At 57.0% G+C, this 68359-nt stretch overlaps 3 protein-coding genes across 7 annotated transcripts; all 3 read right to left on the bottom strand.

The window, feature by feature from the left end:
• Nucleotides 1–9459: 9459 nt before the first annotated feature.
• Nucleotides 9460–25943, bottom strand: LOC111161519 (hepsin). The gene is made up of 13 exons (XM_022525239.1): nt 25737–25943; nt 25092–25161; nt 20057–20158; nt 19922–19963; nt 14721–14850; nt 14522–14644; nt 14368–14408; nt 13744–13909; nt 13449–13639; nt 10697–10792; nt 10354–10496; nt 10007–10171; nt 9460–9803 (listed from the first exon to the last, which is right to left on the bottom strand). The coding sequence occupies exons 2-13, from the start codon at nt 25105–25107 to the stop codon at nt 9765–9767; spliced, it is 1254 nt and encodes a 417-aa protein (XP_022380947.1). The 5' UTR covers nt 25108–25161; nt 25737–25943; the 3' UTR covers nt 9460–9764.
• Nucleotides 25944–27298: 1355 nt separating this feature from the next.
• On the bottom strand, nt 27299–34871 carry LOC111161469 (sodium voltage-gated channel beta subunit 1). Of its 3 annotated transcripts, none has more exons than XM_022525138.1 (6): nt 34731–34871; nt 32920–33086; nt 31912–32152; nt 28430–28571; nt 28018–28089; nt 27299–27928 (listed from the first exon to the last, which is right to left on the bottom strand). In XM_022525138.1, the coding sequence occupies exons 1-5, from the start codon at nt 34768–34770 to the stop codon at nt 28023–28025; spliced, it is 657 nt and encodes a 218-aa protein (XP_022380846.1). In that variant the 5' UTR covers nt 34771–34871; the 3' UTR covers nt 27299–27928; nt 28018–28022. The 3 variants fall into 3 exon arrangements, with proteins under 3 accessions (XP_022380846.1, XP_022380847.1, XP_022380848.1); XM_022525139.1 differs by having other exon boundaries at nt 28013–28089; nt 34731–34849; XM_022525140.1 differs by lacking the exon at nt 34731–34871 and adding an exon at nt 33874–33996 and having other exon boundaries at nt 28013–28089.
• Nucleotides 34872–37824: 2953 nt separating this feature from the next.
• LOC111161407 (GRAM domain containing 1A) lies at nt 37825–61372 on the bottom strand. 3 transcript variants are annotated; one of them, XM_022525023.1, is made up of 20 exons: nt 57686–57786; nt 51382–51592; nt 51273–51293; nt 50782–50866; nt 50540–50643; nt 50369–50464; nt 49525–49605; nt 46396–46508; nt 46076–46226; nt 45282–45480; nt 44190–44333; nt 42459–42577; nt 42220–42362; nt 41704–41807; nt 41444–41617; nt 41277–41364; nt 40498–40509; nt 40074–40181; nt 39869–39989; nt 37825–38271 (listed from the first exon to the last, which is right to left on the bottom strand). In XM_022525023.1, the coding sequence occupies exons 1-20, from the start codon at nt 57691–57693 to the stop codon at nt 38179–38181; spliced, it is 2175 nt and encodes a 724-aa protein (XP_022380731.1). In that variant the 5' UTR covers nt 57694–57786; the 3' UTR covers nt 37825–38178. The 3 variants fall into 3 exon arrangements, with proteins under 3 accessions (XP_022380731.1, XP_022380729.1, XP_022380730.1); XM_022525021.1 differs by lacking the exons at nt 40498–40509; nt 57686–57786 and adding an exon at nt 61070–61372; XM_022525022.1 differs by lacking the exon at nt 40498–40509 and having other exon boundaries at nt 57686–57785.
• Nucleotides 61373–68359: the final 6987 nt, after the last annotated feature.

Here is a 68359-nt window from a genome sequence, read left to right as displayed (position 1 = left end):
GGGGCCCACACGCCATGTCTTCCAGCTGCCAAAGTGTTCAGTGAACTGGGTTTTATCCTCCTGCCTTGACACGGAGACCTTTCTAATGCCCTGGAGGCCAGGTGTGAATTCAGAATTGGTGATGCCTCAGAGTTTCTGGACGGGACGTGGTGCCCAGGAGATGTTGCACAGGGCCACCTCCTGTCTTCTCAGCCCTGCAGGAGGCCTGGCACCCTCGTACAACATCCACTGCACTCCCCAGGTCCCCCCACCCCCGCCGGTGATGGGGCTCGGTGTGTCCACTTCTCTGAGAACGGGCCTGGGATGAGGTCACTGAGGGCCCTGGACTGAGCTCAGAGCATTTTATGCAGGGATTTTGGGCTCCCAGAGCAGGCCCCACAGGCAAACCTTGGGGGAGCAGCACACAGCGGTGGGGGGAGATGGCAGAATTACTCCCCGCGCTCCCCAGGCCCCGGAGATCTCCCCCAGCCAGGGGGTGTCTGCTCCTGCCTCCCATGGGTCAGCCACACTGGGCAGGGGCACACAGTCGGTGACATTGAGCCTGAAGCCTGTGTCACACCGACAGTCCTCCTGGCACAGTGTCCCTACAGCTGTCGGGCAGGGCAGGCTGGCTGTGGAGGAACACAAGTCATTTGTCACAAGCACGTGGATTCACCGCCCCAAGATCAAATTCTCTTGCCTGCTACCTCCCCAGTACCCAGCACAGGCCAAACCTTGATGAACAGTTGCTGGAAGAGTTCATGAACATATCGAAGCCCCTCTCTGTAGCATTGTTCAACCCAAGCTCAAGCATCTACGACACGCCACGTCCCAGTCCCTGCCCAGGCTTACCTGTCACCTCCCAGAAGGGATCCTCCGTCATCCCCTTTAATCCCACGGGTGCCCGCCTTGATCGACCGCCCCCCAGTCACACTGGCTGTGGGGCTTGGGTACCCACTTCCCACCCACACCGTGAAGACCGGCCCCCCTGGGGCCCCTCAACAGGTGTAGGACCTCTGGGTGGGGATGGGGGTCACCTAGCACCTATCTTTCGGGAACCCCACCAGGCTCCAGTGTGCACTCACACAGCTCCCAGCAGAGGGCGCACAGCTCTGGAGCCCCTAGGGGCAGGACACGGCCCTGCTGGGGGCAGCCACAGAAGGCTCGGTCCCCCAGGCCCCACCACTGACCAGACCGCTGGTGTCCCTCATGCCTCGCTCATGACCGACCCAGTCTGCGGCAGGCCAGCGGCTCCTCGCGTGGGCAACTTGCCTCACAGAGATCAGCACATGTCTCCCTGTGGCCATTTTGGGGGCAGGATTGTTCAGGAGCGAGGAGGGATGGAGAGAAATCAGCACCAAGCATTGGACAATCCCCTCACCCCTCCCTCAGAACCCCAGACCTGTGTTTTCCTCAGAACCACCCCCAACACACACACACACACACACACACACACATACACACACACAGAAGAGTTGTGTCCTCTCAGACCCCAAAGCAGGGACAGACGTTTCTGTGCAGTTCACAGCCTGTGCCACTGTATACAGTCAGTCTTGGCACAGATCCCACCCTCCTCTTTGCTGTCTCCCTCCAGCTCACCGCTGAAGCTGGGAAAACACTAGGTGCCCACAGGGATGTCAACAGTTTGACAGGCTCTCACTGGCTGCACGCAGCTTCTCCATGCAGCTGGCCCTGAACGGGCCCACAGGCCCAGATTGCTAGGGGCCTGTCAGTTCTGAGAGCTGTCCATAGGCCTTGGGGCCTGCCTACCTGGCTGTCCTGTGGGCCGGGCGGCTGGACCATTCTGAGCTGCAGGGCCCCACCTCCTGCCCTCCAGCCTGGAGCTGCTCAGGCTCCAGCTGGCGCGTTCCCAGGGGCTGCAGGGCCTCGGGCCCACACACACCGCAGCAACTGTGACCTCAGCTTCCAGGTGTGCATCCTGGATCCACAGTTCAAGGCCCACGTCCATGGCCAGGTGGACGACTGAGTACCGTGTGCGGAGGGCGGAGGCAGAGGAAGCAGGTTCCCGCTTGGCTGTGGGGACAGGAGGCAGGACTGGGATCAGGGGGCCCCTGCAGGCTCAGTTCTGGGGGGGACAGTACAGACTCTTGGTGGGAGGCATTTTGGATAAAAACCCCTGTATCAGGAAGAAGGGGGTAAGGCTCAGGGGATGAGTGAGACTCTGAAGAGGGAAAGGGGATGGACGGCAGAAAATATGAAAGTGATGCCCAAGGTTGTGGGTAAAGATGGGAGAGGAGGAGGGTGGGCCGAGTCCCAGGCGTCCAGGATTTGGGGTGCCGGCAGCTGGACAGGTGGGAGGAAAACCAGGAACGTGGGGTCCTGGAAGCTGGGAGAAAGTGCTTCGTGGAGGAGGAGGGTTGGGGTGTCTAAAGTCACGGAGTGGGCCGCTGGACCGAGGGAACCTCATCCAGAGAGGTTTGGTTGCACGAGCTTGAAGGGGGACAAAAGCCTGACCGGAGGGGTTCACAGTGAAAAGGGGGGGATCGGAGGCAGTGAGCACAGACAGTGCCACAGTGGTTTTGCCATAAAGGGTTTCTAAGAAAGGGGCAACAGCTAGAGAGGCTGAGGATTCGGGCAGGTTTATAAAGATGGGACAGATCACAGCCTGTTGGAACAAGATGAGAAGGACCCAGTAGGAAGGGGCAGACCGAGCACGGACTCAGACCAGTGGGGCCCAAACTACAGTGGGCATCAGGGTCCCCAAAGGCCGGCTGAAACAGACCATGGGCCCCAGGGAGTGGTGGCCAGGAGTGGGACCCAAAAGCTTGCTTTTCACACACGAGTTCCCGGGTGCTGCTGATGGTGCGCTCCGGGACCCCGCTTTGAGAACCACGGATGCTGAGGAGAGAGAACAGGAAGGGTGCCTGGGTGAGACCCAGGAGCAGAGGCCATGGTCACTACAGCTTCCGGGACTCAGAGGGAGCTCCAGAGTTTCGAGGAAGGATGTGTGAGTGGTCATGGGGCAGGGAGGGAGAGAGCGAGCGTGCATCGCAGGGACTGGGGAAGGTGGCCCTTCGAGGTCGTGATGGCTTCACCTTCAAGGTGAAGCTGGCCCAAGGGCAAGAGCAGGAGGACAGGGGAGCTTTCTGCAGTTGGGTTTTCCCTGTGAGTGGGAGGAAGGGGAGGGCGCAGGCCGGGAGGAATTGTAGACCGAGCCTGGAATCCGAGAGGACAGGGCACGGGCAGCCGCGGTGGGCTCAGGGGTTGGAGGTTGGCCAGCCAGTGGGCTCAGCCAGTGACTGGGGTCAGGAGGCAGCAGAGAGGGTTGTGCAGCCAGGAAAGTCGGGGTGGAGCGTAGAGGAGGTGAAGCCCAGGCCTTGGAGGAAGTAACAAGAGGCCTGTGGTGACGACCAGACCTGAGGAGGGCCTGCCTGTCCTGTGTCCCTCTGCCTCAGGAGAGCCCACCGTGCGGTTCACCCTCTGCCTACTGTGAGTTCACCTGTCCGCCTGTCTCCCTGACTTCTGTCCCACCATGCTTCTGTTCATCCCGATATCATTCTGGCTTTCTGGTTTACCATCAGCCTGACGCTCTCTCTGTCCATCTGTCTGTCCATCTGCTGGACGGTCTGTCTCCTTGTCCCTCTCTCCTTCTGTCTGCCTGTCCAGCTGCTGTTTGCTCTCTGCTGCCGGGTTCTCTGCCTATCTCTGTGACCGCCCAGTCTCCCACTGTGTCAGTCACTCCCTGGGGGGCTCCTCCCCGCTCCACTCTCTAGCCCAGCCCCCGCCTCATTCACCATCATGCATCCTGTTGGGGTCTCGGGATCTCACCACCATGTCCCAGCTGGGCACCACCAGCCGGACCGGCTCTGGCACTGGGGCTCCCCACCCCCCAGCTCAACTTCTGCACGGACGACGCCAGGACAAAGTGGCAGGGCTGGATCTCAGCTGCATCTCAACAGTGTGTGCAGATGGCCCTGGGGACCCAGGTGGCCAGCCGGGGATGGGAAGTAGTGTGCAGGTGCCCACAGTGGCCCTGCCGGCTGCGGGGGATTGCTAATCCAGAAAGAGGTGGAGAGGCGGGGACTAGGCTGCGCAGAGAGTGGGACTGGGACCCAAACTCCAGGTCCTGAGAGAGGACGGCACTGGGGGTCCTGCTTCCAGGGCTTGAGAGTGGAATGGGGCGGGGGGAGGATTGACCAGATTGGGAGCGTGTCCAGCCTCACCTCTGATGGCCTCGCTCCTGGTCACTTGATTCTGCAGGACTGAGGGGAGGGGCATCAGCCAAGTGCAGGGATCCACCCACCACAGCTGGTCCTTTTCCTGCGCCCTCGTGCCTGCCAGAGCGCCAGCAGCAGCTGGAGCATCACCACGGCAGCCTTGTGTGCTGGGTGGTTGCAGTGGCTGATACCCAGGGCTGCTGTGGGGGCCCGGGAGGGGGCTGCGGTGGGCCTGGGGATCCTGTACCTCAGCTCCACGACCCATTTTTCGAGGATCAGCAGGCCCAGGAAGCTCGCAGGGAACCTGGTCCTCAGCCGGTCCGGTCTGACAGGGGCCAGCCCGGGCAGGCCTGCAGAGGTGGGTGTGGGGTAAGATGGGGAGAGCGGACAAATGGCTTCCAGGGCCTTCCCCAGGGGCAGGGTTTCCACAGGCACCCGGAGTCCAGGAGGAGCTCCCCACTTCATCAGCAGGCCCCAGCGTGAGTCCAGCAATCCACAGATGGGGAACTGGAGCTCAGTGAGGACACAGGTGCCTCTCCTTCCCTAGGCCTGGCCCCAGCCTGCGCTCTGCAGGACGTTAGAGATGCACTCTCGGCCTCCTGGGCCCTGAGCTGGCAGGTGCAAAGGGGGTGGTCCAGATGTGCCCCTGGGGAGTTTAAGGGGCTGTAGGCCGGCTGAGGGGCCCATGGGGGGGGCGGCTGCAGAGAACGATGTGGGGCTCTGTGCTAGAAACTCATAGCTGAGCATTTGGGAACACACGTGGGGGAACCTACCGTCAGAAGGCGAGATTGATGTGGAGCTGGAAATAAGGGACCAGCAAAGAGGGCTCCTACCATGGACCTGTGGAGATCGGTGGGGGCTGCCTTGGATGAAGACGTTCTGAGTTAGGCCAGGGGACTCCATGGTCAGTGTGGGGATCCTCAAGGCACTGCACTGGGTCCTCAAACCCAAGGGTTCATCTGGCCAAACCAGGTGGGAGAGAGGGGTGCTTACACCAGGCCCTGATGTGAGCGGGCCCCTCACCTTCCCCGACTCTGAGGAATCTATGGTTGAGACTTCCCAGCTGCATTCCCAGAACACCCCAGCATGGGGGCCGGGGAACCCCCCGCTCCCAGCCCCCCGAGAGCAGTGTCCAAGCCTGATCAGCAGGGAGGGGCTGGCAGTGGGGGACCTGGGCCTCTCTCCTGAGATGTTAAGTCACAGCCCCAGCTTCACTCCCTCAGACATGCCACCTGGAGCAGATTACACGGCCCCCTGTAGGACATCACACCCCACAGCCCTCTCCTCCTGGCATGTATGAGGATTAAAACAGCATTTCCCAGAGTGTGGCTGGCTGGTGGGCTGCTGGTGCAGGAATTCCGGAAGCACCTAGGAGGGAATGAGGAAGCACTGGGTAGTATTTTACTCCTGTTTGTTTATCTAATATTTGTGGGGCTTTTTTTTTTTTTTAAGATTTTATTTGTTTGAGAAAGAGCACAAGTGGGAGAAGGGGCAGGGACAGAGGCAGAGGAAGAAGCAGGCTCTCCATCGAGCAGGAAGCCCAAAATGTGGCTTGACCCTAGGACCCCAGGATTACGACCTGAGCCAAAGATAGACACTTAACCAACTGAGCCACCCAGGTGCCCCCTAATATTTTTTTATTTCTATTGAAAAAAAGTATGCCACTGCAAGCATGAAATCTTCAGTTTTTGAAAGAGTGTTAAAGTCAAGGCTAGGCTGAAAAAAGAGAAACACAAAAAGAAAGAGAAGCAGAAAGAAATGATCTAAATAAAATAATAATATAAGTGAGACCAGTGGTATTTGTTCCTGGTCTGTCCTCCCCACCGCCCCCACACACAAGACAACCCCATAAGAGCAGGGATTTCATCTGACTTGTCTCCAGTTGTGTCCCTAGCGCTCGGAACAGCGCTCACTTGGCACATAATAGGTGCTCAATAAATACGAGTTGAATGAATAGTAAAAATTAAGAAACCCACACTCAAATGCCCGACTTGGAATAAATAATGGAATGACACACATAACATTCTCAGCAGCGCCCAGCACAGAAGTACTAAACAACATTCATACCCTTATTCTGATGAAAGTCATTATTATTTACAGGCAACAAAGAAGCATACTGGCCAAATCCTGACCAGCATTAAAATCCAGACAAGCCCAAAGCTGAGTATCACCATCCAAGGATGAACTTCTTGAAACATAAAAACAAATCAGAAAACATATTAAACATTTATTACTGTCACAATCTTTTTATCCACAATCACAGCAGGCAAATTTTTCAGGTCAAACACTTTAGTGAGGGACAAGGTCTCCACTTGGCCACCGGCCAACCTGCTCCTACAGTCCATGAGTTTCTGTGGCGGTTCTAAAACACAGCCCCGAATTTTTTCAACGGATTGAGATGGGGGTCTGTCTTTCTCTGCTCTTCTGAGTCTGGGCAGGTTTGTGACACCTTCAACCGACTGAGTAGAGCAGAGGGAGGCTGGGGTGTAAGAGGCAGTGTTTGCAGAAATGTTCACTGAGGAATCAGAGACCCCTAAGGTGTCCCAATGTCCTAAGGCGTCCCAATGTCCTAAGGCAGCCGTGCTCAGAGGCTGGTGGGTTGGTATTGGAGCCCAGCCTCTGAGCCACTCCAGCCCAGGCACCAGACGTGCGAGTAAAGCAGCTTCCCTACTCCTGTCTCTGTCCACCAAGTCCCTCCATCCTTGAGATCTTTGAGACCGTGACATCACCGAGCAGAGCCAAGCAGTCTCTACTGCTCCCGTTTGACTTTCTGAGCCACAGAATCCACGAGCATTCTAAGATGGTCACTATTTTACGCCACTAAGTTTGGGCTGGTTTGTTATGCGGCGAGGGAACGAGAGCCACTGCCCACGTGATACCACAGGATTTAAATAGTGTTACTTTCCTGCAGAAACGAAAATCCATTCCCTGCTCACACCACTCCTTGAACGTTCACAGTAATTATTTCTGATCATCACAATCACTGTTAATCACGATGGCATTTTCCTTGTAAGATAACTATTGTGAAAGACTGCGTTGCTCCTTCCGCTTGACTGGGAGGATGCCAGCCAAGGAACCATGTGCGAGGCTTTCCATTCCAACTTACATCCGGCAGCCTTTTCTATATTTGCAAGTGAATATTCAGCACATAGAAGCACTGACTGTGGATGCAAAGCCTTGCTTGAGCTCCTGATATGGTTACACTGGGTGGGCCGGATTCTTCTGGCTCAGAGATGCCCACCAGTGACATGGAAGTGAAGAATATGGATGGTCAATTTTTCTGAAGACCAAGATCCCAGCAGAACATCAAGACAACCCTATATATTTTTTAAAATTTTATTTATTTATCTAACACAAGTTAGATCACAAGTAGGCAGAGAGGCCGGCAAAGGTGGGGGGAAGCAGGCTCCCCACCGAGCAGAGAGCCCAACGTGGGGCTCGATCCCAGGACCCTGAGATCATGACCTGAGCTGAAGGCAGAGGCTCAACCCACTGAGCCACCCAGGTGCCCCAAGACAACCCTGAATTGTCGTCATGGTTCTAACAGCTATGTGGCTCCTTGGGGAGGGGGGGTCAAGGTTGGTGGGGGCAGGAGGAGAAACTGAGGCTCACCGATCCCTGGCAAACACAGGAAGCTGGTAGATGGCTGTTGAGTGAATCAAGGTTTCCCTAACTGATTCCCAGCTTCCAAGAGAGCAATAATGGTGGCGGATGCCAGAGTGGCCTCCTGGTCGACCTCTTTCCTGTGGACCTGCTATTGGATTTTAATGCCCAAAATATCTACTAGATCCCCTAGAATAGGACTGCCTCCCCTCAGGTCCCCTAGGGCAGGCCATGCCCTCTTTTGTCCCCTGCAGAGCCAGGCCAGGTCTGCTCAGAGCACCCCCTCCTGCCAGAGTAAGTTGTATCCCCCTATCCCCTCCAGGACATGGTTGTATCTAGTCAGGAGCCCCCACCCTGGGGCCATGTCCTCTCTGGATCCCTGAGCTTCATAAAACACAGGCGCCATTCATTTTTCAGCTAATTACAAAATTCTAACAAAACAATGTGTGAGCCAGTCTCAAAAGAACATCTCCAATAGGATGGGTCAGACCGCACAGCCCCTTGCAGACGTTTGGGAAACCTGCCTGGATCTTGCAGATGAGACTGGGCAGAGGTGGTGGGCAGGGGTGGGGGTGGGGGTGGGGTGCTGGGGTGCTCTGGAAGGAAAAAGCTATGGTGGGGATCAGCTGCACTAAGGGTTTGGTATCCAAGGACTGAAGCTTGGAACTTCTTCCGAACAGTCGGCTGTTAGTCAAAGGCACTTGCCTGCGTCTACGTTTCAGGAAATTGCTTAGGAGCATGCAGGTGATGGGCAACACGCTATAATTTTTTATTACCGGAAGTCATGGGAAACAGGCTCCGGTGAGAATTTTCCCCGCAGACCAGCTGGTTTTCAGCAACACGTGGACAATTAGGGCAGAAAATGCTCAATTTCTCAGTTTAGGGGCAGCGGCAACCCCTGGTGGCAAACACAGGAAACACCCGCGGTGGCTGTCAAGCCTCTATGAGATACGGGCAGATGCTCTAGGGAACAGAGTGGGTCCCAGGGGAAGCTGGGACCTAACCTCCAGCCCAGATGAAGGAAGGAGCAAGGGTCTCAGGGCCTGGGACTCCTGTCTCTACCCTACAGCGCCCAGTTTCTTGTGTTGGCCTATGGGGAATGTCTATTTTCCCTCCACTGGGCATCTACATACCTTTTTTAAGAAAAAGCACTCTGTTTTCCTTTGGGGAGCTCCCTACACTGAAGTCATATAGTTCTTGAGAGTCAAACCCCTGACTCACGTATCACACATCGTGATTTGTTGAGGGGTGAGCATATAACCCAAATATGTCCAGTGAAAACCAGGCCTGGGCCTTTCTTGCTGTAGCTATTGGGAGGAAAGCATTTTCTTTTCACTGGGGCCGCTCAGTGGTCCGTAGCATATCAGCCTAGCACTTGGGTAGGTGGGGGACATCTCTGTCTCTGGTTGTAGGGGAGGCTTCTTGCAAATAAAGCTTCTCTCCATGCAAAAGCAGATTTTGGAGCAGAAACGAGGCAGTCCTGATGAAAAATATTTGAGCAGCTGGATCCAGCAGTACCTGAAGCCACTTGCTCCGGGGCATTTTCAGTTAAGTGAACCAATTAATTTTTTTTTCTCTTAAGCCAATGGGAATTGGAGGATAATGCTCCCTGCCTGATTTGTACCAGTCCCTAATTTCTCCCTTCCCTCCCGGACAAATGTCCTCATTGCTATTTACACTTGCAAACTCAGAGGCCATGTTAATCAAAACCATCTTTATTATTTAAAGAGCATCCTGTCATCACGGGCACCTAGATGGGGGTCCCCAGATGGCAGAACAATATTTACATGGGGGTCAGGAGGGTGAGGCTCGGGTGTTCCCAGGGCTGAGTGGGCCCGCCACTGTGGAAGAGAGGAGCCTGGAGGGAGGGTATCCTTGGACCTGTGGGCTCAGCCCAAGAAGAAAAACGTCCCATTCCGGGCCCAGGGTGAACCCCACCAGGTGGGGGAGCCACCTAGGTGAACTTGGGCCCTGGAGGCGTGCACATCAAGGAGAAGCCACAGGTCAGAGCTGGGTCACCATGCCGCTGGCTTCGGAGTGAGTCTGGAGAAAGACAACTAGGGGCTTCTGAGGTCTGAGAGGCTTCCCCAGTCCCACGGCTAACCTCCCCTCCCCACAAGCCCTTGGAAATCCATCTGTCCCCTGGCCTGAGCACAGGTTTCCAGAAAACCCCTGCCTCCTCCCCCCTCCCCATTAGAGTCCCAAACACTCCCACCCAATGGCCCCCATCTGGGCCCAACGTTCACCTTTATGGCCTGGAAGATCCACTCCCGGAAGTCACTGACTTTGGTGTAGACACCTGGCTTCTGGGCCAGGGCACAGCCGGTGCCCCAGCTCACAATGCCACACAGCCGCCAACGTGGCGTCCGAGAGATGCTGTCCTCACACACGAAGGGGCCGCCGCTGTCACCCTGGTGGGGGCAGGGGAGGCCTGGCTGGAGGCTAAGAGGGCATCCGGGAGGCCCTCTGGGATGGCCAGGGGCTGTGATCACAGAGCCCTGTGGCCCAGAGAGAGGGACCCCGGCCACCCACTGCCCGGTGTGTCCATCCCTGGAGTGGCAGGGGCTCGGGGCCACCGCGCACAGTCTCTCACCTGGCAGGCATCAATGCCACCCTCAGGGAAGCCGGCACAGAACATCTTGGGCTTGATCTGGTTCGCGTAGAAGTCGGGGCCATTGCAGACCTCATTGCTGATTATGGGGACTCGGGCCTCCTGGAGTACCCCAGCCTGTTGGCCTGGGGGTGTGCGGGCAAGGCTGGCCGAGGCTGGGGAACAGGCGCGGCCCCCTTCCCTCCTGCTGTGCCCCCCACCCCAGGCTCTTCAGGATTCCAGGGCCCCAGGGCCAAGAAACATTTGCCTTTCCAGCCAGACTGCCTTTCCCCAGCCCACTTCCATCTCCCTCTTGGTGGCTCTGCAGGCAGAAGACGGGACTCACCGTAGTACTGCGTGTTGCCCCAGCCAGTCACAGTACAGATCTTGCCGTGCACCAGGGCCTGGCCGGCAGCCGGGAGGCACACAGGCTGGATGTATTCTGTGAAAGACCCGGTGGTTCAGCCCCTGTGGGCCTGCCCTGCCTGGGACAAAGCCTCTGTCCCCAGCCTCAAAGGCCCCGACACACCCTCTCCTCTGCTCTTTTAAAACAATGACATTAGAAGCTGCCTCCCCTGAGAGCCCACCAGGTCGATGTCATCCTGCCTCACTTCCTCCAAAATCCTGCCAGTCCAGAGAGTGAAGGGCTAATATTAGCCCATTTCCAGAGGAGGGAGATGAAGCCGAGTCACTTGTCTGAGGTCTCGTAACGAGGCAATGACAGAGCTAGAATTTGAACCCACGTTGGCCTGGTTCCCAAGCTCTGCGTTCTTAACCGTGGCCCACAGGGAGCCCCCACCCCGCCCTCCCCCAAGAAGGTGCCTTTGTGAGAAACAGAAGAAGGCCTCCCTATCTTTAGATACTTGACTTCCATCTGCCAGAAGATCATTATACTCGGTACACAGATCTACACCAACAACAGTGAGAATGGTGCCCCTAAGATGTGATGTCCTTGTGCAGTGCACAACCCACACCGTAGATCCTGGCAGCTCTGTCTACGGCCTGCCTGCTTGAGACTTCACAGGCCTATCGTCAGGGCTCTCAGGTATAAAATGGACAGAATAATCGTCTCGCTTAGAGGCTGTGGTGAGAAACCGGTGAAGCCCTTCGCAGCATGCTTGACAAATAGGAAATGCTCATGTAACTATTAATAGTAATAAACAATGACAATAGCAAGGACTTCTCATAGTAGCTGAGTGCTCATGTGTGCCGGCATCACTCTGAGCTTTGTACTCATCTTACCCTTCCTTTTTAAAGATTTTATTTATTTGAGAGAGAGCAAGAGAGAGAGCCTGAGGGAGGGGAAGGGCAGAAGAAGTAGGCTCCCCTCTCAGTGGGGAGCCTGACATGAGGCTCTATCCCAGGACCCCAGGATCATGACCTGAGCTGAAGGCAGACGCTTAACCGACTGAGCCACCCAGGTGCCCTTCATGTTACCCTTTTAATCGTCTCGATATCCCTAGGAAGTCATTTAATGGATCAGGGAAACTGAGGCACAGAAAGGTGAAGCCAAGATCACATGGCTGGCAAGTACCCCAATCTGATCCCAAACATTAGGCTCTTACCCTCTTGGCCGTGTGTCTCCCAGCCAAGTGGCTCCCACCCCACCCCTCCATGCTTCCATGGACCCTTCCCTATGTCACTATTTGCAGCCCTTCCCTCCCTAAAGACAAGAATTTGTTTAATTTTTTTTTAAAAATGTGTATCATCCCCTTTGATGGAAAACCAGGAACACGGACCATTCAAAAGAAAATAACCATGAAAAGAAGTAGAATGCAGGCCACAGAACAGCCCCGGCAGCAAAGCCTGGGGGTTACAAGCACAGACTCCCGCGCCAGGTGGCCTCGACCCAAACCTTTGCCATTTTCCAGCTGCAGGACTTCAGAGCCACTCTGCGTGGGGACCTTCCCCCGTGTGGGAAAACAGGGTCCTACCAGGATCTGCCCTCCTAGGGCTGCTGTCGAAGCTAAATGCACACAGGCTGGGGACATGCTGAGAACAGGACCAGGCACACAAGAGGTTGAGCTGTGAGTGTTGACACTACGACATCATCGCCAGGATAGTATTTTATGGTACTTTTCCGTTATTGCTATACTATTGCCTGCTAAAAGCTCATCTACACCCTCTTTGATGACTTCGTCAGCACTGTTTTTATGAATATTGTTGTCACCCTGCGGCCTGCAGAGAGTACAGGCTCTCAATCCACCGGCATGCGGTGGAGAAACGCTAAGGACAGCCGAGCCCCCAAGGGAGTCTTTCTCCGTGAGAACAGGGAAAACACTCCGGAAAACTGCAGAGGGAATAACTTCTGATTCCCTCTTGGGTTTGTTAACAGCTGTTAAAAGTTTTCTTCATTGCACTTCACTGTATTTTTTGGTAACAGCTTTTCTGAGACGGAATTCACACACCACACAGTTCACCCCCTTCGAGCGGACAAGTCAGTGGGTTTTAAGGGGGCCACGGAGAGTTTAGTTGTGTGCCTGGACATAGGAAGCTGCTACCATCACCACCAATGATTTGAGGACATTTGGATCACCCCCAAAAAGAAAGCCTGTCTTCTCTGCTTGTCAACTCCCAATCTCCCTGTCCCCATCCTCCTCCCCACCTCACACCACCCCTACTCCCTGGCAACCACCTTCTCTCTCCCCCGTTCTGCCTCTTCTGGACATTTCCTGTAAATGGAATCACCCAGTGGCCTCTTGTGTCTGACTTCTTTGGTTTAGCACAATGCTTTCAAAGTTGATCTGTTGTGTCATGCGTCAATGCCCCATCGTTCCCTCTTAAGGCCAAATATTACTCTATGCTAGAGATCTACCTCATTTAGTCTCTCCCTGTGTGCAATAAACATCTGGGCTGCTTCCGTCTTTTGACTGTCGCGGACAGAGCTGCCACGAACACCGGGGTCTAAGATCTTACACGCACCCGCGTTTTCCTTTCCTCTGGGCATGTAGCCCCAGGCGAATCTGCTGCAGCAAATGGTAACTCCATGTTCCAATCCCCTCGAGATCGGTTTCCTGATCACCGTGGATTCCTATGACTCGGTCCTCTGTCCTTCCTGCCTCTGGAGTCCCCAGGCCCAGGAGCATCCCCAGACTTACCCGTGAGGGGCAGGGGGCTGGACAGGTGGACCAGGGCGATGTCATTGCTGTTTTCCTCACTGTTGGGGTCTCGAAAGGGGAGGTAGGCCCCGTGGTAGATGACTGCCTGCACCCCCAGCTGCAGGCCATGGGGGGAGGCCTGGGCCACGGCTCCGGCAAACACTCGCCACCGAGACAGGACCCGGTTCCGCCTACCAGGGAATAGGAGAGGAGGGAGGCAGCTTCCCCTGGGCGCAGCCTCTCCCACCTCGCCTCTCCCCTGCCTCTCCCGCTTGGGGCTGTGCAGGACACTCACTCAGGGAAACAGTGGGCAGCTGTCAGCACCCAGTCCCCAGAGAGCAGGGACCCTCCGCAGAGGTGTGCCCCATCGTAACGAAGACTGACTTGCCATGGCCACTTGCCCAGGCTGGTATCTTGGCCTCCCACGATGCGATCCACAGGCAGCTTCCTTCGGCCACAGTCTGTGGGAGAAGCAGAATCAGGGGCCGTGGGAGGGTCTGAGCCTAGAAACTTCGGGACATAGCCCCATCCTTGGGGACCTATAGGAACATGGCCCTGCTTTGGGGGACTGAGGGGACACGGACCTGCCACCCTAGGAGAGTCCGAGGACACAGCTCCATCCTCATCGGATCTAAGAAGATATGGCCAGTGGGAAGGGGGAGGGTGTCTGATGGGATGAGACCCTGACCTGAGGAGTCTGCAGGAACATGGGCCCAACCTAGGGGAGTGAGGAGGGATAATTCCATCCCTGGGACCCTATGGGGACATGGCCACGCCACCTAGGGGTGTCTGAGAGAACACACATAGCTCCACGCTTGTGGGATAAGAGGAGTGTATATTTGGGGGGACGGTGTCCGACGGGACATGGCTCTGCCCTGGGGGGGTCTCAGGGAGAGGGTTCTGAGTTTCAGGGTCTCACCTTGGCAGACGGTAGCTAGGAAACGGCCCCTGGGACAGTCACTGTGACAGAAGGATCCGGGCAGGGGCAGAAACAAAAGGGGAGGCCAGTTAAGACAGGTAAAAGGGTCCCAAGGGTGGGTGGGATGGGCGTCCCAGCCCGTGACCCTCCTCACCACACAGAGATGACCTCGAGCAGCCTCCGGGCCAGCGGCAGCCTCCCCTCGTCCACGCAGAAGAAGCCTGATGTGCTGTTGGCGCCCGCCGTCCGCACATCCAGTTCCGAGTGGCTCAGGGCTCTGGGCAGGCAGGGGTCAGGCCTGCTCCTCCCGCCCCGCCCCACCCCGCCCAGCCGCCCTCGGGACTGCCCGGTACCTAAGGAAGCCCATCTCCTCGCAGCCCAGGCCCGCCACCCTGGCGTTGGAGCGCGAGGAGCACAGCAGCCGCCACGTGCCCTCCGTGTCGTCGAACACCATGAGTCGGGCGTCGGCCGGGCTGACCTGCACTGCAGGGCGACAGGACGGCAGCCTGGGTCACCTCCCCACCGCGCCGCCCCCCACCCAGCCCGGCCCCAAGGAGCTCCAGGTCAGAGTCCCCACAGGGGCCGACAGGAGCCTGGGGCGCACCTGCGGGCGGGAACCCCAGGTCCTGCCTGTCACCTCCTGCTAACTAGTATGGCTGCGCATGCGCAGCACACCTGACCCTTAGCTCAGACATCAGACATTCGGGAGGAGGGAAGCAGTTTCAACCACGCTGCCAAGAGCATGGCGTTTGAGGCTGGAGCTGCTGGGGGCATTCTTTCCCCCTATGTGGGGAAAAACAAGCCAACGTGGAGGAAAGCCAGGGGATGTCTACCCCTCGATGGTGGGAGACCCAAGAGACCCCCAGAATGGTTGGATAAGTAAGTGAATTGTTTCCCTTGTTATTTAACCAGTTTTCTCCTTTTGTCTTATGCAGCCAAAAACCCTTGACTAACACCTCAAATGGCCAAAATTCTTAGATACCTAGTCTTTTATTTTTTAATCTTTTTTTAATTTCTTGGTAGATACCTAGTCTTTAAATAAGAAAGAGGAAAAAAGGGAAAGAAAAGCTATCTTTTCTGCAGGACTTGTCCGAGCCTTGAATATTCTAAAGTGCAATTCTCCAAGCTGAGCATGAGGTATTCGTTCATTCACTGGCTCACTCGTTCATTCATTCACGGGGTAATAAGCGTTCACTAGATGTATACACCATACCCAGCCCTGCGGGTGGGTGATGCTGGAGGCACAAAGATGACCAAGACAGCCCTGGGCTGTGCCCTCACCAAGCCAAAGTCTAGGACTGGGGGAGACAGACAGCAATAAACAAAAGTCACTCAGCCAAACACATCATCGCAAACTTTGAGAAGAGGTGGGGTGCGGATACAGGAAGGCTGGAGAGCACTGAGGGCTTCCTTGCATCTGGGGCTGGTTGTGTTGAAAACTGCCGGTCCTCTTAGCTCGTCCCAGACTGTTCCCCACGCGTGGCCAGAGGACAGTCTCTTGTACCTAAGCCAGGTCAGTCCTCAGGTGTATTTATCTATATCTACTACACCCGCTGGGCGAGGCTCTATTTTGGGCAGTGAAACAAACTGTCACGGCATAAACAAATCAGACAAAATCCCTGCTCGGGGGAACTCCAGGACCGGTCGGTGAGATAGGTAAGAAAAGGTACAAGCAAGCAAAATAGACCCTGCATGTCACAAAATGAGGGGCTGGGGAGACAAAGCCAGCTTGACTGAGGCAGGGGCATCCTGGCGTGCGAGGAGAGCTTGCCGTTTTCCATAGGCGGGCAGGGAAAGCTTCACGGAGAAGCTGGGGTGTGAACATAGATCTGAAGGAGGGGGGCGAGTCGCGAAGGTAGGTGAGGGAACAGAGAACTAGGCCATAGGAACTGCAAGTGCAGAGATCCCAAGGCTGGTGCGGGCAGGGCAGGGCGGGGGGGTGGGGGAGGCACTGCTAGGAGGGTAGAGGGGAGGGAGGGAGCGAGGGGCAGATGAGCTGGGAGGCAGGCCAGGCTCATGGGAGGACTTTGCTTCTCCGGAGGGGCGGGGGCGGGGGAGGCGCAGCCCCGGGAGGCTCTGAGCCAGCAGCCCCCTGACCTGACTCAGGTTCCCCTGTGAACCTGCTCTTAGGTGTGAGCCAGGGGCAGACTGCAGGGGGGCGCCCCGGGAGCAGGAAGGGGGTTGCTGCTGCAGAGTCCAGGCAGGGGAGGATGGAGGCCCAGCGAGGGCAGGGTCCATGGGGAGAAGCATTGAGATTCTGGAGAGATTTTGTGGGTGGAGCTGATGGGGTTTGCTGACAGACTGTGAAGGAAAAAGAGGGGTCAAGGACAACTCCAAGGCATCTGGCCTGGGCCCTAGAAGGATGCAGCTGCCCTTGGCCAGGATGGGGGAGGGGCAGAGGGAGCAGGTCTGGGGAAAGGCCAGCTGGAACCCCCTCGGTCCTATTCTCCTGAGCCTCGTGCACTGCTGGTGCCCAGATAGCACATTCTAGGAAACCAGATCTAGGGCAAACTCAATTTGGCCTCATCCGAGCTGAGGGGATCTGGACAAGGGAGGCAGAAGTTCCAGATGCAGTTCTAGAGAACCCTGTCTGCTGAGAACCTGCCATGTGCCCAGTATTATGCCTCACATCCTCCCTGCCCACCAACAGCAGGACCTCACCACACCACTCCAAGGCCACAAAGATCATCCCCCTTCTGATCAGAGGAGGAAAATGAAGCTTGGAGAGGTGGGGTGCCTTGCCCAGTATCACCAAGCAAGTGAGCAGCAGAGAGGACTTGCATTCAGGCCTGCGTGACTCCAAACCCCAAGTTCTGGATTTGTGCCCGAACAGCCTCTCCAGTAACTTCCTTACCCATAGCAGTCACTGATCACTTCCCAGCTGCCTCGTTGCAGTCTCGGCCCCCTTGATTGGCGATGCCAGCGCCTCTGCTAGATGGCACCTCCCACCCCTAAGGCTTGAGTTTGAAACACCAGCTGGGGGTGAAAAGCTTCCAAGTGTTCCAAATAGGGTAAGGTTTTAGGAAAGAAAAGGATCACTTTATGGATATCCGTGGGGGGAGCCAAAGGGAGGGAATGTCAAAGGCCCTCTCCGATTATTTTAAAAGCCACGTTCTGTACCACTGTTTCTCACTTTTCCACTCTTTATTCTTGTTGGTATTATTTGCAAAAAAAAAAAAAAAAAAAACTGTGTTCTTGGTCATCTGGTTTTGCTTACTGAATTATCTGATATATTTAGAGGTGTGAAAATCCCAGGAAAATGAAGTGGGGATATAGTTTGGGGGTTGTTTTCCTTTATTTGTTTTGTAATTTCCCATCATTTTTGGAAAACCTAAGTACAACTGGAGGGAAGGAGTGCTGGCCTTGGCGGGAGCAAGGTCTGAAACACAGCCTCGTTACTTTCCAGCTGGAGGCCAAGGACAAGTTAGCTCAGCTCCGTGACTTGTCATGTTCTCAAAGACCTCCTGAGCAACCCTATGGGCAGGACACCTTCTGGGGTGGCAAATCCAGGGCCCCCGTCCTCCTGAAATGCCCCAGAAGTCAAGTGTGGGGAGAATTTTACACTGGGTAACAGGCATGGCCGCAGGGTTGCGGGAGCATGGGGCCTGGGGGTGCAGGAAGGCCTCTCTCAGCAAAGTTAAAGCAGGGTGAGACCTAAAAGCCACATTTAACAAATGGCTCAGAGCCAAGCACTGTATCATCTCTCCTTATCCCCCCTGTCCCCCGCGGCTTATAGCTAAGGAGGTTGGGACTCAGGGCAGGACTGGCCTGAGGCCCCAGAGCTCGGCAGAACCTCGAAACTGCTTCTAGGTGTGAGCAGGCAAGAGGTGGTAAGCCAAGACCGTGGGGGCCAGGAGGGTCCTTCGAGGGCATGAGAACGGCCCATAGGCTGGACCCTGGAGAGTGCCAGGTGCACGTGTGAGGTGAAGGCCGAAGAGGGGTCTGTCCCCGGGGAGCCCGGAGCCTGCAGGGGCCTGAGACTTTAACCCAGTGTCCGTGGGGAGCTACGGAGCATTTTCTGGGCTGTGATCCCTCTGGCCTGCTGCTTCTTCAGTGTGTGGTCTTGGGCGAGTCAGTTCCCTTCACTGGGACTCAGCGAACCCCATCTGCAAAAGGGGGGCGATGATGATGGGTCCAAGGTTACAGCGTGGGTGCAGCAGATGGTAGCTGTCGCTATAGTGAGTCACTTGGCTGTTTCTCGAGAAACAGCAGAGTGTAGTAATTCTGCATAGACAGATCGAGGCCTGGGTTCGGATCCCAGAGCTGCCGTTTCCTAGCTCTGAGACCTGTGGCAAGTCGCCGGGCCACGCCTCGGTCTCCCCATATTAAAATAGGCTTTTGTGAAGGTTAATGAATTGAAACCATAAAGCCCCAAGGCCTACGCCTGGCCCCTGTGAGGGGTCGCTAAGTGCTGGGACGGTGACCAGAGCTGATGTAGGCTTTCCCTGTCCGGATTTTCATTTCTTCTCTTAGCATGATCTGAGTCCTTTAGGGAATTAGATGAGGCTCCTGGGAGTGAAAAATACATCCCATCACCCAACTTCCCCTTTCTTCCTGCTGAGCTGGGCCATGGAACTGCAGCTGGGGGCTGGCACCCAGGAAAATTCATCCATTCATTCCCCATTTAGTTTTCACATCTATTATTAGTGTGGCCGTTCATTCTCAGCTGCCTGCAGACACAGCTCTGCTGGGCCTGTCTGAGAGCTAGCTATTCCTGGCCTCATCATCTCCCAGCTGTGTGTCCTCTCTGGTCTCACTTTCCACATCTGTAAATGGGGATCATAGCAGTAGCACCCTACCCCCACCCCCAGAGAATGAGGAAGGGGTCGCCAAATTCATACAGCACTTCCCAAACGGGCTCTGACCCTGCCTCGTTGTAAAGAAACACATTTTTATATTTTACAATGTAGCCCCGAACTTGTGCTTTCTGGAGCAAATCACTGCATTGCTCTGAGCCTCAGTTTCCCCCCGCTGTCAAATGGAGAGAACAACAGCACAGCTCTCATGGAACCGAAAGGAAAAATTAACAAAACTTTTCCGAGCTGAGAGAGATGCGTGGCCGTCTTTTCTAATCTAATCTTCTTCATGCTTCTCATTTTTTTTATTTTTTAAAAGATCTTATTTATTTATTTGAGAGAGGATGAGAGAGAGCACAAGCAGGGGGAGCAGCAGAGGGAGAGGGAGAGGCAGGCTCCCCGCTGAGCAAGGAGCCCATGCGGGACTGGATCCCGGGACCCTGGGATCATGACCTGAGCGGAAGGCAGACACTTAACGGACTAAGCCACCCAGGCGCCCCTCTCCTTCATGCTTTTTAAGTGTGGTTTCCAACTCCCTAATTGGATTGCATGAGGCACTAACGGGTAACGCGTTTAGAGTCTGGAAAGCACGAGACAAGGTGGAGTGCTTAGAACGCCCCTGGTCTAGAGCACGTGCTCAGTATCAGCGCTATCAACATCTCTGCGCATGCTCACACAAGTCACTCAGAAATCTTTCCTTGAGCACCCACCAGGTTTCCTCCAGGGATCCCCAGAGGGTCCCAGCCTGCTTTACTCACCCGGATACAGCGGCTCTTGATCACTCTTGAGTAGAAAGGTCACTGCAGAGAAGACAGAGGTGAGGGCAGGCAGGCAGGCAGGGGGCTGCAGGGGGGGTGGGTAGGGGAGGGGAGAGGCGCAGGGGCCACTCTCACCAATGGCCCAGGACGCTGCCCCGATGCCTGTCAGGAGCAGCAGGGTCCCCGCAGTGAGAGCTGCCACCTTGGGTCCGGAACAGCATGGCACCGTCCGGCCACCTGCAACAGACACCACGCCCGGGTGGTTGCCAGGCCTGTCCTCCTCTCGGCAGGGCCTGGGCACGGGGCCAGCTCTGCCCTGGCCCCCTGGGGCTAACAGGACGTTGGATCCTGCCACGACCTGCCCTGGGCCAGGTTTCTCAGGACCCGCCCTCCCCTACAGTGTGGCTGACCAGGTGTCCCCAGCGTTCCGCTGGGAAGGGGCGTGGCCGGGAGAGCTGCCACCCGCTCCACCCTCCCCGTGGCACTCGTGGCACTCCTGGCACTGCGGACTCTCCCTCGCCAGTGAGGCTGCACTTTGCTATCTCCTTCTTTTCTTGAGCCTGTCACTTCTGCTCCCTCTCTCAGAGGTCTTGGAGCCTCTGGGGGGCAGCAAGCCCTAACCTCCGCTCTCTTGGCATCTCACTTCCCTGCTGTTTGGCACGTCCTCACGGCTCCATCCTTCTCTGCTGTCCCAGTCCCTCTGTCCCTGAGCATTCCCCCCAAACCAGCCCTCTCCCACAGTACCCAGCTCTGAAGTCAAAAATGCCCCTGGAAGTTAAGAACCTAAGTTTGAAAAGTTACTGGCCTCACTTAATAAATAGTGGTCTTAGCCCTCCCAACCCAGGACCTTGGGCGGGTGACCTCACAGCCCTGAACCTCAGCTTTCTTGTCTGTTTAATGGGCATCCACCTAGCACTCACCTCTAAAAATAATACTTTAAAGTTCTCATAATCATAGTAGCCAAACTCTTATCACAGGCTCATGCTCCCAAGCACTGTCCTCGTTTTGGGGGAGGATTCCCATTTGTCAGACAGGGAACATTAAGGCTCGGGGAAGTGGAGTGAGATGTGCATGGGACTCAGTCAGCAGGAGGCAGTGGCGAGTCCTGGAACCCTGGGAGCATGGGGTGCTGGAGCCCAAGCCTATAAGCAAGAAGCCGTGCTCCCCTCCCCATGCCATAATGCCTGCCCGAGAGCAAGTTGTCAAGAAATGCTTTTACATCATTGGAGCTGTGTGCTCCTGGGCAATACCTTTCACTTTTCTGGGCTTCCTTAGTGAAAAGGAGCTTTGTTCATTCCTTGTCCCACTCTGGCACTGTTCTAGGCTCAGGAGACACACCCCAAGACAGATGAGAGGCTGGCTCTCATGGGGCCCACATTCTCATTCGTGTGAGATTGAGGGGAAAACATAAGCAAGTAAACAACTTGATCGCTCCCAGATGGTGGCAAAGTCTATGAAAAAAGTAATGCAGGTCAGGGCAGCAGGTGGGGTGCTAAGAGGAGGCTCCCCCAAGAAGTGACCTTTGAGCTGGGACCTGAAGGCTGAAACTAGCCACGCAAAGATCCCAAGGAAGAGCCCCGTCGGCAAAGGGAACAGCATAGGCATTCTTGAGGCAAGAATAAGCATGATCTGTTCCAGAGAGAGATTCCAGATAGGGCCAGGATGGCATGAGTTCGGGGAAGGCGAGGACCTAGGCTGAGAGCAGCTGGGTAGGCCGTGTGGCCTGAGGGGAAAGGGGTTTTTATTCCTAGAGCAACAGGGGCCGTGGGGATTAAAAGCTAACCCCTTCACTAGGGATTGTGGGAAGGCCAAAGAGGAAGGGCTCCCAAGAGTCTACAGCTGGGCCCGGGGTGTCCCTAGCCTCTGCAGGACATCCCCAGGGAGGCAGGAGTCCCAGGTCCTTGACCTGTATCTCGGTCCTACAGCTGGTGGGCACAGAGCCAGACCAGCACCCAGAATGGAGCAGGGCATAATCTGGGATCTTCCTGGGGTGGCCATTGTCCAGGTGTCTTAAGAATTTGAGAACGCTGCAGTTCCCAATAAGGTGAGAGAAAACAAATACACCCTCCTTCCATAGAAGAGGCCACAGGGGGCCAGGCCAACCCTGGCCTCCCGCCCACCTGCCAGCTCTGTCCCCAGCCATCTTCCTGGTTCCGGTGGGAGGTCCTGGCTCCTGCAGCCATTAGGCTGGTCCTGGTCTCTTTGTTTTCAGGGGTGCCCGTCAGAGCTCTGGGCCACTCCGAGCCCAGCCCAGAGGCTTTGGTGCATCTGCTGGGATGGCGAGCATTGCCACTCCAGAAGAAAGACCTCCTTCCACACCCTCTGAGTCAGGGGGCTTTGGGCAGCCCTCAAGCAGATGTCCCGGATAGGACAGCAAGTGTCCCCACTCTGGGTCCTCCAAGTGCGAGGGTGTCCCCACCTTAGATCTTCAGCCCCCACCATCTGGCTGCTAAACCCTCATAGGCGACATTTTGGGCTCCTTGTCCCTGAAGTTCCGCTCAGTCAACAGCTCATGTCTCAGCCCTCAGTGTCCCCAACTCCGACTTCCCGAATGAAAGTCTTTCCTTTGGCCTCTGGGACACCGCATGCGTCTGGTTTTCCTTCCACTTCTCCAACCCTCTTACTCCCTCTCCTGACCCTCCTCCAACTCCCTGAAACCTGGAGTTCATAGGATGGGATGTGGCTTCCTCCCCCTCATTCCCCCTGGCTCCCAGGTCTGACTCACACACCTCCACAGCCTCAATTTCCCTTTTCTGTCCTGCAGGTTCATAGATGCCTCCCCCTGGGACCCTCTGGGTCCTTCACATCCCCCAGGTCTCATACTGGCTTCAACGTCCCCCTGAGTCCCCAGGTCCCATCTCAGAGGCCCTCATCCTCAGGACTGTCCCTCTTCTGCAGGACACCTCCTGCCCACACAGCTTGCCCTCCCCGAAGCCCACAGGTCTCCTGAGCAGCTCCTGTCAACCCTCTCCTTCCCTGTACCCAGCCCCACCCAAGCCCTGGGCTCAGCCTCCCCTCTGGTCAGCCTCCACACGGAAGCCTGACGATCGTCCTAAGGACCAAATCCGCTCTGCCCCTTCTTTACCTCGAAGCCTCCAGGACTCCCCAGTGTCCCCAAGACAGAGTCTAAGACCCTCAGCCCTGTGATGCCAGCCTATCTAGGATGTAAGCATGGCTGTTAGAGGTTTGGGAGTCAGAACCTATGTTTCCCCAAATTCCCAGACAACCTTATGGGTCATTATCAGGCCCCTGACAGAGCTTCCAACAAGCAACCAAACCCACAGAACTTGTAAAAATACAAGCCAGAATAAGAGCAACAAAGAATGACTACCAGCGCCATCTTGTGGAGACACCTGGCACTGCCGGCGCCTCAGCGGGCCCTTCAGCAACAGTCCCGAGGGACCGGCTCACTCCCCTCATCACTTTCCCCAGCTCCACTTCCCACATGGCCTCCAGAAATACCTGAATTCTCCATGTGCCCCTGCACACCTGGCAGCTGGCTGCCCTTCCCTTTGCTGGGCGCCCCCTACCTAGTCCCAACTCACCCTGGGTGTCAACCTCCTCCAATTCCAAGTCCCCAGGGAGCGCCAAGAACCTTGTCTCCAAGTGAACACAACCGGCTCGCAGAGCCCCCGCATAGCCCTGTCCTGCACCTTCCTTCCAGCCTCACAGCAGGTGTTAATAAGGAAGGTGTCATTACCGCCATCCCCGGCGTGCAGATGAGGAAAGGAGACCCAGAGAGGCACAGCCAACCTACCCAGGGTCACCCAGCAAGTAAGCAGAGCACCAGAACCTTTGCACGTCTGGGTCCAGGTTTGATCACCGGCTCCAGCCCTGACAGCAGGACGCAGCCACAGGGCCAGGCCAAGCTGCCTGGACAATGCACCAGAGCCCACTCGCCTCAGTTCTCTCTGTCCCCAGACCATCTCTGGCCATCCTTCAGGGCATGATCTGCTTTTCTCCCTGGTTCATTCTTGCAGTGGCCGGGGCCGGGGCCCTGCAGACTCCCTTCAGCCAGCTCCAGGAGGAAAATTGTCCCGAAGGGTCTAGGCTCTGCCAGCCACCTGCTCACCAAGGGCACAGGGGCCCCCCCTCCTGAACCACTGGGAGCCTGGGTTTGCTCTGGGCCCTAACTGTGTGGTCTGGGACTTGATTTGCTAACTGCTAGAGCCCAGGAGGCCAGTGATCCACACGGCTCATTTCAGCCAACACAACCAGCACTCCCGGCCTCTCATGCCCTTGAAACCTTCACATCACCCTGGCGGGGTACAGTCACCCCAGATCCATTTTTCAGATGAACACTGAGACCCAGAGAGGGTAAGCCCCTCCAGCTGGCTCCCCAGGGAGGTGGAGGTTGAGAGGGAGACAAGCTGTTTGGAGTCTGCCAAGGGCCCCTCAGGGCCAGCCACCCAGGCAGCCGCTCTGCTCCCATCATTCCTGGAGTCTCTCCTCTCCATCCATCCCAGCTGAGTCCAAAGTCCTCCCTCTGCTCTTTTGCCCACAATGCTAAGAGGTGGGAGGAATGTCTGGAATTGGTGGGGGTCTTGGGTCCCTGGGACACAGGCTGGCTGGCCTCGGTCATGATCATGACAGCTCTGGTTCATGGCCTGTGTCTCACGCTCTAAGCCCCACGCCGGTGCCTTAGTGTGGATTCCATGCTCCCAGCAAGCCCTGTGGGTCGCTAGGCAGGTAGCCTTAGGATCCATGCATGACCCAGGGTGCGGGGGAAATGGAGCCCAGGGAAATGACGTCACTTGTGCAAGAGCACACAGCTAAAAAGTGGCGGAAGCAGATTTGAATACAGGCCTGTGTGTTCATCTCCAGAGTCTGTGTCCATAACCATGATAGCTGGTCTTCCCACCTTAGTTTTAGCCCCAATCCGGTACAGGTCCGGGGTTAGCTAAGACATCACTGGGGTGTGAGGGGAAACTGAGGCAAGGAGCCAGGAAGGTCGTATGGTGTAGGCAGGAAGGCAGGTGGTGGCACAGCCCCACAGAAAATTTGGTTAATAGTTAATCGGGTGGAGGAGACTTCAGAAGGGGGTGGGGATGCGCTCAGGAGGGGCGCCAGAGAGAGGGGGGCTCTGAGAGGGCAGAGGGTTGGGAGCAGTGCACAGAGGGAGGGGCGCCAGGCTGAGCCAAAGTTGGGACTCAAGGAAAAGGGGACTCACCCTCCTTCTCCGCCATGTCACGGACTCTTGTTAATGATTCCCCGGCTGACCTCCTGGGCCGGGGTGGGACCTGTGGGGAGATGAACAGAGAGGCAGGGCCTGGGGGAGCCGAGCCCAGCCCCGGTGCCCCCAGTCCCAGGCGCCCATCCAGGGAGGCTGGACGGACTGGGCCCTGGCCAGAGCACGCCGTGATCACGGACGCAGATCAGGCTGGGTTCAAGGATGGGGTCAGTGTCTGACCAGCAGCCAGGGGACTCCTGGATTTGCAGGGGTGGGGGCCCCTTGCCTGGGCCTGGGGGAGGAGGAGACAGAGGGTCTGAACTCCCAGCTCTGAGGAAGCAGAGACACCTGGGGGCCTGAACTCCTGGGTCCTGGGGAAAGAAGGATTTGGGGGCTCAGAACAACTGGATATGTGGGAGGAGGGGCATAGGGGCCCAGACTCCTGAGTCTGAGGGAAGAGGAGACCCGGGACCCAATCTCAGAGTCTGAGCAGGAGGCAGCTGGAACTCCGAGGTCCTTGGAGAGACGTCTGAGAGCCCACTCTTGGGGTCCCCAGGTACCCTGCTATTGGGAAGTGGGCATTAGGTTGTGTGGGGACGAGGGCACCCGTACCTTGGGCCTGGAACTGAGGGCCCTGGTCCTTACCCTGGGGTCCGGCAGGTGGGGCCGCAGCTGAGAGATGGTGCCCTCTTCGGGTCAGTCTCCGGGCCTGGGCAGGAGCATGGTGGCCCACGGCAGCGGTGGCCCGGAGGCAGAGGCAGCGGCGTGGGGCCTGCTAGGCCTGGCTGCCTCACCTGAGGAGGAGGGGGCCGGGCGGGAGGCGGGGGAAGGGGCGGGGAGGGGCAGGGCAAAGGGATTGGCAGCGCTGGAGGCCACCTGGCAGGCGGGGCAGGGTTTGCAAGGGCTGGACCTGGCTGGGCCCGCAACCTCATCGCCTCCCTCCTGCCTGGAGGGGGCCCAGGTGTGCCATTCTTAGGGGAGGTGGGAGCTGGGACAGGTTTGGCCTGAAGGCAGGGGCTTTGGGCAGACAAAGCAGGCTGGGAGGGGTGGGGGGGCGGGGTGCTTACAAGGACTGAAGTGTGGGCCTTTGAATTGGAGGGAACCAGATAGGGGGCCCCAGCTGCCCCAGCCCACCCCACTCCTGCCACTTCTCCTGCCTCCGGCCCAGCCCCTGCCTTACCCCTGCCTTATGCATATTGGTCCCTGCATGCGGGCCCCAGCTCAAGCCTAGCTCCCTCCCTAGCCACTCCTGCCCCTTCTAGCTCGCCACCCCCATCCCCAAGCTGAATTCAGGCCTACCACTGCTCCCTGCCATTTCCTGTCCCCATGTCCAGCTCCTGAACAAGGCCATCCTGGTCCCTGCCCCAGCCCTGGCCCCAGACCCCTCCCTCCCCCAACTTCGCCCCAGCCTCAGCCCCAGCCCCCTCCCCCCAGCTGCCTTCCTACAAGTCACGGGGGCTGGTTTGCTTTGGCAGCCTCTCTGCTGCCTGCAGCCGTGACCTCTGGAGCCTGGAAGTCCTGCATGTGGGGGGGAAGGGGGGGCTTGGCCCGGAAAAGGCAGCACCAAGCGCTGAGGTCCAGGCCAAGGGGCCGGAAGTGTCCACAGGCGGATACACACTGTTCCGCCAGCAGCCAGGAGCGATCCACGTCAGACCCCAGGGCCAGATAAACACCCAGACACACAAGGGTCACCGGCAGCCACCTGCTAGGGGACAGCCATGCACCCAAACACAGACGGCAGCTGCTCACCCCATGAGCTCGCCCCACGCAGAGCCACAGCCTCCCACAAGGGCTCCTGCTGGGAGGGGGGTGCTGGAGCTGCCAGCCCCTAGTCTCTCTCTGCCACTACCTCTACCTGCATCTTCCTCTCCTTCCCTCACCCCTCCCCAGCTCCCACCACAGCAGAGAGAGCCACCCTGCTAGGAACTCAGCAAACCCCCAAACTCAGGCATCCCCTCTCTTCCCTCCATGCCACCCTTCCCTTTCCTGCTGCCCCCATGACTCCTCTCTGGCCCCCTCCCGCCCTCCTGGCTGAGCTAATGACAACCCCCCACCCCACCCCCACTAATCAAGTGCTAAGTCGCTGAGAGTCACCGACCTGTTCTTTCGCCCTCCCTTTCCCTGAATGTGCACCCAAAAGCGGGTTGGGGTGGGGGGAACCAAGGCTTTGGAGAGGGTGACAGGGCTCGAGAGAGAGACTCTGAATCAAGTCCAAGAATCTTTATTTCATGAACAAAACTACTTGTGTGAAGAGAGAAGAGGCTGAATGGGCCTTTCTAAGTGGCCCCAGTCCAAGGCTGGTGAGAGAGGGCAGGGCAGGGCTGGGGCAGAGTGCATCACAGGGAGAGGGGACCCCAGGTCCAGCCAGAGGAAGGAGGGGAAGTGTCGCCGGGGGTCTTCGGTAAACCCCCTGCCCCAAACTGTGCCGCCCCATCCGGACCCCGCCCCCCGCTGGGTGGGGGAGGAGGCAGGGGGGGCTGGGCCCCAGTAGTGTGCATCTGAAGCGGCCAATGTGTGCAAATCAGCAAGAAGGAAGGGTGCAGAGCCACTGCCCCCGCCTCACCGCCCCCCTCCTAAACAGGCAGCAGAAGCAGGGGTGGGGACAGGGGCAGTATTGCTTTACCCATCATGCATGGCGCGGGTGGGCGATGGGGCAGGAGGAAGTAGGCCGGATTGGGGGTGTGAGCCAAGCCCCCTGTCCCCTCCCACCCAGGCGGCTCCGTTGGCAGGACTCTGAGGCTCGTGGAGGTCCAGGAATGGCCAACCCCCATTGGGGGCAGGCTGTGCCCAGATGTTCCCCATCAGGGCTGGCTCTTCCTTGAGGTGGAGCCCAGGGCCTAAAGGTGAGGGAGAGACAGGTGTCAGGGATCCAGCCAGCTGACCCCCGCCCAGGCCCTCCAGCCCCCTGTCCACCCACCTACCTTACCAGGGCTATTCGGCCACCTGGACACCCGTACAGTTCTCCTTGCTTTCTGAGGTGATGGCCAGGTATTCCGAGCTGTAGGGGCAAAGGCCAGGGGTACAGTGACCAGCATCATCAGTCTGGCCCACCCCGGGGGAAACTGAGGAAGGTGGGGGTCTCTGCCCCAGTTGCACAGGGTTTGGAGTTAGAAAGGTGGGGACTGTGGACTGGACATCCAGGGATCCACGGGAAGCCCAGGCATGGGGCCTGGAGTCCTGAGTCTGAGGCAGGAGGGGACTCAGGGAGTCAGACTCTGGGTCCTGAGGGGAAGGCACAGGGGCCCGACCTTACCCATCCACGACAGCAGATGGACGTACCCCTCTGAGAAACCCGCGTGTCCGGGTCACCTGACCCCACCCCCACCGGCGCCACTCACGCGTTCTCTTGTGCGGCGGCCTCAGTGGCCGCAGCGATCTTCTTGTAGCAGTAAACCATCTCTGCCACGAGCCATATGGTCAACACCACGATGAGCACATACATCATGATCTCCGACACGATGGACGCCATGTCTCTGTTGGCTACAAGGGCAAGCAGGGTCAGGGGCCGTCAAGGCCAGGCTCAGGAAGCCTGAGGTGACCCAAGCGTGCGGGGTATGAGCCTGGCCAAGTGACCTGGCCTCCCTGGGCCTGGTCTGCCAGCGGGACCATGGTGCTTCCCTAGAGTCATCATTGTTACCGTCACTCCTGTTTTCTTTTAGAGCCCAGTGTGGGGCTTGAACTCACAACCCTGAGATCAAGACCTGAGCTGAGATCAAGAGTGGGATGATTAACCGACTGAGCCACCTGGGCGCCCCATCACTGGGATTCTTAATAACTAACCACTGTCCAGGGGGCTTTGGGATCCCCCTTAGCCTGCCTCCCTGTGTGGCTAGAGGGGGCATCTGTTTCATTCAGGCGGCCGCAGGTTCCCTGGGAGCTGCAGCTTTGCAACCAGAAGGCTCGGATTCAGATCCCAACTCTGCTACTTGCCTGCTGTGTAACCTTGGGCAAGTGACTCAACCTCTCTGAGCCTCAATTCCCCCTCTGTAAACCGGGAAGTGACAGTACTCATGCCTTCTCACGGGGTTACCGGGAAGAGAAAGCAAGTTAATCCCTGTAACACGCATGGATGGGCTCGCAGTCTGCACACTGCATAAGTGTTGGCTATTCACCGACATTTTCCGGAAACCTTCTGTCCTTTCCACGGCACTGGCTCTTGCCATCGCCAGCTTCCTCTCACTTAGCCTAAATTTAAACTGTGGAGGGGATGTGCTCAGCCAGGGAACCAGAAGCGAAGGCCACTGTGACGTCCCTGGCCGGATTTCACAGGTGTGCGCCCCATACTCCTGGGCCTCTCCTTCCAGGTGGCCAGGATCTCATTTGCCCCCACTGTCCTCACATGGTCTTTCCTCCCATCAGTGGGCACTCTCTGCTGCTCCACCCCGTGCAGATGGCACCGACGCTTTCTGGGCCAGAGGGAAAGAGGGCACAGGGCTGGGTGTTTCTCCCCTGCTTCTCTGCCAGGAGGAGCTGGTGCAAGGACTCACACCTCATTCATTCGTTCGGAAGTTCGGAATTCGTGTCATACGGAGAATGCGTGCTTCCAGCCAAGCTCTGTGCTAAATTCTTTATGTGAGCATCTCCCTGCATCTCTGAAACACCCCCAAGGATAGAGAGAGTGCTGGCTTCCCACATCAGCTGACCTCAGGAAGCACACTGAGTTGGACTGTTGCTGGGCAAAGCGTGCATCTTCAGAATTCTCCTCCCTGCTCCCGGAACTCGGTGCTCTGATGGAGTTAGGTAATCTGGTATCTCCTGCTCTCCCAGTCAGATTAGGACAGTGACTGGCACGGCTCTGCAGCCCATTTTTCAGACAAGGACACTGAGGCTCAGAAAGGGGACGGCTCTGGGCAATGACGCACGGCCCAGGATCGGATTCGGAGCCGGGATTCAACTCCAAGTGTAACTAAATGCAGGCTCTGAGCTCTTCCCTGCTCTGGAAACAACCACAGCCAAGGAAACATTGGGTAAAGGGCGCTGTACGTCCAACGTAGACTCCACCAAGCCACACAGACATTTCAGGAGGCGGGACTGTCATTCCCCCATTTCACAGAGGAGGAACCGAGGCAGAGGGGTCACTGTGGTGTGACGAGTAATGTTAAGCCAGTATGCTGGCTGACGATGAATACAGTAGAACAAGTAAAACTTTCAAATACTACAGTATGATTAATTTAAAATACTATAGCATTGTGGGTAAAGATAAAAATACTCTAGTATGATGGACTATGATAAAAACACTGTTGTATGTTTGGTAATGTTAAAAATAGTATAGTATATAGTAATATAAAATACCATACTATGGTGATAAGAAAGAAAAACCACTAGAGTATGTTGGATACTCCCATAGACTCTGGGAGGCAGTAGAATATGCTAGATCAAGTTTAAATGGGGCTCTGCTGGGTCCGGGGTGTGCTCCGTCCCTAGCCTCCGACCCTCAAGGGCAGAGCGCAAGAAGCAGTAGGACGGAAGGAACCAGGGAACCTCCCTGCTCTCCTGACCCCTGGCCTCTGCACTGATTCCCAAGACAGGATTGACACAGATTTTTGTGAAGCCACAGGATTTGGGGGCGTTTCTTGTTCCAGCCACTCCCAGGGGCGGGGCTCCGTCTTCCACATCCGTGGGTGGCCGCCCACCCAGCATCGTGACCTACAGCAAAGAGGAGCTCAGACTTGTCTCCTGCGCTGAATCCTGCTGGTTCACTTTGATAACAAACGTAAAAATGCTAATTATCAAAAGAAACCCACAGGCTCTGGCTGACAGCAGAGTGTAGTGAATCACGCCAAGAACAGAAACGGCAGCCACACATGCCTGGTTGGGTTCAAATCCAGGTTCCAGCTCTGCGATCTCGGCCACGTAATCTTACCTTCCTGAGCCTGGGCTTTCCCGTCTGTAAAGTGTGGACAGCAGCAGCCCCTAGCCAGGAGGGTGGGTGGGGAGGCTCCATGAGGGACTGCACCCCTCTTGGGGAAAGGAATGACAATGTACGGTGATAATGCGCGTGCGCCTTGGGCCCCACAGGACATACTTGCCGTGGTTCTTTGGTGCCTCAAGTTCTGGGATAGCTTCCTGACTCTAAGCCAATGGGCCCTCCGGCCCTGGAAAATTCCAATTTACACCCATCAGAAGATGGTTCAGAGAAGGGATCCAAGGCAGCTGGAGCCAAAATGATGCAATGTCCCCAAACGCCTGAGATCCTTGCTGTACGCTGTGGCCCCACACCTGCCGCTTTGGCTTCGCTGAGAGCTTGTTAGAAATGCAGCCGCGGCCCCACCCCCACCCCGGGGGTCTGCTGAGCCAAGGTCTCCCAGGATGCTCGCTCACTCGCACAGGCACAGTGGAATTTCAGGAGCTCTGCTCCAGGGGACACACTCTTATCTCTTCAGCCAGGGTGACAAAGGGAAGAGGGGCTGAGGCTACCGGACAGTCAGAACCTCCACTGTCATTCCCACTACCGGGGCAGCTGATACCGACCCACCGCTCCATCCTCACACTGCGCTGAGAGATGGCTACCGTTATCAGCCTGTTTCCCACGGGACAGCCCTTCCACAGAGACAGGAGGACACCTGCCCGACGTCCCACAGCACAGGTGGCAGTTTTGCATCCAGAACTTTCACAGGAGGGGTCTGCTGGGGCTCCGAGGTGGGTTGAAAGGAAAGGAAAGCCGGAGCTGGGGCTGGGGAGGGAGGTGCAGCTCCCCCTGCTGCCGTGGGCGTTCGCCCGGCCCAGGCGTGGAGCCAGCCTGTCCCCTGCCTGCCATCTGTCCCACCATCTGGCTGCCGGTGGGCAACAGGGGCGAGGGGGCAGGCAGGGCCGGACTCACCTTTGTCCACCACCTCAAGGTGGATCTTTTTGACGACGCTGGTGTTGTGCTCATAGTTCTCAAAGAAGAGCAGGCGGTAGACGTGGCACTCGTAGTCGCCGGAGTGGTTGTAGGTGACGTTGGTGATGAAGATGGACAGGTCCTGCAGGTCCTTGGTGCCCCGGCTGCCGTTCCACACCACCCGGCCCTCAAAACGCTCGTCCTCCTCCAGCTGTAGGACCTCGTTCTCATAGCGCAGGATCTGGGGGACAGCCGGGCTGGTCACTGCCCGCACCCGTCCCCCCCACCCTCGCCCAGACCATTCTGTCCCTCGCCCTGACACTCAGAGAGACAGCGGACACACACGTGGGCACCACGACCCTGGGCACGGAGGGCACAGGGGGGCGAGGATGGTGCCCTGGCCTGCCCCTGACACTGACTGTGTCCCTGGGCCAGGCACGCGCACTCATGTACATTTTCCTCAGGCATCCCGCCCCCCAACCCCAGCCCTCTTTCAGCCTTCCTGGCTTTCAGTCTCACCAGGCACACCCCTCAGCCAGGCAGAGAGGAATCCAATCTCAGCCACAGCAGACCCCACCGCTCTGGGAGGCCCTGTGAGTCTGCGGAGCCTCCTCATGTGTAGATCAAAATACATACAACGTAAAGGGAGGCGGGAAAGTTCTGCGTCTTTCATGATGACTACCGGAGACGGCCTTGCTGGTACTGAATCTTTGTGCCACCGTGTGCCAGGGCAACAACCGGATCAACCCTCACCCAAGCCTATGAGCTAGAGCCCACCGCCACCCCGTCTTTACAGAGAAGGAAACTGAGGCTCAGAGAGGCCCAGTGCCTGGCCCAAGGGCACCAGCCAAACAGGGGTGGAGCTGGAATCTGAATCCGGGTCATCACAAATAGCACATTATCGGAAATGAGCAAACACCCCCCACCCCGCCCCCGGCATGCTGCCTGCCACCATGTCCCACACAGAGGCCCGCCGCCCTGCACCTGTGCCCACCCCCCCACACACACCTTGACAAACTCCTCAGTGCCCTTCTGGCGGAAGGTCCACTCCGTGAAGGTCTCGGCGGTGGTCTCGCTGCGTCGCTTGCAGGAGATGCACAGAATTTTGAAGGTCATTCCGTACACGGCCTCGGTCTCTGAGTCCACCTCCACGCAGCCCCCCCAGGCTGAGGACACTGCAGGGACAGCAGGCTCAGGTGGAACAGGGGCGCCCAGCACCCAACACCAGGCTTGCTGGCTCTTGGCTCTCCGGCCTCTCGGAAACCATCTGTTTCCCCTCGATAATGAATACGAACGGACAGAACCAGATGCTCAGCCTGGCCCTGCCACTTGCTGTGTGCCCTTGGCAAGTCCCTCATCACCTCTGGCCTCAGTTTCCCGCAAACGGTCATCTCTGCTTGGAGGGGTCGCTTGGCAGATTCCAACAGTGAGGTAAAGCCCCAGCAGGGGGCCTGCCACGCAAGAAGCCCCCCACCCACCCAAACAACATAGGGCTGTCACTGTGGGAAGTAACTCAGAATCTTTGCTCTGTAGCTAAGTAGACACCCATGTACCCCTTCTTAGGAAGTCCCCCCTGCCCATGGTACCGCAGCATTTAGGTGGTGGAACTAGAATTCCAGATGTGCTAGAAGTTCAAGGGGACAGAGTCATTTCCCTAGCCCCAGAGAAGGGGTTGGGAGAAGGCAAGGCCTCAGAGGGGTTGGGGGGTGCTGGAACCAGGGCAGCCCCACACTCCAGCCCAGCTCTCCAGTCCCCCAACCCCTACCCAGCTTCTCTGGCCCCTGTTGCCCTGCCCCCAGGCTCCTCAGTTCCAGACCCCTCTCCCACCTCCTATCAGCTTCTTGAAACACACTGAGCTCTTTGCAGCCTCAGGGACTTTACACCCCCCACTGGATTCCAGTCCCCTTGGGTGCCTCCTCCGTATTCTCACCTGCCTCCCCCTTCCTCAGCCCCAGCGCTCACCAGATAATGCTGAGCCTCTCTGGCTCCAGCTCCGGGTCTGTTTCCTTGTCCCTGAGTCTCTCCTTCTGTGAATCTTGGGAACTCCTTGTCTTCCTCCGCTGCTCTTTCTAACTCCTTGAACACTTCTGTGTCTGTCTCCCTTACTTCATATCCCTTACGGAGTCTGTACCACTTTGTGTCCTCTTTCCAGGCTCCGACGGCCTCTCCCGGTCTCTCTCTCCACCTTTCCCTGTCCCTTTTAAACTCCACCTCTCCCAGTGTCTACCTGTGTCTCCGTCTCTCCTGCCTCTCTCAAGTTTGTCTCTCCGGCGCTCCCATTTCTAACGCGCTTCTCGGCCTCTCTCTGGCACACTCTACAACCTTCTCCGTCTCCTTCTCCCCCGTTATTCCCGACTCCCAGTCTCGGCGGAGCGCTCCGGAGTACTCGGAGTCGCTGCGCCTCTCGCGCCTTCCCTTGCGTCCCCATCTCTCCCTGTCTCTCGGTCTCCCCCGTCCCAGTCTCCGGGCGCCGCCTTCCCCCACCCCCTCCCGCGGCTGTGGGTGTCACATTGCAGCCTGCGGGGCTCCGGGAGCAGCTGACTCCGCGTTTCCTCGCCCCCGGCTGGGCGCCCGCAGCCGCCGAGCTGTGCCAGCCCGGCCCCCGCCCGCGCTCGCCCACCGGCACCTCCACCGCCCTCCCCCGCCCCGCTCCCCGCGCTCACAACTTCGGAAGCACACTTAGCCGGGCCGGGGAGTGGGCCGCTGGCGGGGGGGGCAGCCCTCCGCCCGCCGTCCCGGGTCCCACGCGCTCACCCCGCCCCCGGGCCGCTGCCTGGGCCGTGCCCCCCGCCGCGCACCTCCCTGCCCCGCGCACTCACCCAGTGCCGCGCCGACCACCAAGGCCAGCAGTGTCCCCATGGCTGCGCGGCGCGCGCTGCGCCCCCCTCCCGGGCCGCCGGTATTAATAGCGGGGCAAGAGGCAGCGGGCCCGGGCGGTGGTTAGAATGTCCCCGGGAGCGCGCGGGCGCAGCAGCTGCGGCTCTGGGACCGGCGAGGGGGGGCGGAGGGGGGGCGCGGCCCCCCCGCTCCGGTTACCGCCGGGGGCCCAGCCCCGGGGCCCGGCGTCCGGGCATCCCCGCCGCGCGGGCGGCGGCCGCTGCTCGGGCTGCTGCGCTGGCGCGCGCAGCCGGGCGCATTCGCCAGGTGCACCGACCCCGGCCCCGCTCCGGCTCGGGCGCGCTGGGGCGCGGGCCGCGGTCTCCTGCGCACTGCAGCGGCGGCGGCGGCGGCGGCGGCGGCGGCGGCGGCCCGGGGAGGGAGGAGGGAGCGGGAGGGGGCGGGATGAATCACCGCGGGGGGAGGGCGCGGCCGCCCAGCCTTTGCCGCAGCGGCCCAGGAGGCGCCCGCTGCACCGGCCTCTCCGGGTGGCGCAGGGGCCGCGGCTTTGGGGCATGGGCGGATGGCCTGGGTGTCCCTGACCCCTCCCGACTCTGGGGACCCCCAGCATCGGAGTCTGGAAAAGGTCACCTCCAGAGTCACGGAAGGGCTTAGAGGGCGTTTGGGGGACAGGGCTTCCGACTTCAGTTTATGGAGGTCATCCTCGTGGGATGGAGGGGGACTCGGCTCGGACCTCCGAGTGACCTCCCCTTCAGCTCCCTGACATCCGGGGCTGGAGGTCACTGTGCTGGAACCCAAGTAGGCATTAGGTGGGGGTGTCAGGCTAGGGCACCAAGAATACTTCAGACTAGCAGCTGGGACGTGCTAGATCTAGACCAGAGACCCTGCTCTGGGGGCCTGGCGGTACCATGTTTCAGGAGGAGGGTCCCTGGTCTCTGATGTTACCCCCCACCACCACTGTCCAGGCCCCTGCTGCCGGTTCTCAGCGCACCAGACTTATTTCTGCCTCAGGGCCTTTGCCCACCCTGTTCTTCCCTCTGCCTGGACCACTCTTCCCCCTGGTAACAAAAAGGCTCACTCCCTCTTCTCCCACAGCCCTTGGCTCCAATGTCACCTTCATCAGGTGTTCTGTCCATTCCCAGGAAACTGCCTCCCCTGTCCCTTACTTGACCAACTTTATTCATTTCGTTTTTTTCCACCACAGTTGTCACTGACATTATACTCTTCCTTTATATATATCTTCCTCCCAACGCCTGGCCCTCCAGCCCTGGACTACAAAGAGGCCCCCAGGTGAGGATACCATCCCGTGCACCACTGTGTTCCCAGCACCTGTTACTATGCCTGGCACGTTATAGATGCTTGATAAATATTCATCAAGTGAATAAATGCCAACGGTAGAGCCCTTCCGATACGCCAGATCCATTTCTCCCCCCCCCCCATCATGGGCAGCAAGTTCTATTATTATCCCCATTTTACGGAAGAAGAAACTGAGGCTGAGAGTGCCTCATGCCCTTGCCTAGGGTCATGTAGCCAGCCTCAGGTGGGTCTGGGATCCTGCCCCAGCAATGCTGGAGTGGAGAGGTTGGGGGTGTGGGCTCTGGGCTGTCAGGACCCGGATGGGAGTGAAAGTTCGGGCTGGCTGCTCAGGTCCTGGCCTCCAGTTCTGGGTGCAGTGAAGTTCCAGGATCCCCCTGACCCAGTCCCGCTGAGCAAGAGGAACCAGGGTGTGGGGCAGGCTTGGGGCAGAGAAACAGGAAGCCGGGGACACTGGACACCTTTGTGGTCTGGGCCTCTGTGCCAACACTTCCTGGGCTGTGAAATTGCCTTGCAGAAAATAACTCTTGCTGCACTGAGCCCTCCCCCTAGAAGTGGCAGTGAGGACAGGCCTTAGGCACTGGGCAAGGGCACCCACTCACAGCCTTACAAGCTGGTGTTCACTGAGCAGCTACCGTGGGCTTGGTGCTGTTCTCAGCACTTTACTAATATTAACTGCAATTCTTCCTACAGGGTGGGTTTTGTCACTATTCCCAGTTAACAGGTATGGGAAACGGAAGCCCAGAGTAGGTAACTTGCCATGTTCACACAGCTGGAGGGGAGGCTGGCTTGGCCCTTTGCCACTCGTGGTCCCTCCCACCTCCATCCAACCCCCTCCCTACAGTCCTCTGTCCCAAGCCATTTATTAAGAAGTTTCTCACAGCCTGTGACATGTCAAAGGTCTCTCCTTATCTCTCACTCACTCTGCTACCAGAATAGCGTTGAGTGAGACACACCTGGGTTCTACCTGGACCAGAGACTTGGCCTCTAAGCCCACTTCCTCATTGGCAAGATGGTTCCAGATGGCCTCAACCTGTACAGGCCGTGGTAGGGTCCTGCAGGGGACAGGACCCTGCATCTAAGTGTGGAGACACCAGGGACAGGCCTGCAGTGGCCTCAGACACATACCTATCTGCCTCCCCCCATCTCACGGAGTCACCATGAAACTTAAACGAGCACCAGACCTTGCCACAAAGTCTGGTCCCCATTTGGTGCTTACTACAGGAGTCACTTTCCTCTCCCCCCCAATTCTTCCACGGTGAGAGGAACATCAGCTGAATACTCACTCTACGCCAGGCCCCGCTGTGAGGCGCCACACTCATTAACGTAGCGCTTGTCAGAGTGGCTCGTGAAGTGGGATCCGGGGAGCTTGTCGGAAGTGCACACTCTCAGCCCACCTCAGAGCTGCTGACTCAGAAACTCAGGGGGGTGTAGGACTATTCACTTCTAAGAACCCCGGGAGACAAGTGCTGCTTTTAACGCCCATTGTACAGAAGGGGAAACCAGGAAGCTCAGAAGGCTTGACCTGGGTTATGTGACCGCTAAGGATCAGGGGTAGGATCTGAACCCAGGCATCCAGGCATCTGTGTCTGCCCTCACAGTCCTGACACTGGACCCCGAAGACACAAAGCCTGTGGAAGATGCTGAAGAATCCCAGATCGTGTGAGTGACTCGGGCCCCCGGAAAATGGACAGATTCCCCCTTCCAGCGCAACAGGAGACCCCCGCCCACTCCCGGGGACCCTGCAGGCACAGCCACAGCTGTTTCCAACCCTTTATTGGGGCTTTCCGTCGGCCCCAAATAAATATAATACATTAAACCCAGAGCTGAGGGAATCGTGCACCCCAGAGGCGCCCCCCACAACCCCAGCTGGGCAAAATAAGTTAGCGGGGGGCCAGGCCAGCTCCCTGGCTGGGCCGGTGATGGCAGCTGGACTTGCACACGCTGGTCTAAAGTGCATCTCCGTTCTGTGGTCCCCATGTCTGTGTGGCCCCTGGCTGGGCCACGGGGAGGGGTGGGCGGGAGGCTCCCGGCGCTCACACCGTGCCAGCAGTGGCCACCGAGGCTCTGTGTCCGTCTGTCCATTAGGGGGGTCGGCCATGGGGCTGGGGTTCCTCAGGAGAAGCTGTCATCAGGCCGTGGCTGGGAGTCGAAGGGAGGGTCCGAGACAGTGATGCCTTGATGCAGCTTCTCCAGCGAGAACTTCATCTGGGAGGAAGAAGTGGGCAGGGTGGGAGGTGAGTGCTGGCAGGGTTTCCCTCCATTGAGGAACTGGGGAGGCTCCAAAGAGGTCATGTCCCCAACCAAGGTCACCCCGTGAAAACAGTAGAGCTGTATTGCCCCCAGTTTAACTTCTAAGATGCTGGTGAAGGAAGGGGTCCCAATGGCCCAGGTTCCGGGCACACCCCTGCTATGTACTGGGTGGTCTTGGGCAAGCCCCATAACTATCCCAGGCTCCCCAGCTGAAAGATCATAGGACGAGTTCAGGGCTCTGATGGCCGAACACCTAGCACTTGGCACAGGAGCTCTTCTTATTCCCTGCTGTGTGACCTTGGAGAAGTCTGGGCTTCTCAGACTTTAGCCCCCTCTCTTAGATGCGGGGCAACACAGGCTGGCCTGGAGGAACAAACTGGCTCACAGGACAGCCCAGCTCCATCTGAGTCTGCGGTAAACGAATTTGTGGAGTCAACTCTGTGCCCTTGGCAATTTAAGAGGAAAATAATCAGAATTTAACTTAGGATGGGGAGGCCATGCCACCCCTCTCTCCGGGTGATGTGACCCCAGCCTCGATCCCCTCCTGCCCTGTTCTGCGCAGCCTACCCAGCACGAGCATCTCCCCGCCAGCCTGGTTTCAGGGTGCAACAAAGCCCCCCGAGATGGGCTCCACGTTCTGGTCTCCAGTGACCACACACAATTTTGCCGTCATGCCCCAACTCGGGCTCTGATATCGTTGGGCACCCAGCCAATGCCAGCCAGTCCTCCGCTTCCCACCCCTCCTCCTCCCACCTTAGGCACCACCCCAGTACCTGACCTTTGTGCTGACCCACCACCACATTAACAGAGCTCCTACTGTGCTCTGTTACGGGCACTGGGCTCAGGCTAATAACCGCAGAGACACGCGGTGTTTACTACGAGCGCTATTCCAACGTTAACTCATTTGATCTTCACGCCCGTCTTTGAGGTAACAGCATGTACAGAGGAGGAAGCCAAGGCTGGCAATGGTGTAGTCACTCGTACAACGTCACACAGCGGAACTTGAACATGGCCATCTGCAGAGATGCAGCCACTGTACTACAGACAATGTTCGGGGCAACCCCTTCTGGAGACGAGACCCTCCTCGCATCCTTGGGAGGAACTCTTTCCCACCCTCATGTGACCCCTTAGTGGGAGTGGGGTTCAAGGACCAAGCCTCGCCTGCCCCCAGCCACTGTGATGGGTTCAGGGATGGACAGGTGAGCCCATCGGCCAGTGAGAACGAGCCCTTTCCTTTGCATGTCAGCCGGAGCGGCAGCTGCCACCTTGGTCAAGGGCAGGAGGGTAGGACACCTTCAAACAAAGCCAACCCTGGCGGTGGGCAGAGTCAGGAGATGGCATGAGGGTGGCTGGACCCAGCCATGCCTGAAGTCAGACACCGTGGACATTTTTCCTTGGCTGCGAGCCACCTCTTTCTTCCATTTTTCCGGCAACCCTGGGAGCTAGGGACTAGGACTGGCTTCCTCCTTGTACAGAGGAAGAAACTGAGGCCCAGAGGTATCTGCCACACACCGGGATCCAAACCCAGGGCCCCGCAGCCCCATAGCCGCACCTCGTCGAGGAGTTCCACGGACGCCCGCAGGATCTGCCTCCACTTGTGCACCTCGACGCTGTGGAACTGCTTCTGGAGGGCGAGGATCTCTGCCCACTCCGTGGCCGTCTGGGGGAACTTGCTGCAAGGGGGTGCAGGGCCTGAGCGGGGCGGAGGCCTCGCCCGACCCGCCCAAGTCCCCAGCCCCCTCAGGCCCCCCACTCACCCCTTGGCCAGGGCCAGACTGTGCCAGGACTCGAAGGTGTGGGCCGTCCTCTCCAGGGACCAGAGGCGGTAAAAGAGGAGGACATTGAGGGCGATGAGGACGATGAGGCTGAGGGCAGGGGTCAGAGGTCAGCGTCTGGACACAGAAGCTCTCCTAGGTCAGTAGCACCCACACAACCAAACCACAAAGGGGCACCATGATCACCCCGCTTTCCAGAGGAGAAAGTGGAATCAGAGAGGGTGACTGACATGCCTATGGGCACATAGTCCCTAAGCAGCAAAGTCAGGGATGGCATCCAGGCCTCGCCCCTCATGGCCACAGCAGGCTGCCTGGCTGGGAGAGCCGGGGGCTCAGGGCCAGGAGAAGGGGCTACAGCTGGGGTCTGGGGGGAGAGGGGAAGGGGGTGCAGGAAGCAGGGCCCTACCTCACACAGATCCTGGGGAGGCAGCAACAGGAAGACAAAAGAAGTGAGAGCCTGCCCCGCCCCTCCTTGAGTGTGCCACATGGCCCCTCTCCAGACTTCAGGCGCTGGGAAACTGAGGCCCAGAGAGGCCGAGTGTGTGACTGAGCTGACTCTCACCTGCAGGGTCTGCCGGAAGCTCGGACCTCACTTCCACGTCCTCAGAGTTTCCTGTCCCCACCTCCCCTATCCCTGGCCTCTGTGCTCCCAGGTCTCCCTGCTTCACCCTCCATAGTCTCAGCTCAGGAATCCTCTGCTTTTCTGGGAAGCTTTCCCCAGCCTCCTGCAGCTTCCCTGTCCCCACCCTGTCCCCCAGCACCCTGGCCTGCTGACAGGTCTCTAGTCAGTTCTGTGGCCCCAGTGTCCCCCAGCTTAGGGCTGGACACAGAAAATAGGACTGAGATGTATGACAGTGCTTTTTCCCCAGATCTCTCCCGGTTCCCCTCATTCTACCTCCTCTGGGTGCCTGCTCACCCAGAAAGCCCTCCCTGCCCCCAGGCTGTCAGGCTCCTCTGACCTCCCAGAGGCCTCAGGGCCTCACTCTCCCAGCAGGACAGACTTCTCCACAACACACTAGGCACATTCCAAACATCCTCTCCCTCCATCTCTGCTATGCTAAAAAGTGAGCCCACGCTCCCACTCCACTAGATGCCCGGAGAGGCCCAGAGAGGCCTGCCTGAGGTCACACAGCCAGAATGCAGATCCAGGCCTGTCTGACCCCACAGCCCCGGCCCCTTACTCACACCACGCTGATGAGAACCAGGGCGCTGGGGACGCCTGCCCCGGGGCCTGGGTCCACGGACGGTTCCGAGAAGCGAGAGCTGAGGGAACCTGAAGGAGAGCGCCGTGCCGTCAGACAGAGCCATCCCAGCACACGACCAGGGCCCCGGCCCGGCCCGAGGGGACACACCTGAGGTGTGCATGCCCGCCCGGGCGCAGGGGTCTGGGTCCGGGTGCTGGGGCCCGTCGCCGTGACCCCTCCAGCTCAGGGGCCGCTTGCGTCGCCGCAGGCCTGACAGCAGTCCGCGCGTGTCCTTCCCGCCTTCCTCCAGGGACAGCTTCTCCGCCTTGGCAAGCTCCCGCTCTGTGGACACAGGAGGGACCTCTGCGTGGCTGCACCCGGCCAGCCAGGCCACCACCCCATCCCCAGCCGGGCCGACCTCCCCCTACCCAGGTGGTGGAAGTAATCTTCAATGCCGCTCCAGGAGTTCTTCTCGATGAGGGACTTCACGAGGCTCCAGGGCTGCTTCCGGTAGCGGATCTCAGAGGACACCCTGGGGTCGCGGGGGACAGGGGGAGGGGGTCAGGGTCTGACTCTGACCATTCCAAGGGGGTGCTTTCCTTCCCCCAATTCAGAGAGGGTCCCTTGTCACCCACAGGCCAAACCAACACACCTTGGCAAGTCTCCCAGACTTAGCAACGCCCTGGGCCCCCCGCAGCTGAGCCCACACCTGGCCCCGATTCTACCGTCTTGTGCTGTGCCCCAGCTCCACCCGGGGTCCAAAAGACAGCTCAGCCCACCCCAAACTGAGCTCATCTTCCCCCAAACCTGTCCCTCGCCCCCTTTCCCATCCTGGTGGATGGTGGCTCTGGGCCCATTGGCTCAGGCCAAAGCCCTGGGGGCTTTCTGCCACCTCTCCCCAAGGGAGGGGACTCTGTCAGGGGAGGGGCCGGGCCGCTGCTCACCGCAGCCGGGCCTTGTTGCGGGCAAGGCCCAGGATGCAGTAGCGGTGGGCAGTGTAGAAGTAGTCCTGGTACGGGATGCCCTGGGTCAGCACCTCGGAGTCCACCACGCAGCCGCCCGCCTGGGGGCCGCGCCGGAACAGTGTCTGTGGGGAGGAGGGAGGAGGGAGGAGGGAGTCAGGCCCCCCCACAAGCCAGCCAGGGCTGCCCGGCCTGCCACTTTGCCCTCCACCCGGGCCCACCTGTGTCTCCACCACGGAGGCGCTCTTAGGGCCCAGGGGGTTGCTGATGGGGATGGTGTATGTCAGCACTCGGCGCTGGTGGCACTTGTTGTCGCCACTCCAGGGACTCAAGGTCACATCTGGGAGAGGCAGGGAGGAAGGGACAAAATGAGGACACCATTCTCCAGTCTTCTGCCCACAGGCTGTGGGAACTAGCCTTTTTTGGACTGTTCCAGTGCTCCAGGAACTCGTCCCCAAACCCACCCTGCCCCCGTGCCCCATCCTTCCTTCTGGAGCCCTAAAATTTCAGATGTTGGTTAGACTCTGAGCTGGGACCTCTCTCTTCCCTATGCTTGTCACTCATCCTGGGGCCATCTCATCTGCTCCTGCAGCTTCAGTTTCCCTCTCTGTACCAGTCCTGGCTTCTCTTGTGTGCCTCAGACCTAGGGTCCTGTGACCTCCTGAACACCTTCCCTTGGAAGTTCCCCAGACACCCAGGAGGTCCCACACTGGCCTCGGCATCCTCCTTCCTCTCGGGGTCCCAGTGCAGGGGTGGCCCCACCATACTCCAGACTCCTCCAGAGCCCTGGGCCCTGCCCTGGACACTCCCTCCCCCTTGTGTTCACTTGAACTGAACATTGCTCCTGGTTCAGTCCATCCCTGCCTGCCCAGGGTCCCACTCCGCCCCCCCGAGTTTCTGGCCTTGGACTCCACCTCTGAGGTCCAGGGGTAGCTTCTTAAAGCCAAGCCTGCTCCTGCCCGTAACCTGCCTAGAACAGTCCATGGCTCTCCAGGGCCCCCAGACAGAATCTGAGTTCCTCAGTCTGATGTGCCTGTCCCTCCAGGACATGAGCATCATTTTGGAGGACTGTGGGCCCCCAAACCAAGGCACGCTCTCACTCATTCTGCAGAGAATTCTACCTGACTCATTTTCATCAACACAAAAAAAGAAACAGAGAAAAGACGACTAACTGACTAGCCCCTCCCCTGCTTGAATCCCTTCCACAGCCTCCTGAGCCGTTCAGCTGGTTCCACCGTGAACCCTTCCGTGTCACCTGGCACTGTGGCTTCACCTCGCCACACATGGCCACAGAGGCCCAACCTCAAGGGATTCTCCTAGTGTCTGCCCCCGGCCTCAGGGCCTTTGCAGGTACCCCGCTGGCCTCCTGGGTTTCTCTCCCATCTCCTCGCCTTTCCCCAGAAGAGCTCCTCCTTCAGGCCTCGGTTCCTTCATCACATCCTTCCAGCAGCTTCTCCTGAGACCCCTCAGGTCACAGACTCCCCTCTGGCACTCTGTCCCCGCACATCTGTGACTTATTTGTGTGTCTGTTTACTGTCGTTCTCACTAGATCCTCGACTTCGTCTATCCTGACCTCTGCACAAATCTGACAGGGCGGCCACTAAATGTGTGATCATCAACTTGTGTTTATTAAGTGCTTACTGTATACCACTGCTCTTAGCACGTGTCTAGTTATCAACTCATACAGCTCTCAGGAGACCTGGCTACAGCAGGGACTGTTATCATGCCCCCAACATATGGACGGAGGAAGAAACTGAGGCAGAGAGGCTCGGAACACTGCCCGAGGCCATTCAGCTAGTTAAGAGGCAGAGCCCGTCTGGTCTGGTCTCGCGGATGTGGCTTCTCACTTGCCCACCGCCCCCTGGGCCACATCTGCTCTGCAGGGCTTGCTGGTCTCCTGCTTCCGCGCCCCCCGCCCCTCCCCTGCAGCCAGGGGAGCTCGGCCCCCTGACCTGTAAACTTGCACTGCCGCAGGAAGCCCTGCAGGAAGGGCGAGTCTGAGAAAAGCATCTGCTGCAGCCGCTCGGCTCCCACGTGGAAGACGGAGTTGATGAGGAGCCGGCCGGAGAGGTCGGGCAGAAGGGCGGCCAGGTCAGCTGGGGGACAGAGAAGGACGGCGGGGGCTGCATTGCTCCCTCCTTGGAGCAGCGCCTCGGTTTCCCTTGGGTGACTGCTCCTCTCCACTCCCAGGCCTCGAGCGGTGGAAGGGCAGCCCCATCCTCGCAGGCTGGGGTGGACGCAGACCGGAGCACCGCTTGGCCCCTTTCTGCCCCAGGGGTGGCTTTAGGGCAGGCATGCGTCCCCCCACTCAGCCAGCCAGAGCCACTGTGATCGGTTCATGGAGCAGCACACGCCCGGGCCCAGGGGGCTGCTGTCACTGGCATCACAGGGGTGGGCCTGTGATGCTCCTGATCAGCCTGGGCTCTCAGCTGCTGTAATTGGTTCAGGGACAGGCCTGGGCTCCAAGGTGGACCAATCAGAGCCAACCCTAGAGCTTCTGGTGCCTCTGGTGGGAAAAGCAGGCTTTCTCCCTGCTAGGCTTGGCGGGGAAGAGGGCGGGTTGGGGCTCTCTGTGCCCCGCCTCCGCCCAAGAATGGAGGCTACCTAAGAAGGAAGCCGGCACATGGGAAATGGAAAGAGTAGTAACAAGAGCCAGCACCGACGGGCCTGAGCACTTTACAAACATTAACTCACTTTCATTCTCTTAACATTGACCCCATGAAGTGGGCAGGATTATTGCTAACCCCATTTTTCGGATGAGAAAAATGAGGCTCGAAGAGTTAAATAATTTGCCCACGTTACCCAGCTAGGAGGCAGTATGGCCAGCATTTGGGCCCGGGCAGTCTGGCCTCACAGCCTGTGCTCTTACCCATCCGCTCTGCTGCCTTCGAGCCAGAGCTAGACAGATTTCTAACAGCACCGTCTGAATGCCTGCACCCCCTGGATTTTTTAGTCCCAGGAGCCAGCCAATCCCATGTGGACGCCAGTCTGAGCAGGGGCTGTCCCATGGAGGCAAAGCACATGCCTGGGGCCACCTGCCTCACCTTCTTCCCCTGTGGACGAGGAAGAGTTGCTCGTGTCCGACAACAGCTCCTCACTGCGCAGCAGGTCCAAGGGGCCCAGGGAGGTGGGCCCCTCAGGTGGGGTCGGCTCAGTGCTTGGTGGTTCGGCCACCGGGGTCACGGTCTGGCTGGAGGAGGCATCTGGCTGGCTGTCCGTCTGCTCCTCCTTGTCCTCCTCTGCCTGCAGAGAAAGGCTGACTCCAGCGCTGTCCCCCTCCATTCCAGCCTGAGGGCCCCCCCGCCCCGTGTGGCCATAAGGATTGAGACTGGAGGAAATTCGATGCTGGGGGTTCACGTGTGCACGAAGCTTCCAGCCGAGCCACAAGGGGCCCTGGGGCTGCCCAGATGAGGGCCCTCTCAGCCCCTACCAGGCCTGTCCTGGGTGCCTGGGCCATAAACCTTCTCATGCCTCTTCTGCCCTTCTGTCTATCCTTCCGTGCCTTGTCTGTCCAGCTCTGTCAGTCCATCGTTCCTTCCATCCATCCATCCATCCATCCAAGCCTTGCTTCTTCTGTCTCAGTGTCTTCCTGTCTTCTGCCCTTTCACCTCTCTCTCTCATTCCATTTCCTTTGCCCATCTTGGCTCCATCCCATCCCTCTGTCCATCCTCTCCCTTATCCCTCCATCCACCTCTTCTCTGGCCCTGTTGCTCCCCTCCCCATCCCTCCACCAACTCTCAGTCTGTTCCTCTCCCTGACCCCCCCCCCCCCCGCCACACACACACCGTCCTCTGTCTCTTGCCATCAGCATCCACTCTCGGCCCCATTCTCTGCTCACCCCATGGTCTGCATCGCTGCTGGCTCGGGAAAGGTTGGGGGTGATGCGACCACGGCGCGAGCCCACCGGGCTCGGCTCTTGGCTGTTGTCGGCTGCCCCCAAGGGGGTGATGTCACTCAGGGCGATCACGTCTCCCACATCCTTGGAGCTCCTGTGGGGGAAAGGGAGGGTATGGGACTGCTGTATCTTTGCACCCCACACACCCTCCTGGTCTCCCAGACTCTATGCCCACCTCAGTCCACCCAGGACTCCAGGAGCTCTGCACACAGAGCCTGTCGTCTCCCCCCACCCCAGGAACCAGCCACCAACCTCTGACTCACCCTAGACCATTCAGCTGCAAGGGGCAGACATAGTCCTCATCCTCGCTGGTGAGGCCCAGCTCGGAGCCATAGCACTGATGTACCAAGTGCCAGAGCTCACGGGGGCTCAGCGTCTGGACAGACAGAACATGGGGTTGGTCTCCGCTTCCCTGGGCCCACAGCCCTTCCCAGCCACAGCCCTGCTAGCCCTCAGGCCAGCATTCCCATGGTGTCCACAAGGGGGCAGCAGCGCCCCCCCATCCAGTTCCATCCACCCCTCACCAGGACTCAGGGCGCTCAGGACTGTCCCCTTAGGTCCTCACAAGACTCCCACATCCACAGGGTAGCATTCCCAGATTTACAGAGGAGAAGATGAGGCCAGGAGAGCAGAAGTCACACGCCCGAAGTCCCACAAGCAACCTGGGGCAACTCAGGGTTCTACACGCAGCCGGACCCCAGAGCCTACGCTCCCACCCGCCATGCTGTCCTGCCCCAGACTGCTTTCCTAAGTGCTCCTGGCCACAGTGGCTGGAGGCCTGGGACGGAAGAGCAGTGACAGCCCAGCAGCAAGGCAGCCAGCCACTGCATTATTACCAGGCGTCCTGTGGCAAACTCACTGAATCTTCTAGAACAATTCTATAAAGCACTAACATCATTGTTTTAAGGCAATGATGCTGAGGCACAGAGGTGCTCGAGTGGCAGTGGCGAGATGTGACCCCCGGGGAATGGGGGTAGGGGGACTGCTCTTGCACCTTGGAGCTGACCGCAGGGCCAGTCTGCCTCACGAGAGCTAACCTGACCGAGCACTTATTCTGGGCCCAGCTCTGGCTGCTATGAAGTAGGGAACGGCCCTCTCTGATGGCGTTCAGTGATTTGCCCCGGGTCACTCAGCTCCTCGGTGATGGAGCGGAAACCCCAAACCCAGCAGTCTGGCTCCAGGGCTTGAACGTTGAACCCTCCCCAGCCCTCCGCCTCCCTGGAGGCCATGACCCTCTCTTGGACTCCTACTCCAGCACCATCACTTCTAAGGATGGGCACAGCTGGAGCTGCCCCCGAGGGGACAGGACAGGAGTGTGGCACAGCTGGAAAGCAGGTTTGGCCTGCTTGGTGCTGTCGGCCAGCAGTCGCAGACACGGACCATGCACCTGACATCCAGCCATCCTCCCTCCCCACCAGCAGAAACCCAATTTGTTCGGGGCGAAAATCTTTCCCAGCCCTAGGGATAAATTATAACTGGTTTACGCCAAGTTTTCCATCTTTCCTTTGCAACTGAGGTGGTCCTTTAGCCAGTTCTAGCCAAAGACATGCAAAGAGCAATTGGCTTAAAGGGGGGTTTTCCTTCCCTGAAAAAGGAAAGTGCCCTTTCTACCCACACATTTTCTTCTTCATGTTTGGACACTTATGTGACGGAGGACATGATGTCAAGGGCTATGGCAGCCATATTGTAACCATGAGGCAACAAGCATGTGAATAAAACATCAACATGCAGAAGGCAGACAGTGTGGAAGAATAAACAAGAGCTGGGGTCCTTAGGCATAGGGGATGCGGGGGAGAGCCCTCAAACCCGCCCTGGGCTGCCTGCCTCCAGACCTCCCGTAAGAGGAGCATTAGCATGATACAGAATCTAACTGCCACGGTCACAACCCCAGCTCTGCCACATGAAAACCCTCATGACCATGGGCAAGGCTATCCCTCCATGCTTCACTGGTGAAACAGATAGCTACCTCCCAGGGTGGTTGTGAAGACAAAGTGAATTACTGCATGTAATGCTCAGAGCAGTGCCTGGCACCCAGCAGCACCCGAAGTATTAGCTACTATTATTACTCAGGAAGTAATTCAGTGTCTGTTTGCTTAAAGCACATGTGGTTTAGTTTTCTGTGACTTTCTGTAACTTGCAGCCACCTGTATAAACTCACGCAACCACAGCCGGCTTGGGGAGCCTGTGGGCCAGCCCACAGTAGGCCATCGGAATATGCCATGTCTAAAAGCCCTTACACAAAATGTCTTGGGGCAAGACATAAGTCAAGATTAAGAAAGTAGCAGATCTAGGAAAGATAAGGCAGTGCCTGTACTGCATGTAGTAACACGGGACCAATAATGATGACTGCATTGTATTTAGTACACAATGCACAATATATCAAAGGTTCTCCAAGGGTGGTCCAAGGATTCCTGGGGATCCTCCAAGCCTTTCAGGAGGTCCATGCCACCAAAATTATTTTCATAAGTGTGGCTAAGTGTTACTAGTAGTATAAAATACTTCTTGCCTTTTTCACTTTTATTCTCACACTAGTGTACAGTAGAATTTTCCAGAGGCTACGTGACACGTGACACTGTCTTTTCCTGGGGGCTCATGCAGTGTGTGCTCGCGTATTCTTGTGGTTAAGAATTCCCCAGTTTCGATTTCTAATACAGTAACTATTGGTAGATCTAACCCCCTTAAACAAAAGCTCTGTGGAGAGTCTACCATTATTTTAAAGAGGGTTCTGGAAGCTACAGAGTTTGAGAATCACTGGCATATTCAATATTGAACAGATATGATAACTTTATGTTGAATTACAATCACATCTAAGAGGCACCCCAGTCGAACACGTCAATATTTCTTGTCCTAAACGATCACACGGAGGTAAACGTAGGCCTGTGCTGTTCATGAAGCACGTGTAGCCGTTTAAGTTTAAGCAAATCAAAATGAAGTGAAAAACACAGATTTCCAGCTACCCTACCTGCTTTCTGAGAGTTCAACAGGCCCGTGTGGCCAGCAGCTGCCATATTTTGACAGCGCGGATGGAGAATACTTTGATCGCAGTAGAAAGTTCTATTAGAGCGTGCTGCTGTAGACTAGAAACAACTATGTCAGCTCGGGGCCGGACCTTGCTACGGCACACACAAAGGCACCTTCTCATTTTCAGAGCATTCTGCATTTGTGGCGGTGAAGCAAGGGCCACGGGGAGACACAGATATAGGTGCGTGGGGGCAGGGCCAGGCACCGGGGCCCGTGGTGGTCCCTGCTGGAGTCTAGGCAGGAAGCTGCAGGCAAGGCAGGCCTGTGCCCATGGAGGAGAGAGAAGGGGTCCTCCAGCTCCCCCAATTCGGATCTCCTGGCTCCAGGATCCCCCCTACCTCGATCCCCAATCCACTCTCACCCAGACCCACCTTTTCAAGCAGTGCATTCTGCCAGAGGCGGAAGATGAGGAGGAAGCAGCGGTCCCGGGCCCCGAAGGAGGTGAAGAAATGCTGCCGGAGAGAGGGAGCTGTGAGCGTGCGGGGGCAGACATGGCCGGAGGGAGGGGAAGCTCCGTCGCCACCCTCACTTTGTGCCTGGATCTCCATCCTGATGGATCCATTCATCCATCCCTTCATTCACTCCACAGAATGTTTATCCTGTGCCCAGCCTGGCACCAGACGACGCTGGAGTCCCCATGATGAGGTGATGGCCCCTGGCCCCAGCCCCCAAGCTCCCAGTCCAGGGCAGGAGACAGGCACAGCCCAGATGGGTGGGCTGTGCGGGGGGAAGCCCAGAGCACTCTTCTAGGCTCCTTTGACCAGGAGGAATGGTCACCTAATTCCACAAAGGGAAGTCTGCTGGGAAGTCTCCCCACCATTCCCTTCCTGTCTGAGTCAATGGTGTCAGGCAGCCATCTTGGGACCACGAGACAACAATCATTAGGATAGAACAGAGCGTCAGGGAAGGCTTCCAAGGAGAGGGGACATCTGAGTTGATAGGTATGTGGGAGGGAAGAATTCTACTATTAATATGATCCCTGGGCAGCTGCGGTGGGGGTGAGGGGAGGGCAGACCATAGGCACTGACACGAGGGAGTGCAGGGGGTTCTGGGTCAGAGGTGATGGGAGCCTAGGCCAGGCCAATAGGGGTGGCAGGGGAATAGACAGAAAGCAAGGGATTCTGAGAGCTCAGTGTGGAGAATAAACGGGGCCTGGGGCAGGAGGGGCTGGCTGAGGCCGGTGCCCACAGTCCCCCAGCAGGTCCTCTGGCTCACCTTCTCGCTCTCAGTGCAGATCTGGATGGCATTGGGGATCAGCTTGGCTGTCTTCTCCTTCTTCAGACAGGTCACTTCCTTCAACTGGATGGAAATCTGAAGACGAGAGGCCGGTCAGAAGAGGCCCCGGGCCCAGTCCGCCCACCTCTCCTCGTCCCCAAGTGGGCTCACTGTTGTTTCCCAGCGGAAGATGTTGCTGTAGAAGCAGATCCAGTTCTCGGAGAGGTAGAGGCGGCCTTGGAGGAGGATCTCACGCTGCAAGGCACAGGAGTAATCTGAGGCGGCCGAGGGGAGAGACGGCAGACACCCGAGTCACACACGCTGTGCCTGCCAGCGCGGGCAGAAGAGGCGGGAGGGCAGCGCGAGGGAACCAGGGCCCAGCCCGGGGATGGGGTCTGCATGGCTGGACTTACCCACGATGAGGCGTTCGGCCTCCGGGAGCTTGCTGAACAGTTTCCGGAAGTCCTCGTTCCGCTGTTTGTACGTGGGGCTCAGCATCTGGAGGAGGTGGGGAGGTAAGGTTCACACCCCTGTACTTGTGCCCCACAAAGTGCCCAGAAGCCCCTCCAGCTCCTCAGCCCCCGGCCAGCTCTCGGAGGCTTCAAGTCTAGCTCCCGGCTGCCTTCCCCGGCCCGCCCACGAGATTAGCCAGCAGGAGAACGGTCATTTACTGATTTCCACGTAAGCCTGTGCCAGGGACCCACTGGCATCACTCTTAGCAAGAGTTCCCTTTGGCTTTGTGAGGCTGGGACAGTGTCTCCAGAGACCGGCCCAGGGAAGTTAAGCAACTCACTCAAGGACACACAGGAAGTAAGCGGCAGTCCAGGATGTGACCCTAGGTCTGCTGACCCCGGCACCTGTCCCCCTCCCTTTCTCCCCTCCAGCCGCCCTGCCCAATACTTACACTGTACCAGCTCTGCATCTTCTGCAAGAGAAAGGAACGGAGTCAGAATGAGCCCCTAAATTCCCCTGCCCTTCCACCTGACTCCCCACCCCACTGGGCTTGCACCGACCTTGCTATTGCGGATGAAGTTCCGGCTGCCCAGGCTCTGGGTGCTGGGTGTCCCAGGCACCCCACCCTTCTCTGAGGAGCTGTCTGACCCCTTCTCCACCATGGTGCCTGGTTCAGGCTCAGGTGGGGATCGGCTTGAGGGCAAGAGCTGCAGCCGCTTACGGAGAGACGGGGAGCTGCTTGGCGTACTCCGGCCGGAGTGGGGGGTGGTGCTGGGGGAGGAGAGAAAGAGGGGCATTGGCGGGAAACAGGCTGGGTATGGGGACAGGTCTGTTTTAGGAGGCCCACATATCAGCCCATGGATCCCACCCACCATTCTGACTCCACTTCCAGCTGTGTGACCGAGCGAGCAGCTCCCTAACACTCTGCATGTCCGTGACTTCGGCTCTGACCCATGGGTGGTAAGTACGTGTCCTTGTCTGCTTGTCAGGGCGGTTCAGTGAATCACACGTGTAAGGTGCTTCTAGTAGCGCCTGGCATAGAGTTAAGCTCTCAAGAAGATTGCTATTTTTAAAATTATTAATTCATTCACAAATACTTGAGTAGCCCCTCCCCACTCACTTGCTGGAGCTAAAACCCTAAGCACGTGCTTCGTTTGCTTCTTGTTCACTCTTCACTTCTGATCTGTTAGCAAGTCCCACCTGCTCTACCTCCAAAATCTACTTCTATTACACCCATTTCCCCTGCTCCTGCGCCCTGGCCCAGCCTCCATCCTCATCGCCCCCTACCCGGGACATCACCGCAGTCTCCCTGGGTTCCCTGTCCCCATCACCGCCCCCTGCAGTCAGCCCCCTACACCAGAGGAAGCCTGTGAACCTGTCTTGGGTCAGGGCCCTTCTGGGTCAAAGCCTCTCCAGGCTACACCGTATTCCAGGTAAAGGCCAAGTCCTCACCTCGTCACCCCAGGCCCTGGTGTGGCTCATACCTTCCACTTCAGCTCCCTCCACCCCCAGCACCCTTTTGTCCCCTAAGCTCACCCACTGCATTCCCACATCAAGGCCTCTGCACTTCTATTTCCTCTGCCTGGAATGGCCTTCCGTATCCCAGCCCACCAGGGTCTGTCTTACTCGACTCAAATGCTCCTCGTCCCCTGGGGACCCAGCCCCCGAGGCCCACTTCACACCACCTGGACTCATCCCATCTGCCTAGTCATTTTGCCTATTGTTGCCTCCGGCTGTGAACTAAAGAGGTCTTAGTCACCACTGTGTCCCTGGCACGCAACATTGTACCCAACATGGAGTGAACTCTCAAGAAACATCAGTGACCGCAGGCATGCTCTGTGCGCTGGCTAGAGCGGGAGCAGCAGAGGGACACTTGCTGGCATCGTACCAAGACGCTGGCAAGCTCCCCGTACAATTACGTATTCCTCAGGCAACCCTGGACACGTGACGGTATCGCCATCCCTGCTTCCCGGAGTAGAAGCCAGGACGCGAGGCCACCAACCACCGGTCCCAGGATACACTGCTGCTTGAAGCCAGGGCACGACTCTACCTCAGTGGACTCCATTGCCTCTTGGGGGGGTGGGGGCAGATGGGGGTCCCTGGACCACCTGGGGCTCCTCAAACTTCCCTCACTTGCCTCCAAGCTCCAGCATATGCCGTTCCCTCACTGTGGACTGCCCCTGGCCTTCCCCGTCTGGCAAATTCGTGTGCCTTTCCCAGGGCTCTTGGTCGCCACCCCTCCCTCTCGGACAGGGCTTCTGTTGTGGCTCCCTAGGGACCCCTGGCAGCTCCCATCCTGTCGCTAACCACTCTCCTGCACTCTGCCTCTGCGTCCCCCACGCCAGCCCTGACTCCTTCTGGGCGGTCACTTGTCAGACGACAGCTCCATTTCCTCCACAGGCCTGTGAGCTCCCCGACAGCAAAGTCCTGGTCCCTGCTCTGTCCCTGGTACTGCCCAGGCCAGGACCCAGGGTAGGCATTCCAGTCACACTTAGGAAATGAGTTTGTGGAATAAAATACGTAAGTAAATAAATGAAATAGGTGGTGATCTGGGCCACTGTCACGACCCCCCGGATGCCTGGAGCTGGCTTCTCCCAGGTCTCCCTGACACCCATCCCCCACTCTGCTCCCCACCCGTGGCCAGCAGGGGCCTGTGAAAGCCTGAGTCGGGTTGGGGAACCCCCACCCCGGGCCCACTGCACCTGACTCCAGCGAAATGAGCCTCTGGACCCTCTCATCAACCCCTTGCTCACTCTTCCCCAGCTCCTGCCTTGCCTGTTCTTCTACCTAGACAGGCTCCCTCACCTCCTTCACGTCCCTGCTCAGTGGACACTTCTGAGTCGGCTTCCTCGCTTCTCTATTCAAACCACACTCCCACCTCTTGATCCCTCTCCCTCTTCATCTTTTTCCACAGCACCTCCCGCACTTGACCTGTGGTCCTGTCCCTCTCTGTGCTCCACGGGGCGTGGGGGTATGTTACCAGCCACCTCCCTGCTATCTAGAACAAGGGTGGGGCACGGACCATTTGCTCCTGTGGACTGACCAGCTCAGCGCCCCTCTCCCATCCCTCACGGGACTGGGATTCAAATAGGGTGAGACTGGCCCAACCCTCAGCAAACCCCAGTCACTTGTTCCCCATGTGGCTTGGGGGCAAGTGTCTGCACCTGTGCCTCATTTTCTTCCTGACCACGGGGGGACTAATGACATCGCCTCACGGGGTTTCTGGGGGAGAAAGTGAGGTAACAGACAGCTGACCCTTGAACAGCACAGGTTTGAGCTGTGTGGGTCCACTTAAATGGAAATTGTATTCAATAAATACAATACAGTCTTCTAAAGGTATTTTCTTCATGATTTTCTTAATACCATTTTGTCTAGATTACTTTATTGTAATACAGTACATAATACAGATAGTATACCAAAAAACATGTTCACTGACAGCTCACAGTATCAACAAAGCTTCTGGTCATCAGTAAACGATGAGGAGCTAAGTTTGGGGGGGAGTCGGAAGTGACACACTGATTTTCAATTGCCAGGCAGGTCAGCACCCCTCACCCCTGCGTTGTTCAATGTCAAGGTCACATAAATCCCAGCACGAGGAACGCACTTTGGGTTTGATCAGTAGGTTCTGTGGGACTAAAACGGAGGCCAAGGTCCTGCCCCTGCCCCGGCGCACCTGTGCTCAAGTGGCCAACGCTGACCCCGATGGGGACCACACACACACCTTAGCCCAGGGCGCAGGGCCCACACTGACCCCAATCTCCATCCTGCACACGCTAAGTACAGATTAAGCACGTGCCCTGCACCAGGCGCTGGGTCACGGAAGTGAACAAAACAGATACCGTCCCGGCCTGCAAGGACCTGACATTCCAGTTGGGGAACCGAGATGAGCAAAATAAGAACACGTGTCAAATGGAGACACCGAGCTCAGGCACCCCCCCATGCGAGCTGCACAGGCAGCCCTGGGGCTTGTGCGACCCACAGTAGACCTCTGGGGGTGGGGCCCAGGACGGAGAAGTGCGTTCAAGTCTGAGGACCATGGAAACAAAGGAGGGCTAAGTGGCTGCGTGGGTGGGGAGTAGGGCACACTTGAGCTCAGGCCGAGGATGAAGAGTAGCTTAGACAAAAACGCAAGGGAAGACTGTGTTAGGGACAGGGGTGTGGTGTTCAGGGACAGGACTGAGCCTGGCAGGTCTGAGGAGTGAGGTGGCCAGCAGGGGAAGGAGGACAGGAGGGCACAGGCCACCCCCCTCCAGGCCCCTCAGGCCCAGGTCAGGAGTTTGGGCTTCCCCCTGAGGGCACTGGTGAGCTACAGGAGGAGTTCTGAAGGAGGGGGTGACCACTTTCCTCCCCTGCCCCATCTTCTCACCTCTCTAGCCTGAAATGCAGATGCCTTCTCCACCTACTATCCCACTCTCCCACGGCCACGGGCCTACAGGAGGGTGCCTAAGGACAGGCCTGATAACACACAGACGGGGCAGGGCCTATGGCCCCCAGATCTTGCTTTTCTGTAGAAGGAAGAGGAAGTGTTCGAGAGCAGGCACAGGCCTGAGGCTGCCCAACCAGGCAGGCGGCTGCAGAGGGAAGGGAGGAGCCCGTTGTGGCTGGAGAACCGTTATGGGGGGCAGGGACTAGGAAGAAAACAGGGTTTTGCCAGTGCAGACACCTTTCTTCAGACTTCCTGGACCTACCCAGGCCTAGAGCTCCCTCTGGTCAAACAGGGGCAGTGCACACACAGGTGTGCATAAAAGAGAAACGTGGTATGGGTCCCACGCAGCCAGTATAGGCAAAAGGTATACTTCCCCACCATTGCAAGAAGTTTCCCCCCTCCATCCACCTCACAGCAGAGCTCCCACAGGTGTGTCAGCGTTGTACCCAGAGCCGCAGGGTTCTAGAATAAAGATTCACACAGCTGCAGCATGACAAGTATGTTACAGCCACAAAGTCCCAGAAGTTACACACACACACACACACACACACACACACACACACACGCCTGTCCAGGATGCATGAGTGCAGCTGCAGAGGATCAGAGAAACCACAAAAAGTTCCAGATACATGACATTCACACAGATGGCCATAAGAAAGTCTCTGAGAAGAGGTGAAAGCAAATCACATTCTACAGGGACAGCCATACACGTAAAAGAGCAGTCACAAAGGAACTCAGCCGATGCAGGTACCCTGTAGATAAATTTAAGCCATAGGGTCAGCTTGGCTCTCCTGGTGTTCATAGCCTGGTGGGGAAGACACAGTGAAGGACCGCTCTAACGTGGCAAGGGGCGGAGGGGTCAGCAGTCTCTATTGTCGCCAGAGAACCCAGACATTTACACAGCCATGAAGGACCCAGGTGGTCACAAAAACAGCTTAATAACACAGTGGCCAGCTATGGAAATAATGCATTGGACGTGCTTTATAAACGGTAGCACGGGAACAATGTCAGTCATTACTGCTCCAAACAGTCAAGGGTACACCCGAGGTCTCAGGAAAGAGGGTCCCGCGCCCACTAAGAGCCACAAGGGATCTCTCTTTATGCTCTCACACACACAAAGCCCCAAGGGTCTCCGCTGCATACACACAGAAGCCCAGGCACGAACAGAACTGTCACCTACGGATTACAGAGACACACAGGAATTTTCACACCAAGATGTAATCAGAAGTAAATTACAGGCACAGCCCCAGGGGGTTCCAGCCATATACCCCAGGCCCTGGACACACAATGTCACCTAGGGACACACACAAGTCACTTACATTTGCACCAAGAACGAATGTGTTCAGAGATAAATTATAGGCACAGACAGAGACAAAGGATGATAGCTGTAAACACCGTGTCCACATACCACCAAGTCACAACTGGACACACAGGCAACTTACGGAGAGGCCTGGAGCCACAGATGTTATCCAAAGCAAATTTCACAGACACATGCACAACCAGGGAGGATCTCCGCTGTCTGCACACTCGGAGACCTAGACACATGTACACACACTCCGAAGTCACAAGCAGGCGTGCATGGTCTGATGGGATGCGATAACACATCACACACATACACAACCACAGAAGGTCACACCATGCACACAAAGCCTCTCACATACACACACACACACACACAACTGGAGTGGCAATCAGACATACTCAGGAAATTTACAGTAACACATGGAGCCACAGATGGAGTCTGACGTAAATTACACACAGCCAGAGAGGATGCACAGGAGGAATACAGACACGCAGACATACACTTCCAAGACACCTACAATGGAGACTTCAAAACATAGCGGGCCCAGACAAGGAGGAGGTCAATTCCGGCCCCACGACCTGGGGAATTTCAGGCACAAGGCCGGCCGGCCACGAAGCCCCCACCACCAGCGGCGCCGGGACTCGCCACAGACAGAGGCGGTGGGAGGGGGCCCAGGCCAGGATGGGGGCTGCTCCCGAGCTCCGTGGCCTGTGCGCGGGCCAGCGAGGGGCTTGTGTCCGCCTAGCCTGCACCCCAGGCCCAAAGCCCGGGGTCAGACTCCCACCCACTCCTCGCCTCCCGGACCGCGTCCGGCTAGGCCGGAGCCCTCCCCCGCAGGCCCCGCTCCCCGCGGATGAGCCCGGGACCCCCACCAAAGCCCCGCCACCCCGGCGCGTCTCGCCCTGGCAGTGACCGAGCCTGGGTCGCCCCCCACCTCTCCCCCGCCGTCAGCGCCGAGGCCCCAGTGCAGCGCCGGCCCCCTCCCCGCCCCCACCCGGTCGCGCCCACCGCCGCCCCCCTCCCGCCCCGGCTCCGGTCGCGCCACCCTCCCCCCAACCCCGAGCCGAGCGCGCGCGCAGCCCCGGGCCGGCCGGCCGCGTCCTCCCGCCCGCCGCGCCCCCGCCCGGGTCCTTACTCGAACATGGATGCGGCGCGGCGGGCGCGCCCGGCCGCAGGGCTGGGCCGGCCGAGCGGGGCTGGGCTGAGCTGGGCGTCCCCGCGGGGCACCTGCCTAGCCTTCCGGGGCCGCCGCCCCCACCCGACCGCGTCGCCCGCGCCGCCCGCCGCCGCCCGCCGCCGCCCGCTGCCCGCCGCCCGCACAAAGGCCGGAGCCCCGGAGCCGCGGGAGCCGCCGCAGCGTCAGCGCACCCTTCCCGCCCCCGCCCCGTCGCGTCACGGCGCCGCCCCCGCCCGCGCGGTAATGGGGACCGCGCGGCGGGAGGGCCCTCGGACCCGGGGAGTGAGGGGGAGGGGCGCCGACGGGCCGGGCCGGAGAGGGGCGGCTAGCGAGAGTTCGAGGCGCAGGGCCGGGGGCGCAGGGGGAGGGCGAGCGCTCCGGGGAACCGAGAGGGGCGGCTGGGACGCCGGAGATAACCGAAACAGGAGAGAGGAAGGGAAAAGAGAGACGCTGGGAATCGGAGGCAGCGAAGTGAACAGAGGAGAGGGAGGGACAGAAAGAGAAACAGATTCGATTCAGATGGAACGCGGCCATGGCAGCTGCCTTGGGTCGGGCCGCGACCCTCTCCCCTGGTACCCGGAAAGGGTCTTCAGCTCCCCTTCTGCCCCCTGGCCGGGAGCTGCCGGCCGCCCGGGGCGGAACCAGAGACGGGGGGCGGGGGGACGAACTGGAGGGGGTGGGGTGGGCGGCTGGATGGAGATTCTGGGAAGCAGAGGGGTGGGGGCTATGGGCATCGAGGAACCAACGCTGGCGGGAAGGGGTGGGACCCGGAGGCCGCCTCCGTCCTCCGGTGCGTTTCCGCCCACCCACCCCTCACCTAGTGTTGGCCCAGGAGGTCCTCCAGGTCTGGGGACCTCTCTACGTCCCATACCCCGTTAGCCAGACCAAGTTAGAATCCAGCCTCCCTGGCTCTTAACTGTGCTGTGACCTTGGGCAAGTCACCCTGGCCCTGGGATCTCACCAACTCTGTGGTAAGGGGCATTCCCACGGGACAGCGCGGGGGTGGGGGACAGCAGCCCTTTTACAGGTGGGGAAGCCCTGCCTCAAAGACGGGAAGTGACTTGGCCCAGGTCACTCCGGGGTAGGCTGCAGAGCTGGACACAGCCCTGCAGGGACTGTCTGAGTCTGTTGGTGTCCCTGGACTGCTGGTGTGAAAGCCCGGAAATGTGAGTCCCACCTTACAGCTCTTGGCCAGAGGCACCGCTGCACGGGAACTTGCGCCCCACCCCTACCTTCCGACATGCTGTCCTACCGCTTGAAAAAATTCCATTCCCATCCCTCTCCCCACCTTTGCAGCACCTCGCCCCCCAATAAACCCCACTCTGCTTCCTTTTGGTGACTGGCAGGCCCCAAACTTCATCTTCTCTGGCCCCTCTCTTGCCCTCACACCCACATCCAATATCTCAGCCATCCCTGGCCACTCCAAGCATAAAATCTCTCCAGAATTTAAACTCTTGGCTCATATGGCCCCTGTCCAGGACAGCACAGCAGTCCCTTGGCTCTTCCTATCCTACCTCCTATAGTCTGCTCCCAACCTGCAGCCAGAGAGAACCTATGAACCCCTGAGTTAGGTTAGGGTCCTCCCAGCTCAGAGCCCTCCTGTGGCTCTACCTCACTCCAGATAAAAGCAAAGTCCTCCCAAGGTGGTGACAAGGACCACCCTTGGGCCAAGTCCGCCCAAAGCCCAAGGGTGGTCCTTGTCACCATTCTGACTTTGCCTCCTCCTTCTCCCCTTTTTGAATTCACTCTGATGGCTGAGCTTCCCTAGCTTCACCAGACACACTCTTGCCACAGGGCCTTTGCACTTGCGGTTCCCGCTGCATAGACCTTCTCTCAGGTCTTAAAGAGGCACTCCTTCCACCATCTCCCTCTGTCTCACTGGTCTCTTTATGACCCTTGAACAACATATGCTTGAATCCATTTATACATGGATTTTTTTTTTTTTACAGTACAGTGCTGCACATGTATTTTGTCTTATGATTTTCTTAGAAACATTTTTTACTCTAACTTATTTTATTGTAAAAACACAGTATATAATACAGATAACATATAAAATATGCATTAATTGATTGCTTATGTTCTAGGTAAGCTTTCTGGCCAACAGTAGGCTCTTAGTAGCTAAGTTTTGGGGGAGTCAAAAGTTACACTTGGATTTTTGACAGCACAGTGGGTCAGTGCCTCCTAACACCCGCATTGCTCAAGGGTCAGCTGTACTTCTCTTGGCCCGTTTCTTCTTTTGAAATACTTACAAAATTTTAATTAGAGACTATTTATTTCAAACAGGAAAAAAAATGGTCATCCCTACCGTCCATATCCAATAGATGTGGACATTTTGCCATTTCATTTCAGATCTTTTCTTTCCTTTTTAAAAGAAATAAACTTTTACAGGCACAGCCAAAGACCCAACTCCCCATCCCTCCTTTCTCCGCTCCTGCACCCAAGGTACCCACCGCCCTGAAGCTGGTGTGTGTTCCTCCTGTGTACTTTACCATCCTGTTTTAATATCAGGATGGATCCACCAACAATATACCCTATTGTTTAATGCCTTTTAAAAGATACACTATTAGGCTCCTACTGTTATCATTTTGCAACTTGCTTTCTCCATCATCATTGTTTCTGAGACTTCTCCATGCTGGTACACAGAGCTCTAGTTCATAAACCTTCACTCTTATCTAGCATCCATTATTGGAAGAAACCACACTGGGTGTTTTTACTCAGGCCTGGTATATTCTTACTTCTTTCCCCCTGCAGCCTTGAACCTTCAGCTCCTGTCTCCTCGTGCCAGGGTTGCTGTCTCTTCAAAGAAGTTTTGTTTACTTCTTCTCCCGCCCCCCCCCCCCCGCCATGAGCTGCAGCAAGACATACCTTTTACACTGGCTTCCAATACAAAAACTCTATGTGACATATAGAAATATATGTGACATCACAAAATTTGCAGGAAACTACGCTTACTACCTAACAGACTGTATTTCCAATTCTATCCTGTTTCTGTTTGGAAAAAGTGCTCATCACAACGCACTACCTTGGTTTCACGGTCCTTAAATGGTCATGATCCACAGTTTGAAAAACACGGGGTGTGCCGAAGGGGGTGTCCCCCCTCCCCCCTTAGCAGGCAGTGTCTAGCGGAGCACGGAGAGCTCAGGGGCCCTTGTCCCAGCACATGTTTCCAGTTGCCTCTTTCTGTTCATGTGCCTCTTTCACAACCTCCGGTCAGGCCCCATGTGGGGCTAAGGCCACGTTCCAGCTGACCTTCAGCTCCCGCACCCGGACAGTGTCAGCCCCCCCTGGAGCAGAGTCAGAGAGGGAGAGAGCACCTCCTTTTTGTCCCAACACCCGGCTGACCTGTCCTGGGACAGACTGTCCGGGTCTGGTGTCCTCAGCAGCTGCAGGCGTTGGGGGATCGGGGTGCACGGGGGTGATTCCCCGTCACTGCATGGTGTGATGTAAATGGAGGGCACCTCTAGGAACCTCCAGGGCTCACGGGCCAGGCCCTCTGCCCTGCCACCCTTTGGCTGCTGGCTCTGCCACTTGGCCCGGGGCACTGATGCATCCTCGGTGCTACCCTCAGCCAGTGGGGGCCAAGGCAGCTGGGGCAGGAGCTCGGCCATGGGGAGGGCTCCGCCTGCCCAGTAGGGGGCCGTGGATAATGGCACAGTCGCTGCAGGAGAAAAAAAGAGAAGTGAAGGGGAGAGGCCCTGTTTAATCCTGCTTCTCAACCACTCCCCCACCGCTCCTCTAAGAGGACAGCCGAGCTGAGGGTCAGAGAGGTCTGGATGAGATTCCCACCTCTGTCAGGGTCCTCTCTTCTGGACCCCGAGCCTCAGTTTCCTCTTCTGGAAACTGGAGATCCTGATGCTCACATCCTCTGGTGGCTGGGCGGCATTAAAGAGCTCTGACATGTGGGGTGCCCAGCCCAGGGCCCCGTACACAGTAAGTGCCCAGGGACCATCTGTTCATGCCCCTGGGGGGGTGGTTATTTTGAGCATTCGCCAAGGCCAAACCCTGGGTTTTCTATACACCAGTGACCCTAGCTCCCTTACACACACACACACACACACACACACACACACACACACTCACACATGCACGCGTGCACGCTCTCGCACAAGGCCTGGAAGGAGCTAGAGGCCTCCGGGCCTGGGTAACGGTGAGGAGACAGAATCCGGGATTTCCCTTCCCTGTTTGCTCAGCAGTTACCCCTCCCAGAGCAAACAAAGGGAGGGTGGCCAGCTGTGGCCTCCTCAGCAGGGAGGAAGCAAGGCCAGTTCTTGCACTATGGCTGTGGTATGACAAGCCACCTGGGTCCGGGGACATCAAATCGGTCTCTCTCTGTCCACACAGCAGAACACAGAAAGGGCTGCTTGGTGCCCGGCTGCCCAGGGAATAGGGAAGAAGGACCTGTGGGACCCGGAGAGGGTTTCTCCGGCTTGTGGAAGAGAACTGGACCCCGGGGCCCATCCCAGGCACCCCAACATCCATACCTTATGGTTTCCTCCTCCTGTCCCCACAGGGTTCCGACTTCCAGAGTAAGGACAAGAGACCAGGCCCTTCCCTCCCCCCAGGAGTCCTGGCTGGACCCAAGAGTCACAACCTTGCGTCCAGAATAGCACGTCCGGCTGGAGTCGTGTTCCCCTCTGACCAGCTGTTCCTGGGAGAAGAGATGGAGTGGGGGTGGGGGTACCCACCCCACAGCGGAGGCTAAGGTCAGCTAGCCTGCCTTTCCCTCTCAACTACCCTAAGCCTCTGCTGGCCCACCTCACCTGTTGGCCGGCAGCCAGTCACAATGTAGCTTCTGTCCATCCCCACTATTCCCCCAGAACCGCGCCTCCGCCCCCTAAGGGACCAAATCTGGGGCGTTTTCCAGTCCTCCTCTTCCTGCCCTGCTCTTAGAAGACACAACCTGGGAGACCCGTCACCCTTCTGGGAGGTTCTCTCTGCCTCTGGGATGCCCCAGTTTCCGGCTCTCCTCCTCCCTCACTGGCAGCACCAGCTGACGTTTTTATGAACAACCCTCTCCATTCCCTGGTCTGTAGAAACCGGTATTCTCCATGGCTTAGGTCTGGACACTATTCGTTTCCTTTCCCCTTTTTATTACATAATAATTGACACTTACAAAAAAGTGTCTGCATCACAGACTTGAGTTATAAAGCCTAACAAGGTGAGCCCCACAGCCCCCCACTCAATTTGAGAACCAGTACATCCCTGGTGAGTACCCCTGTGACTGCCTTAGGCCCCTCCCCACCCTACCCCACTTCCTTTCCAGAGCTCTCCATCACCCCTCACTTGACAGTTCTCATTCCCTCACATTTTTAGCCATTTTTTCAAATCCCGTTGGTATGCATCCCTAAATAATACATTTTTTTAGTTTTACTTGCTCTTGAGCTTTCTGCGAAGGAACCACACCATGTGGTGTCTGTGACTTGCTTTCCTCGCTCAGCGTGATTTCTAAGGTTCAGCCACACAGGGATAGTTACCTTCATCCAATTTTGCTACAACACTGCCTTCCCCTGGGGGAGCACCCCACCATTGCTGTATCTGTCTTCCCTGCCTGTGGACAGCAGGCTGTTTCTGGCTTTCTGCTCTGAGGAATAAAGCTGCCCTCTAAGGGGCACCTGGGTGGCTCAGTGGGTTAAAGCCTTTGCCTTCGGCTCAGGTCATGATCCCAGGGTCCTGGGATCAAGTACTCAGCAGGGAGCCTACTTCCCTTCCTTCTCTCTCTGCCTGCCTCTCTGCCTATTTTTGATCTCTGTCAAATAAATAAATAAAAATCTTTAAAAACAAAAAAAAAAGCTGCCCTCTAAGTTCCCGGATGTGTTTTTTGTGGGGCAACTCCCCAGTTAGCCAGCATCCCACTGATGGCCCATCCCCCCCCACCCTGGGCACGTGTGTCTCTAGGTGCTCAGGTCAGCTCTGTGGATCTTCCGTCCAGCCCTGAGTCTATGAGACGTTGCCATCATTACTTCAGCATTAAAGGAAATCTTGATGTCTGGTGAGCAGGGCTTCCTGTCTCGTTCCTCTTAGACCAGAGTCAGCTTGTCAAGTTCCAAGGGGAAAAAAACAAACAATGGGAACCTGATTGTCATGCTGTAACCAACAGTTGGTATCTTTGCAATATGGAGAGTTTTCCCGAATGCCCACATGGGGTCACTCTCCAAGAATGTAGGGAGGTTTTAATGTCACTGTCTGGGTGTTGAAGAATTTTTCTTAATTGTGGCAAGATACTCATAGAAGTTATCGCTGGAACCATTTCTAGGTGTGAGGTTCAGTGGCGTCAAGGAAACACAGCGTTGTTTCAGGTGTAGGCATCACCACCATGCGTCAAGTACTTTCTTTTTTCTTTTTTTTTTTTTTTTTATTTGTCAGAGAGAGAGAGAGGGAGAGAGAGCAAGCACAGGCAGACAGAATGGCAGGCAGAGGCAGAGGAAGAAGCAGGCTCCCTGATGAGCAAGGAGCCCGATGTGGGACTCGATCCCAGGACGCTGGGATCATGACCTGAGCCGAAGGCAGCTGCTTAACCAACTGAGCCACCCAGGCGTCCCACGTCAAGTACTTTCAAGAAAGAATTTTTCTTTGTAAAGTTCTTTCCTGTCTTTTTTCCCAGTTTTACTGAGACGTAACTGACATTGATGTGTACTGTGTAATTTAAGCTCTACACCTTGGAGGACTGACCTATATATTGTGAAATGATCCCCACACTCGGTTTGGCTAACGTCCTTCTTCTCAGAGAGACGGTAAAAAGAAAAGAGGGGCGTCTGGGTGGCTCAGTTGGGTAAGCGACTGACTCTTGATTTTGGCTCAGGTCATGATCTCAGGGCCGTGAGATCAGGCTCCACACTGGGCTCTGCACTGGGTGTGGAGCCTGCTTGAGGTTCTCTCTCTCCTGCTCTCCCTCTGCCCCTCCCCAGTTTGCATGCATGTGTGCACATGCTCTCTCTCTAAAAGAATAAAATAAAAATAAAATATAAATCCATGACTTAATATATAATTATAAAGGAAGAACCCACAGACCCACCACCCAGGCCAAAAAAAAAACATGTTGCCAGAACCCCCAGAAGCCATAAATGCCTTCCCAATCAAACCCCTTCTTCCTACAAAGAAAAGTACACCCTGACCTCTCTGAAAATCCCTTCCTTGGCTTCTCTTTAGCTTTACCACCTATGCACATATTCCCCAAAACCCTAGTTTCGTTTTGACTATTTCTGAACTTCATACAAATAGAATCACATACTCTGAGTTCTTTTGTATTTGGCTTCTTTCATTTGACATTATCTTTGTAAGTCATTCATCCTATTGTGTACAGCTGAAATTTGTTCATTTTTAATATCCTATACTGTTGATATGGTACTGATAAAATAAATTGTGGAAAATACCACTACTTACTTTATCAATTATGTTGATGGCTATTTGAGGGCTTCCCAGTTTGGGCTATTAAATATAGTGCTGCTGTGAACATTCGTTTATGTGTCTCCTTGCAGTCCTCTCTGTTGGACATAAAGAATCCATCCATCCATCCATCCATCCATCCATCCACCCATCTCTCCATCCATCCATCCATCCACCCGTCTCTCCATTCATCCATCCATCCATCCATCCATCCATCCATCCATCCATTCATCTATCCATCCATCCATCTACCTCCCCATCCATCCATCTCTCCATCCATCCATCCATCCATCCATCCATCCATGGGTGTCTCAGAGCTTCCTGAGTCTACTGGTCCATCCCTGTGCAAAACCCACACTACCTTAATTATATATACCTAATTATTCTAATTATATGTATAGTTTTACAATTAGTCTTGATATCTGGGTTGGAAAGTCCTCCTACCTTGCTCCTCTTCAAGAATCTCCTGCCTTTGTGTTAGATGCTTTCCTAACTATACATGATCCTCACTCATCAATTTGTATTTAGGAGTGGGGCCCAGTGTGAGGCTTAGCCTGTGGTTTGACACTGAAGGGGGAGCGGAAGATTGAAATAAAACGTTTTGCTGAAACACATGAAGAATTCTATTTAGGAGAACAGGTTGCAGATGTGCCTACAGAACCTCCAGATGGACAGGCCCAGTGGACAACTGGACAAACAGACATCAGGGCTGGCCTGGGCGTCCCAGGCATGTTGGTGGAGGTCACCCACCCCAAGACATCTAGCTGTCAAGATGTCCCCACCTCACCTGGTACCTCCGTTTCCAGAACCCACCCTTCTCCCCCTGCACAGGATTATGGTCTTCAAGAAACATCAAGGTCAGCTTAAGATTCTTTCTTAGGGGCTGAGCTGCGCGGGGAATTGGGCTCGCAGTCACCGTTGTTTTTACCTTTCCTGATCTCTGCCTTTGCAGGCAGATTTCCGAGTACAGTTCATGGTTGGTGTCCGGGCTGTGGAGAGAAAGAAACTCATTAGAACCTAATGTCCTTCGAAATGAGAGGGGCTGGTGTGTGGAAATGAAATCTCACATGGAGCAAGGCCACCTAAGAACACCCCACGTGAGGCCCCCTCCATGTTTCTCTATGCCAAAAGCTCTATGGTTGAAAACCACCTGCCTCTTGTCCATTATTTCTGCCTTCCCCTCATTCAGGGGAGTGGCAGGGTCATGAGACCGCCCATTGGAGTCTCCTTCCAGCTGGGATGGGATGGTGGGTTGGGGAGTCCAGATTTTGGGTCCTTTCTATAGTATTTTTCCACTTCCACGAAGATGTGGCGTACAGTTAGAATCTGGGCTGACTGTTCCGTGTTCTACTCCTACGTGAGTGCTAAGAGAGTGTGGGCTTATGTATTTCTGACAAATAATAAGCAATAGTGTGATATTTGCATTCCCCAGATATTTCAAGCTTTCCTGACGGTATCTGTCTGTTTCCAGTGAACTGTGACTTCGGATTTCTTCTCGGAGCGTGCCTACATGGGGCTGGGAAATCTTGGCTCTGCACCAAACCTCTCCCACACTCTCTGTGTGCGTAAGGTTTCTTCCCCAACGGTCTGATTTTAGCAGATTCCTTCCCACACTCTCCACCCTGGAAAGTCCCAAATTCTCTGATGTCCTCCCCTTCAATTCCTTGCCTGCATCCTAAGAGTTCTCCCTCTGGGCTGTACCACGTTCGGTTTCTACCAAACAGATGTGCGCCAGGTGGAAACCAGCTGCTGTGAGGCAAGTTGGACAGTTCCCTAGCGACCGCCCTCGCCCTTGACCTCCCAGTGTTGTGGGGTCTCCGTTTCTCGTGAACTTCTGCTTTGTCTGTTCAGCGTCTTGGATGGAAGTGTCATTGCTGCTCCTCTCACAGCAAAGACACCCAGCCCAAGACAATGACCTGCCCCTAAACTTGGGCTCTCTGGAGAGGAAGCCTGGCATACTTTGAGTTGCCCGTGAATAGGCCCCTTGACAAAAACAGGGCAGGAGGGAAGAAGAGGAATTTTTTTGCATGTTGTCAACCAGAAACTCCCAAGGGTTTCTTCCTTCTCCCCAGCACCTAGCTTTCTGTTTTGCATTCTCATTTTACATATTTTATTCCCACCCTAAAAACCAAAAGGAGGGGCCCAAAACACGGTCTAAGAAAAAGTGGCCTGCACGGCTTCTCGAAACCTGAAAAACCACATTTTTTTGACCACTTGAGTTCATTTCTGCAAGGAGTTGCCGGAACCAAGTACAACATTTTCAGTAGGACTCATAGCTGCTTTGGGAGTGACCTGCAGCCTCCCCGTGGAATGTCCTTCTGTTTCCCCAGGACTGGGAACTCTCCAAGGAAACTTCCAGATTGGAGGCTTCCTTTCAGCAGCGATGATAGGGAGTCTTCTGAAAAACGGCAGCGATGTTCTAGGCTATCCCCACCCCGCAACCGCCCACCCCCTGACACACATTTTCAGCCTCCTTTCTGGAAAATGGAGGTCAAGCCATGGACAGAGACACAACCCCTGTCATCCATGAGTTTACAGCCTTCCCCTGTGAAGTACAGCAAACAGAATCGCCCCCCTCAAGGGGTTCAGAGGGATTCTGATAAGATAATATAAGTGAGGGGCGCCTGGGTGGCTCAGTCATTAAGCATCTGCCTCCCGCTTGGGTCATGATCCCAGAGTCCTGGGATCGAGCCCCGCATTGAACTCCCTGCTCATTGGGAAGCCTGCTTCTCCCTCTCCTTGTCCCCCTGCTTGTGTTCCCTTTCGCGCTGTGTCTCCCTGTGTCAAATAAATAAGATCTTTGAAAAAAAAAAAAAGATAATATAACTGAAACGCTTAGCCTGGGCTCGAGCACACAGTGAATGCCCAATCGATGTTTTAGTTTTTATTACATGTTCCGGGGCGGGGCGTGTTGGGGATGGTGTTTGAATGGACATCTGTGGGTCGTGATTTTAGCAGCCACACTCCCAAGATGCTGGAAAGCAGGTGCTGGGGAAATAGGTTGAGGAGTAATGGAAGAATTCTAGAAGGCTGGTCATGTCCCTGCGGTGGCTGGGTTTAACTCAGAGTGTTTTTCCACATCACTTATTAGGCAAATTCTTTTTTTTTGTAATTTTATTTATTTATTTGACAGAGATAGAGATCACAAGTAGGCAGAGAGGCAGGCAGTGGGGAAGCAGGATCCCCACTGAGCGGAGAGCCCAAAGCAGGCCTCGATCCCAGGACCCTGAGATCATGCCCTGAGCCGAA

The sequence above is a fragment of the Enhydra lutris genome, unplaced genomic scaffold, assembly GCF_002288905.1.
Source record: "Enhydra lutris kenyoni isolate GAN:26980312 unplaced genomic scaffold, ASM228890v2 scaffoldscaffold85, whole genome shotgun sequence".
Lineage (NCBI taxonomy): Eukaryota > Metazoa > Chordata > Mammalia > Carnivora > Mustelidae > Enhydra > Enhydra lutris.
This window is presented reverse-complemented; position numbering and strand designations above follow the sequence as displayed.

Bases quoted from the DNA above. Each gene is read 5' to 3' on its own strand.
- LOC111161469 (XM_022525138.1), bottom strand. From the start codon at position 34,770: ATGGGGACACTGCTGGCCTTGGTGGTCGGCGCGGCACTGG. The intron at 33,087-34,730 runs GTGAGTGCGCGG...CTGTCCCTGCAG, and splicing joins GGTGGTCGGCGCGGCACTGG to TGTCCTCAGCCTGGGGGGGC. The intron at 28,572-31,911 runs GTGAGTCCGGCC...TTGCCCTTGTAG, and splicing joins CCTTGAGGTGGTGGACAAAG to CCAACAGAGACATGGCGTCC.
- LOC111161407 (XM_022525021.1), bottom strand. From the start codon at position 61,335: ATGGCCGAGCTCCTGCCCCAGCTGCCTTGGCCCCCACTGGCTGAGGGT. The intron at 46,509-49,524 runs GTGGGTCTGGGT...CTGTCTGTCCAG, and splicing joins AGAATGCACTGCTTGAAAAG to ACGCTGAGCCCCCGTGAGCT. The intron at 46,227-46,395 runs GTGAGTCAGAGG...TTTCCCCCACAG, and splicing joins TTGCAGCTGAATGGTCTAGG to GAGCTCCAAGGATGTGGGAG.
- LOC111161519 (XM_022525239.1), bottom strand. The intron at 10,793-13,448 runs GTAAGTCTGGGG...GGTCTTTCACAG, and splicing joins CAGCCCCCTGCCCCTCACGG to AATACATCCAGCCTGTGTGC. The intron at 9,804-10,006 runs GTGAACGTTGGG...GTCTTTCTCCAG, and splicing joins GGATCTTCCAGGCCATAAAG to ACTCACTCCGAAGCCAGCGG.